The sequence below is a fragment of the Polypterus senegalus genome, chromosome 4, assembly GCF_016835505.1.
Source record: "Polypterus senegalus isolate Bchr_013 chromosome 4, ASM1683550v1, whole genome shotgun sequence".
In the NCBI taxonomy this organism is placed as follows: Eukaryota; Metazoa; Chordata; class Cladistia; order Polypteriformes; family Polypteridae; genus Polypterus; species Polypterus senegalus.
In genome coordinates, this window is record NC_053157.1 from 241,900,475 (window position 1) to 241,972,563 (window position 72,089).

The 72,089-nt window shown below is 41.2% G+C and overlaps 1 protein-coding gene, 1 long non-coding RNA gene and 1 pseudogene across 2 annotated transcripts; 2 read left to right on the forward strand and 1 right to left on the reverse strand.

The window, feature by feature from the left end:
• Positions 1-2,829: 2,829 nt before the first annotated feature.
• LOC120528346 (gastrula zinc finger protein XlCGF26.1-like) lies at positions 2,830-10,738 on the forward strand. The gene is made up of 2 exons (XM_039752481.1): positions 2,830-3,322; positions 7,463-10,738. Exons 1-2 carry the CDS (start codon positions 2,908-2,910, stop codon positions 9,016-9,018), a joined length of 1,971 nt encoding a protein of 656 aa, XP_039608415.1. The 5' UTR covers positions 2,830-2,907; the 3' UTR covers positions 9,019-10,738.
• A 56,024-nt stretch (positions 10,739-66,762) lies between these two features.
• On the reverse strand, positions 66,763-67,585 carry LOC120528353. Its single transcript, XR_005633496.1, has 2 exons — positions 67,469-67,585; positions 66,763-67,008 (listed from the first exon to the last, which is right to left on the reverse strand). It is a non-coding gene; the product is annotated as an uncharacterized LOC120528353 (long non-coding RNA).
• Positions 67,586-69,681: 2,096 nt separating this feature from the next.
• Positions 69,682-72,089, forward strand: part of LOC120528347 — a 19,330-nt pseudogene continuing 16,922 nt past the window's right edge.

Below are 72,089 nucleotides of genomic sequence, written 5' to 3' on the forward strand. Positions count from 1 at the left end.
TTTATGGATTATTTATTGGAACTTTGGAGACTGTACTTTAATTTGAACACCTTGTTTTGTTAATTGTTTTAATAAAAGTACTTTGCACTTTTTCACCATCCCTTCGCTTTGTTTTTACCGATGAGGTTAGCAGTGAGGCACATTACCGACGATGTAGGGTTCAAGGGCTCCCCGGCAGCAGATGGGAGCATACAGCAAACCTGCATCGTCACAACGTGATTTTGTGTTTTTTTTCATGTAAATTTGAATTGATTGTTGAAAAGTATGAAGGTGGAATGCGTATCCGGGACATGGCTGCTGCATACCATTAGCCGAGAGTGATGGTATCTACGATGTTATTAAAAAGTAAAGCGAGGTAAAATTTTCATTTATTTCATCTAATTGCTTTTGTATTTATGTATTTTAGTATTAAGCAGTGTTTTAAATTATTTTTTACAACCTCATCAATGTATAATATACCAATAGCAATAGGATTTTTTTTTTCCATGGGAACGGATTAATCATTTTCCCATTATTTCTTATGGAAAAATTTGTTTGGTATACTGTACTTTAATTATTTCTGTACACTTTGATACTTTAGCTTACTAGAGATGGTCGTGTTATATTAAGAACAAGACTCAAGCCTATCGGGGAGTTTGTGTTGGACCATATGAAGCCATCAAAATACAAAATGTGAAAGCTACCGAGCTCAGCAGAGCCGCGACTCGACTATTATGGGCTGGAGCTCAACTGTCTGTCCTCATTGATTAAAGTGGCAGTGCCGCCTCAGAGACCTTGGTGAGCTGATTCTGATGCCCATGTTGGTGAATCCCTGTTTAGCCAACTCCTATCTTGTCCCTCAGACCCTCGTGCCACTAGGTGGTCTTTAGGTACGATTCCTGCTGAAGTTTCTTTTTAATGGGCATATCCATCTTGTGGCTTTCCACCTCCTCAGATGCTCCATTTCTTTCCCACCTGCTTATCTTTTCCTGTTTTGCTGACTCAGCTGATATCTCCGTGATTTCCACACACAAGTCCCATACTCGCAATTCATTAGTTTCTGGTTCAACTTGTAGATTATCCACATTTAATGTGCCAACAGACCCTTCATTGTCAGCAATGCTGTCAGGATCAGTAACTCTAAATTATACCAATTTCTGCTTTGCCAGCTCAATCTAATACTTTATCTGTATGTCACCATCTTTGTCCACATATCTCACAGTTTGCACCTTTTTTTTAATTTATTTTTTATTTTTTTATACTGATTTTATTGTAATCATTCCATACAAATCGATCAATTTTTTACAAAAAAGTAGGATTAAGAACAAGTCCACCCCCACCCCTTAGAGAGAGAGCATGGCCAACGGGGTAAAACTTACGGCTTGTAAGCATACCTAAATTGAGGAGTTTGCTAGGCTAATAGAGATGAATGGAGAAGAAAAAGAAAGGCGGAAATAATTGCTTCCTCGATGCTTTGAGAGCTTATTCTGAAATATTATTGATTAGATCCTGCCATGTTTTGAAAAAAATCTGTATCTCACAGTTTGCCCCTTTTTTAGACAAACCCAATGACTCCGTCTTATCCTGTGAGTTTGCTCAACTTAAGGATCGACATTTTCTACTGGGATCGAAGAGTTTAGAGTCTCCTCATCTCCAGTGTCTTCATTATCTGATGTAGTGTTAGATAAATCTCTCTCACTGCTGGTGGTATGTCGATTGTCACCTTTACCATCGACTTTACATAGTCTAGAATGGTGGGCCCTTCCAAGAGCACCTCCACGTCTGACACATTTCACAACTCCATCCTGTCCAATGACATCTGCAGGTCCCTTCCATTCTGCACAGTCCACTCTTTTGTCGTCCACTTTGTCTCAGATTTATCATTTTCAGAATTAACCTGTCTCTGGAGTGCTCTCCGTATTCGGTCTGAACACTCGCTTCATTAAATGCTCTTCTTGGAGTGTTCAGCGCTGGAATATGTGCTCCACTGACACACTCCTAGTGGTGCCTTCTAGGGTGGGTGGACTGTCCACGAGAACACAAGGAAGGTTTGGATTTCGGCCAAACACCGGCTGATATGAGCTGTACATATAAGTATTGTGCATGGTATTCTTTACCAGTAGTGCCCTGTGGCGCTAATCTGGCACTAACCAGTCACATCCAGTATTTTTTATCATATTCTGTATAATGTCTGTGAGTGACTGATTGTGTCTCTCAGGTAGTCCATTACCCCAGGGACTGTATGCAGCGGTGGTCTTTGTTTCAATGTTACAATTCTCTGCCATCTCTCTGATTCTTCACCATTATCACTAAGTAGTTTCTGAGGAGCTCCATGTACACTCATCTGAGAAGGAATGAATGAATTGTGTCACAATTTCTGATGGTCTCTGTCTTCACAACACTTCCTGCACTGAAATGTGTGAAGGTATTGATGATGTGAAGACCCCGTCCTCCTGTTTGACGTTCATGTCAGTTTATAGCCAACAAAGCGCTAAATATGACAGCTTTAATAGACCTGCCATTGCTGTGTCCAAACATGATGGTGCCGTGTAGATAAAGTGTTGTCATATCTACATGGTGGGACTGAAATGTATGCAAATCCCATTTAATGAAGGTCTGCAGTGCACTTTGATCACATCTGAATTGCCTGATTTGGAATTTTAAACTGTGAGGCAGAAGTGAAAATCAAGAAACGTGTATCTTTGACCCAAACCTTATAGATTGCACTGTGACCCTGAAGTGTGTTCATTATTTTTACTGACTTTATGGAGTTAATTCTACCAGTTTTATTTTCACAGGGCTTTCCCATTTCACTTGGCCATACACTGAGGTGTCTAATGGTCTCCAGCTCAGGGCTGTCCATGTGAGAAGTGAATCTGAGAAGAGAAGGACAGACACTTAAAGAGAGAGAAGAGTTTCCCACAGAGTATGGCCTCTGCTAAAGAAGATGGTGTTGATGAAAGAACAGTGGACATTAAAGAAGAGGACTATGAGCGGCTCACACCAGAGGGTGTGCGTGTGAAGCTGGAGGATCACGATAAAAGAAATTCAGTTTTTAAAGAGGAGGAGGAGTGCAAGGAGGTGACTGCTGCCATTAAAGCTGAGGATTTGAATGATTTATCTGTTGGTCTTGAACTTCAAAAGTATGAAACTGAGGACATTTTCAAGCAAGATGCCTGTGAAGAATCTCCATACAGTTTACAGCACTGGTCCACTAATACGGGACGACTGGCAACACAGGAGAATTCTGCAGAGCTGAAATCAGAGTTATCAGAATCTGAAGAGAAAATCACCGAGGGAAATGGAAGAGAAGGAGAAGAGTCACCTGGGAGTGCTGGAATAAGTGAGTAATGTGATTAAATATAAAAGAGAGCATTTATAAATTCTAATGGTGGGTGCTTTGACGTTTTAAGAAGATTAAAGTGAGAGTGGAAAACATGGTTAATTTAACTTGGATAAAGACCACCTGCTCGGGTGCAAGATAACAAACAGGTTACCTAATAAATGATAAATTAGAATAACTTGGTTGAATAAGAAAAAATCTAAAGTGTTGAGCGCATGACTTGAACATCATGAAGCTCTGACTAAGGCAGTATCGTATGTTAGGCCAACAGCGCATTACATTCAATGAGAATATCAAAAGTCATATTTTGTTAAAGACATGTATATTTTTTAAATTGTATGGCAGTTAAGGCAGAAATATGCACAAAAATAAATAAATAAGTAAGAATAAAATCCTCAGCCCTGTGCACTAAATAAGAGTGAATTTGCTCAAGCCAGTGCCCACCTAATATGTGCCTCATCTTTCTAATGGTAATTTCATGCACTTTGACGTTAACAGTGACAAGAGCTACCTGTACGAGCCATGATGACATTCGGGGGGTCTCAGGGTCTTCTTTCAGCATCTTGTGTTCTGCTGTCAGCCTGAACTTGCTGGGGCAGCATGGCCTAGACAAGTTGGCAGTGGTGTAAAATCTTCACTGGGAGATGATCTTGGGCCCTTCCATCTCCCACCGTCACATCGGGTCAATTTGGAGTCACCACTCCACTTCCTCTGCATGTTTATGGGGATGAGGGGAAAAACCAGAATAACCAGAAACGCCATTCAGAGCCCCTTTGTAGAACAACTGTGGGCAGGATTTGACCCCAGGACAACGGAGTACCCATTCCATTCCATTAGGACCTGCTGATATCAATAACAAAAATACTGTTTTTCTTTTTTTTTAAATAATAAATTTATTTTTAGCCATTCATAAACTTCGTATTCCATAATAAAGTGCTACTACTTACATCATACACGAAAAACATTTACCCATAATGCACACATAATGGACAAAAATAAGCTGAAAAAAACAAAAGACATGTCTTAATCATACTCCACATTTCTAACCAAATAAAATGTTCAATTAGATATTTGTAGCCATCTACCACAACAAGAACAAAAATGAGACAGTCTTGGTGAACGCTTCAGGTTCTTATCTAAGAATATAAGTGTCTCTGCATGTTCTGAGGACAGTCTGGTTCTCAGTTATCCATGACGTGTGTTGCCGTACTGAACAGACCCTCACTGTCCCCACTCATATATGGAGGGCACAGGTAGGATAACGACTTTTATTGGTCCTCCAGAAAGACAGTGGCCCAGCATCTCTTGTGGTATAAGGTTCCTACAGAGGTAAAGATTCACCTCTGATGCTGCTGACTGAAATATCATTTTTATCTTCATTGGCAATTTCTTCATGCATTCTGCAGTTCTGTTGGCAGGGAGTTTATTTGGATCTCTCGGCTGTCGTCTGTCTCTCCAACTGCATCTGTGTGGTCGAAACACCGGCACTAAGGAGACTATATGCTTGAGATTTGCAATAATCTGTGAAATATGTGTCCTTGCACCATTGTTTAATTTGGGGAAAAATCATTATGATGATGATATCTGTTACAGAATTCATAACTATATAGTGACTATTCACACTCAATGATTATTATGCGTTATTAATATTATTTTATTAGGCCTAAAAACTAGGCTCATACCATTCTACCCAACAAGTAAATAAGAGGGCTAATTGTAGTTTCTAAGTAATCGACGTCCACTTGATATCGATTTATATTTTTGTACCAGCTCAGTGAAACTCTGCATCCGTTTCCGCCCATCTACCTACAAATTCACTGAAAGGCTAATAAAAGGGATTTTAGTCAAAACATCTAATGCCTGGTTAATTAATTATAGAAATAAATCAGTGTTTTATCTTGGTAGAGTAATATATGTATTGCTCTACTTTCCCCTATTGTATTATTAATATGTAGCCTTCGAATGCCTAATCTCACAGACTTACCACTGTATATAACTTATCCCCACCTTCCCTTCTATATCTACAACCTCAGGCAATTAGATGTAGTAAAAAGACGAGCAGGAGTTAAGTTACACATAAAATAATGTATTACTGATAATATTCATAAATAACAACAAAATGCAAAGTACATTTGAATATTGGCAACCATACAACCTGATAAAATGGTGATGTGTAATTCAGGTGGCACACAGACTTGCAGTTACTTAAAATGTCTCTAGTTAAGGCATCGTTGGTGCTCAGCTTTCAGCCACATGTCTGTTCAATATGGCTGCTGAGCTGTGCTCTTCATTGTGTTGTCTTCATCATCATATGTGAGTCAGTCAGAGAGAGATGCTTCTTTCATCATATGTGAGTCAGTCAGAGAGAGAGAATGTGGTTGAGCAAGTACATTTATAGATGTTCTCTCCAATTCCTAGAACCAATAGGAGGATATCATGGTACTTAAAGGCCTCTGAGACTAGCCAATTCCAAACAGCCATACCTCAGACCAATGGGTGAAATAGAACATCTTATCTCCTGCCCAACCCCAAGACCATATATTACACTAACCTGGCTTTGTGTGGGAGATCAAACTGGTTTAAGACACATCCCCCCAAATCCTGTCATAAAATTACAAAGAGACAGTCGTAAAAAGGGGGATGGGGGAAGGCAAACATGAATACCTCTCACCACTTGGTTTGCCTAAATTATAAATAAAGACATACAAAACATTTATCAAGTTATATGCAAAATCCTCACATCACAACAATCAGTCAACAAACACTCACTGGCAAATGGAATTGTGGATCTAAATGATCTAGAAGGTGACATCTTCCAGAACTGAAAGTGGCTGGTTGTCCAGGCTTACAAATTCCACTGTTTTTGCTGTCACACTAAGTCTTTGGCGTTCTTGCTGTTGTGGACGAAGGTTCAAACAAATAGCAGGCAGACCCCAATTCTAATAAGCAAAATCTTTTATTTCTGACTTCTTGGTGAGCAGAGTGGCTTTTCCTTACAGAGAGAAAATGTAAGGAAGGCCCCCGACAAGGGGGGTTCAGCTGCATTTATAACAAAATCTTCAAAGAGAATGGTTAGAAAAAAATAAATCAGTTTCACTCAAAGGCCACAGAACATTCTTTACAAAATTTGTTGATTACAACGGAAAGCATAAATTCTAGTCTTATATTTGGAATGAAGCTTATCAGAAAACGTGCCATACACTGCTGAATCAGCTGGGAAGGGTCAAAAACTGCATTCCACAGCTGGAAGCACACTTATGTTAATAATAATACCTAGCCACACAGAGAACATGCAGATTTTCGTACAGAAGCTAGAAATAGATTTTAAATTCCATTCCACACTGTCATTATTATAAGATCGAGTTTTCTAAGTGCTGCCATCTTTGGAGGCCAAGTTAGAGTAGGCGACTGAGCTAGACTAAGCTTGCTGGTCGCCTCCGCCTTTGAACAGCTCGTTCTTCACACCAGTCCCTTTTTTGTTGACTTCTCAGATGTTGAATAAGGTTTGTATTGTTGAAAGTGTTAGCACAGAATCCTCCATGAGTGACTTCTTTTTACACAAATATTACATGAAGGAAATAAAACTGTTAGACTGTCGAGGACGTGTTTCTGTATTTTGGTAATGTTGGAGCTTGGTCTTGCATGCTTTTTATCATTCAAGATCAGATGTTAAGATCAGCTAATTTACTGATCATCGGTCAAGTCATTTGGAGTGAAAATCGGCTGATTTTGATTTGTGATCGATTGATCAGATCAGGCCTGTCTTTCACATGTAAGAGAAAGTTGGAGAAATTGAATGGATAGCAGCAGAACATGTAAAGACCACACATGGAGTGGCCAAGCCATAAATGACACCTCAGTGTGAGGAAGAAACTCCAACAAATGTGCCACCACTTTACTTATACTGTGTCATTTATTTTAAAAGGTGGGTATTGGTTAGGAATTTGGAAATCAAACTCTGAAGTTGCAGGTTTAAATTCAGCTATTGGGACCATGTGACAACAAGCAAGTGTTATGACCTGCCTGTTCTCCAGTTGGTAGAACAAGAGAAATGTAACCAATTGTGTATCAAATGTTTTAAGTCGACTTGGATAACCATGTCAGGAAAAAATAATAGTTAAAATGTTTGTGTTATTTCAGATGTACAGAAGAATGGCAGCTTCTCTCCACCTTCATTTGGTCAGTCCTCTCTTCAGTACAATGAGAACAGTATGAAGAAATCGGCAAAAGGATCAGAGAACCAGACAGCAGCCTTTTTGCAGGGCGATTCTCTCCCTTCTACTGGAGCAACACAGACAGAAGCCATCAAAACTGATAGACAACAAGTGGAGAATGAAATCCAAATTCCTACTGGAGAAAAATGTTGTTTGGAATGCGGCAAACAATTCACATACAAAAGTGATCTTAATAGACATATGAATATTCACACAGGAGAAAAACCTCATTGCTGTTCAGAATGTGGTAAGTCATTCTCATGTATAAGCTATCTTCAGAAACACAGAATAATCCACACAGGACAAAAACCTCATTGCTGTTCAGAATGTGGTAAGTCGTTCTTAAGGAGAAGCAATCTTCAGAGGCACAGAAGAATCCACACAGGAGAAAAACCTTATTGTTGTCCAGAATGTGGTAAATTGTTCTCCTGGAGTAGTGAATTTGAGTTGCACAGAAGAATCCACACAAGAGAAAAACCTTATTGTTGTCCAGAATGTGGTAAATTGTTCTCCTGGAGTAGTGAATTTGAGTTGCACAAAACAATTCACACAGGAGAAAAACTCCATTGCTGTTCAGAATGTGGTAAGTCATTCTTAAGGAGAAGCAGTCTTCAGAGGCACAGAAGCATACACACTGGAGAAAAACCTCTTTGTTTTCCAGAATCTGGTAAATCGTTCTCATGGAGAAGTGAACTTCAGTGTCACAAAATAATTCACACAGGAGAAAAACCTCATTGTTGTTCAGAATGTGGTAAGTCGTTCTTAAGTAGAAGCAATCTTCAGAGGCACAGAAGAATCCACATAGGAGAAAAACCTCATTGCTGTTCAGAATGTGGTAAGTCGTTCTTAAGGAGAAGCCATCTTCAGAGGCACAGAGGAATCCACACAGGACAAAAACCTCATTGCTGTTCAGAATGTGGTAAGTCGTTCTTAAGTAGAAGCAATCTTCAGAGGCACAGAAGAATCCACATAGGAGAAAAACCTCATAATTATCCAGAATGTGGTAAGTTGTTCTCCTGGAGTAGTGAATTTGAGTTGCACAAAACAATTCACACAGGAGAAAACCCTCATTGCTGTCGAGAATGTGGTAAATCGTTTTCAAGGAGAAGCAGTCTTCAGAGTCACAAAAGAATCCACACAGGGGAAAAACCTCATTGCTGTCCAGAATGTGGTAAATCGTTCTCAAGTAGAAGCAGTCTTCACTGTCACAAAAAAATTCACACAGGAGAAAAACCTCATTGCTGTCCAGAATGTGGTAAGTCGTTCTTAAGGCGAAGCTATCTTCAAAGTCACAGAAGAATCCACACAGGAGAAAAACCTCATTGTTGTCCCGAATGTGGTAAATTGTTCTCAATGAGAAGCACACTTCAAAGTCACAGAATAATCCACACAGGAGAAAAACCTCATTGCTGTTCAGAATGTGGTAAATCGTTCTCGCGTATGAACAATCTTCAGAGGCACAGAAGAATCCACACAGGATAAAAACCTCATTATTGTCCAGAATGTGCCACACAATTTTCTGACAAATGCAGTTTTCAGTGGCACATTGAAATTTATGCTGGAGAGAAGCCATATTGCTGTTCTCAATGTGGAAAAAAGCTTTAAACATTAGCTCTTTTCAAGTAAACACACAAACTCCCAGTAAAGTGAAAATGCAGTATGTATGTTCTGAATGTTGCAAATGTTATACAAGCTAGAAAGGTCTTTATCCACATGCCAAAACCCATACTGAAGAAAAATCTCATTGCTGTTCTGAAAGTGAGAAACGATTCTTATATTTAAGCGTAATTCAGTGCCACATCCGAACTCTTACTAGAGATAACCCTTATTGTTGTTCTGAATATTATAAGCAGTTCTCACAACAAAGCACCATCACAACTCACATCAGATGTCACACTGGAGAGAAACCTCACCTTTGCTTGGAAAGTGGAAACAATTCCAACACATTAATTCTCTGTGTAAGTATACAAAAGTCATACTGGAGAGAAGCTTTACAATTGTACTGAATGTGGAATGTTATTCTCGTATAACGATTCCTCCACAATCATAAAATAATTCATTCTGGTTAGAAACAAAGCTCTTCTGACTGTGGCAATCTTTTCTCAGTCCGCACAACTCCTAAAGATCACATGAGAATTCACTCTGGAGAGAAACCTAATAGCTGTCCATAGTGTGGCTCATGATTCTCAAGTCCAAACGCACTTAGTTGCCACAGAAGGATCCACACTGGAGAGAAACAGTACACCTGTTCTGAATGTGGTAAAGGGAATTCTTACAGAAAAGGGTTTTGGAGACACACGCAAAGTCATATTGGAGTAAAGCCTGTCACAGAAATGACATGATATTTCCATTGGATCCTCATTCAATAAAAATGAAGAAAAATCTTCTGAATGTGGTAAAGGACTCCAGTTGAAAGTAGTTAATAAATACATTAGAATAGTGGACAAAGCACTGAAAGTGACAAACAGATCCTAGATGTAAGTTATCCTCAGAGCCACATATGAACTCACACTGGAATACAACAGATATTTAACAAACAGCAAGAATTTTCTTCAACAACTTCTAGGTGCCAGATAAAAACCTCATTGCTGTCCTAAATGTGGTTAACACTTTTCATACAGCAATGGCCTTCATAGTCATAAATGACTGGCCTATTGTGGTAAGCCTTTTAACTGTTCTGAATGTTGAAAGTGGTCCTCCTGTATCAGCTATCATCAACATCATGTAAGATTTCAGGAAGGACTCAGAAACGGTACTGCCAGGACGTCAGCCATACAGGGACTGATCATCTGTGCACCAATGCTGTGACATAAGATGGTGAACAATACAAACACCAGACAACAGAATGAGGTAGCAACAGAACTGTGCGGTGATGATAACTTCAACCCCACAGCACAACTGAAAAAGTTCAATGTAATAATAAAAAATGGAGAAATCAAATCCACATTGCAGTGCCACTGAAAACAATGGGAATATTTGTGTTTTGGAAGTTTGGAGATGAGTCCTTATCTGAGTAGCAATGAACTTGTACCGTTTGTGAAAGAAAATAAAAAACATTAGCTGTAATGATTATAAGTAGTTACTTCACAATACCAAGGACTATATTTTGTTTTAATCGAGCTGTAGAGAGCTATATGATTCGTTATTTCTATATCATCTGTTCTTCATTTAGGTAATTAAATAATTAGGCTTGTGCACAGAATTAGGGACTAACTTGCATTCTTTTATGAGAAAATGCTGACCTCTTGATACTAACAGAACACCCTGTGATATTATAAATCAATGTGACAGTTTCTGAATTCTTACTATTTGAGCATATTTCTTAAAACTATGAGTGCCCTGATAACCTCTTTATCTGAAAGAAGCAATGTACACATTCCAATTCAGGCAGTCGTAAGCTATTATAATTTATTTATAACCTCAAAATGAAGTGCCATGTGTTTTTTTTTTTATTAATACACTAACTAGATATATAGAGGGAGGCCCCACGTTAGGCAGCAGGATGTCTGATCTGACCAGTCAGTGGCACTGAGCTCTTACGCTATTCTCTTTGACTCTCCAAGAATATAGAAATTGCTTTATACTTTAAATTGGCATTTTCCTCCTGTTGTTTCCAATTTCAGTATCCACAGATTTTGGTAGCCTGTATGGTGACAGGAAATGCCAAGCGACTCCCTGAGCGGGATCGTCCAGAGGACCAGCAAAAGAACTGATTCCAGGTGGATCGGGAGGACCAGCTCCAGAAAAAGTTAGGACTGGCCTGACCTCGGATGAGTCCTGCATGAGGAGTCCTTGACCTTCTCTGATTTTTTCCTGGAAGTCAAGTGAAGTAGAAACTTCCACACAGGAGTAAAATTTTTGGTGAGTTCCTGGGTTGTTTTTGACAGGGAAAGATAATCTTGGCCGATTAAGGTGCCTCCTGACAGAAACAAAGGTGCTAGAATAGCTAGTGAGTACGCCCCTAGGAATTGAAAGGAATATTAAAGAAAGAATGGGTGGGAAGAACAAAAAAGTAGAAAAGGAGCACTTTTGACTTGGGCGCCGAATAAGTGAGATGTTGAGAATGCTTAGTTAGTACGCTCCCTGGAACGGGACGGAGTTTATTACCGGCTTAGGGATAAAAATAAAATAAAATGAGGCCGGGCATGGGAAGAATAGATAGGAGGGAAAACACCTCATATGAAAAATAAAATTAGTATATTCATGTATTAGCATAAATAAATATAGGAAAATATATATAAGCATTAACATTAGTGGAAGTATTAATGTAAGCAAGGCCTGCTAATGGTTAAATAAAGGCACAGGCCATATTTCTTTTTGAATTGCAGCTTGGCTTTAGCTGCCAATATAATCTAGCGAGAGGACCCAGGAAGGGAGGAAAATAAGGTAAGGACAGCCCCAGGATGGAAGAAGGAAAAACACCGGTTTTGATCTCAGCTGACCTAAAAAATAAGTGAATCAGAAAAATAAAGATAATTGACAAGAAAATTAAAATACCGTGATCATCATAAAAGAATTTGACAGGCCAGCTACAGGAAAGGGGATTCAGAATAAGCAGCGAATGAGCTGCTTCAAGCGAGGTCAGAATGATAAGAAATGAGATATAGTCTGTGATTTTTGAACTGTTCAGAGCTCAGCCTGATTTGGCCGAATTGGTTCGAGTCCGTGTTGTTATTTATTGCAATAAAACGATAAACTCTGTTTGCCTATCCATGAGCGGTAACCAGCTGTTAGACGACTGAAGAAGGGGGTCGGCGCTGAAAAGTAGAAGCCCCTTACCCAGTTGTCCGATAAGACTGTTAGTCCGTTAAAGCCACGAAGCAGTAGATAGTGACCCGGGAAACGAAATGGAACTGGGGCTGAAAACCGCAGGGGCTGAAACCTTATACCTTGCACTATTGGTGCTCTCCAATAATGAGAAATACAAATAGTAAACCGGTGAAGATCCCTTTAGGAAATCAAAGGTCTCTGTTGGAAGGATTGTTTTCGGAGTAAGGAAATTGAATATTAAAGCCGACTGAAACTGGAAAACGTGGCTCTTCTGCTTTGCAAATCATGAATCCACGTACTCATCTGTGACTGAATAAAGACTAGTTGATTGAACTACACACGTGGACAAAATTGTTGGTACCCTTCAGTCAATGAAAGAAAAAATCAAAATGGTCACAAAAATAACTTTAATCTGACAAAAGTAATAATAAATAAAAATTCAATGAAATTTAACTAATAAAAGTCAGACATTGCTTTTCAACCATGCTTCAACAGAATTATTTTAAAAAATAAACTAATGAAACAGGCCTGGACAAAAATGATGGTACCCCTAGAAAAGACTGAAAATAATGTGACCAAAGGGACATGTTAATCCAAGGTGTGTCCACTAATTAGCATCACAGGTGTCTACAATCTTGTAATCAGTCAGTGGACCTATATATAGGGCTCCAGGTAGTCACTGTGTTGTTTGGTGACATGGTGTGTACCACACTCAAGATGGACCAGAGGAAGCGAAGGAAAAAGTTGTCTCAGGAGATTAGAAAGAAATTTATAGACAAGCATGTCAAAGGTAAAGGCTATAAGACCATCTCGAAGCAGCTTGATGTTCCTGTGACTACAGTTGCACATATTATTCAGAAATTTAAGATCCATGGGACTGTAGCCAACCTCCTGGACGTGGCCGCAGGAGGAAAATTGATGACAAATCAGAGACGGATAATACGAATGGTAACAAAAGAGCCCAGAAAAACTTCTAAAGAGATCCAAGGTGAACTTCAAGCTCAAGGAACATCAGTGTCGGATCGCACCATCCGTCGTTGTTTGAGCCAAAGTGGACTTCATGGGAGATGACCAAGGAGGACACCGTTGTTGAAAACAAATCACAAAAAAGCCAGACTGGAATTTGCCAAACTACATGTGGACAAGCCACAAAGATTCTGGGAGAATGTCCTATGGACAGATGAGACAAAAATTGAACTTTTTGCCAAGGCACATCAGCTCTATGTTCACAGACGGAAAAATGAAGCACATCAAGAAAAGAACACTGTCCCTTCTGTGAAACATGGAGGAGGCTCTGTTATGTTCTGGGGCTGCTTTGCTGCATCTGGCACAGGGTGTCTTGAATCTGTGCAGGGTACAATGAAATCTCAAGACTATCAAGGGATTCTAGAGAGAAATGTGCTGGCCAGTGTCAGAAAACTTGGTCTCAGTCGCAGGTCATGGGTCTTGCAACAGGACAATGACCCAAAACACACAGCTAAAAACACCCAAGAATGGCTAAGAGGAAAACATTGGACTATTCTAAAGTGGCCTTCTATGAGCCCTGACCTCAATCCTATTGAGCATCTTTGGAAAGAGCTGAAACATGCCGTCTGGAAAAGGCACCCTTCAAACCTGAGACAACTGGAGCAGTCTGCTCATGAGGAGTGGGCCAAAATACCTGCTGAGAAGTGCAGAAGTCTCATTGACAGTTACAGGAATCGTTTGATTGCAGTGATTGCCTCAAAAGGTTGTGCAACAAAATATTAAGTTAGGGTACCATCATTTTGTCCAGGCCTGTTTCATGAGTTTATTTTTTTAAATAATTTTGTTGAAGCATGGTTGAAAATCAATGTCTGACTTTCATTGGTTAAATTTCATAGAATTTTTATTTATTATTACTTTTGTCAGATTAAAGTTATTTCTGTGACCATTTTGAGTTTTTCTTTCATTGACTGAAGGGTACCAACAATTTTGTCCACGTGTGTATTCCTGTTACTTTCACAGTTTACTTGGCACCTGACCAGTTCCCCTCCTGCCGGGAACCTGAGTGAAGGTGCGAAGTGCAGACAGGAATAAGATTGGTGACCGGTGAGCACAACTGCTTTACCGTCCGGGGGAGGTACTGGGGACTAGGCTTGGGCGGTAATACGGTAAAATGGTATCCCGCGGGATCTAAAAATAGCAACGGTATCAGTTTCAATACCGTTATACCATCATAAAAACAATGTACTTATATAGGAGACAAGGATTAAATAGTAAATATAATTTATTTAATGCCTAAAAATGCGCATGCGTGGTTGTCATCACGTGACAGCGTGGAGGTGAAAGAGAGAGGTGGAGAAAGATGGCAAGTCGTGCACCAAGTGACCTGGGGCCTCATGTATAACGCCGTGCGTAGAACTCGCACTATAACATGGCGTAAGCACAAATGCCGAAATGTGCTTACGCACAGAAAAATCCAGATGCAGGAATCTGTGCGTACTCCAACTTCCACGTTCTTCCGCTACATAAATCCCGATCAGGGTGAAAACTAACGCTCGTGCACGCGCATTATGTAACGCACCAAATCCTCCCAGAATTACGCCTCTTTGAATATGCAAATCAATATAAATCGCCCTTAAGCGCAGCCTTCTGTGAAAAGACAATGGAAAAAGCACGGGGGGAAACATAAGAATTTCAGCGAATACCAAGTGGAGGCAAAGGAAAAACATACTATTTGTTCAAATAAACCGTGATATAATCAACAAAAGGAAGTTGATCGAGTGGCATAGCGTGTTGGAGAAACATGAAAGCTCACATCCACAAAATCGCACAGTGCCGGAAATAAAAAAGAAGTCACATATCAAAGTCGCCGTGGAAAGCCGAGTTGTAAGCCCACTGTCTGAGTGTCATATGAAAGCTTATTAGGGTACAGAGAAAAAGCCACACGGTGGGGAAAAAACACGAAATGTCAACTTCAATCTCGAGATTTCCACTTTAATCACGTAGTTTATTTTATCATTAAAGTAGAACATCATAAATTTCATCTTAAAATTGTTTAATTAACCAGTTTCTAAAATCACATCGTAATTAAAGTAGCACGTTAAATGCTTTGTTTTGTATTTGATCTTCTACTCGTATGTGATCTATGTGTGTGAATCACTACTTGCTTCTTAAACCGGCTCTCTTCCTGCAACTGGACACAGAGTCCATTAAATTCGTGATATTACAGCTCTCTGAATAACTAAAATACTGAGATGTATACGTGATATCAATTTCATGATGATAGAAGCTAAAGCACGTTATTAAACATGTGTTTCACTTCGATGAAATAATTTATTGCACCAGTACTCAGGGCGGCTCTAAGCTTGTGGTGGCACTGGGCAGAGGAAGAATCGGTGGCTCCTTCGTCGGCCAATGTCATGCACGGTGGATGGCCACGTATGTTGCAGACACTGCATAGCCGCCTCGTGCTCATGACACAAGCATTTAACTTTTGCCGAAATTTGTCGCTGCGTTTTTAGCTGTGTTGTTATTTTATCTTTCTGTTTTATATTCAATATATATTGGCGTAGTCGTCACTGCAGTCAGTACTTTTCTTTCCCCAAGTAACCGATCGCCATACAATCAGCTCTGTAATAGAGTTAAGCCATCTGTAAGCTTAGCCGATTCTTCAAAACGTTTAAAGAACATTGAAATATCTTCGTAGTACATGTTTAATTATTCTATCCTTCACGACACTCCCAGTGAAGAATCTAGATTATTTAAATGAAGTTAAAGTTTTTTCTGTATAATTTAACAAACATATTTTGCTGCATTTCACCTTAAAAATGATATCGTCATCATATGTAAATACGCGCTTTGTAAAGTGGCTCAGGTTGTGAGATATTATAACTGTAGTGCAAGTTTACAGTGGGGTGATTGTACTTATAAGTACAAACCGTTCTACAAGGAGCAATTGATTGGCTGCATTTAAAGTTCTTGGGATTAAACTGTTTTGAACCGCGAGGTCCTTACAGGAAAGGCTTTGAAACGTTTTGCGTGGCAGAGACAGCGTGTGCTTAATGCCGTATACCGATAATTCCCTTTCCGATCAGCTGCTGCTGTGATTCATACTCAGATACAGTGATATAAATACTCCGAGTGGTGCAGTGAGAGAAATATGGAAAAAGATGATCCGCTGTGGCAACCCTAACGGGAGGAGCTGGAAGAAGAAGAAGAAGAAGAAGAAGGAGAAGTGAGAGTAACAACGCTAAAGCAGTTATGGTATTTGGAATACTATGGCTGTTCCCTGGACCATTATATTGTTACAAGTTAATTACAATCAGATGCATTACACTAATAAACAATATGCGGTTAGTTTCTGTGTGTTTATAATTTATAGCCGCGTTATGAAAATAATGAGTAATCACACAAGAACAGTACCATTGCTTTGACGCTGGGTGCCGCCAGTTTGCAAAACCGAGCGGAGAACTTGCGTATGACAAGGCATGAGGTACCGTGGAAAAGTGCGTGGCTTTACGCCAAGTGTTATACATCGCGATTTGAACGTGGAAAAGTTCTTACGCAACATTTCTGTGCATACGCACCGTTTATACATGAGGCCCCTGGTCTTGAAATAGAACACAACTTCTGCAGTTTGGCAGTATTTCGGGTTTCGACCGAACAAGAAGGGAGAGGCGGTAAGTATGCACGAGGCAATTTGCAAATTGTGCAACAAAAAGGTGACCGCGAGAGATGGAAATACCTCCAACCTAAGGTCGCATATACGAAACCACCATCCACTCACTGCTGCGAGGATGGACCCGAGTTCACTCAGTGCAACAGTTTCAACACCTCCCGATGCAGGACCAACAACATCTAGGTCCACCGCCAGTACGCAGCCGATGATAATGGGGGCCTTCGGGAAAGCAACAAAGTACAAAAGGAACAGTGTCCGTTGGAAAACCTGTACTGATGCAGTGACAAAATACTTGGCGAAGGAAATGGTCTCTTTCCACACAGTGGAAAAAAAGTCCTTTATGGACATGGTAAAGGTGCTAGATGCCCGGTACGAGCTGCCTGGACGGAAATATTTCTCACAAACAGCCGTCCCACATTTATATAGTAAAGTTAGAGACAATGTTCAAGTGCTGCTGTCAGCGGCAGACAGTTATTCCTTAACAACTGACATGTGGTCGTCAGTTAACATGACACCATATATGTCTGTGACTGTCCATACTATTACACCTGACTGGAAACTTGAATCCAAATGCCATCAAACTACATATTTTCCTGAGAGTCATACAGCGGACAATCTTGCTGCTGCACTCAGAGCTGCACTTCAGGAATGGCAACTTGACGAGAAAAAACTTTCAGCCATAACTACTGACAACGCTGCCAACATTCATGCCGCAATCAGGTCCCTGCATTGGCCGTGGCTATACTGCTTCGGTCACAATCTAAACTTGGCTGTCACAAATGGATTGCATGACCAGAGGCAAAAAACCGAGGGGGCCCTCAGACTATGCCGTAATATTGTCGGGGCCTTTTCACACAGCTGGCAACGTAAGCATGAACTTCACAAGAAGCAAGTGGACTTGGGACTCCCAAAACATAGTCTCAGGGGCAGGGGCTCAAATATAAAAAAGGGGTCATCACATAAATAAATTATATTGAAAAGTAGGCTATATTAAAATAGAAAACCATTTTTTAAATTGTAATTTTTTTCCTGTATTTTTTATCAAGTAAATGCAGGCTTGATGCGCATAAGGGACTTATTTAGCCAAAAATAAATGTGCATGCAAATTTGACCAAATGGAATAATATACATTAATGGACTTATTTATTTATGCATTCATTCATTTATTTAGGCCTATTTATTCAGTCATTAGTTTATTTATGCCTATTTATTCATTCATTCGTTTATTTATGCCTATTTATTCATTCATTTGTTTATTTAGGCCTATTCATTCATTTAATCGTTTGTTCATCATTCATTAATTAATTCATCCATCGGCAGGACTGCGCAACTTGCTAGGGCTCCAAACTGGCAATGGTGGAGCGAATCCTCGAGCAGGCCCAAGCGATCAGACACGTCCTGTCTGATGACAGAAGGAACAGCCTGTCCCTGACCTGGCAGGACATGGACGTCTTGAAAGCTGTTCACAAAGCACTGAAACCAGTCGGTGACTTCACTGATATTTTGTCAGGAGAAAATTATGTGACCAGTTCCTGTATCCTCCCCATACTACAGCTCTGCAGGGACAATGTGTTGGCTGCGTCAGAAAATGACCTCCAGCTAACACAGTCAATCAAAACTGGAATTCTAACTAAGCTGGAGGCCAAGTATGAATCCAATTCAGTGCGCAAAATATTGTGAAAATGCACTTTCCTCGACCGTCATTACTGTGGAGGATATGAGACGGATGACAACGCATTGGCTGAGACCAAGGCTGAATTACAGGCTGAGACCGTGAGCTTAGAGGCAGCAGGTCCAGTGGCCATCAGAATGGAAGAGGGAGAGGCGCAACCTTCACCCTCACGAAAAAAGATGTCTCTGGGGAGTATGCTGCAAAAAAAAAATCTGATGCAATGGCTGGTCCCGTCAACATCGGCACCATAGAGGACCGAGTAAGAGCTAAAATAACAGCCTACTGTTTGGAGTCAGTTACTCAAGGAGACGAGGACCCACTTCTCTTGTGGAAAAATGCTGCTGGCCGTTTTCCCCAGATGTCGCGAGTGGCACGAAAGTACCTGTGCGTCTGTGCCACAAGCACACCATCGGAGTGAGTTTTCAGCACCGCAGGTAAAGTTGTCGGTCCACAACGTGCCCTGTTAAAGCCGGACAAAGTAAACATGCTGGTTTTTCTAGCGAGAAATCTTGAATAGATTGATGCCACTTGCCATTCGTTCCTATTCGCACTGTATTTATTTTTATTTATTTAATTGATTCAGGTATTTTTATTTGGTTTATGTTAAAAACGATATTGGAAAGAAGACTGGAAAGAAGTTTTTGTTTAGGACTATTGCTTTGCAATACTTTTTATAATATGGATGATGTTTATGTTAATTCAACTCTGGTTGACTGTTGTGGGTCTATTTGCACTTTTTTATAAGCTGCTCTTCTTTGTTATTAAAAGTTGTTCAGGCGGTGTGATTTATTTTAATTGATTTGTGTGCGCATCTCCGCGCGAAAATGGTTCTGGATGTTTATGTTAATTTAATTCTGTTTGACTGTTCTTTTGCACTTTTTTTATAAACTGCTATTTGTTGCTAATAAAAGTTGTTAATATTGTTCTGCATGTTATTTTGTTATTGTTTCAGTATTAGTGTTTGATATTCAGTTTCTGAACGGTTTAGGCACAAGCCAACAGTTTGGTGACTCTGTCTGAGCCTTACGTCACAATTTTTTTTATTATTCACGGTAATACCGTATACCGAGGTAAAATAGGGAGGAGGTTTGACGGTATCAAAATTTGGATACCGCCCAACCCTATTCAGCAGTCTCTGGTTCACTCTGATAACGGCGATCAACATTCTCCGAACCATTCCAAGGTCGAGGATCAGCATTCTCTGGCGATCTCTGAGCTCAGTTTTAATTCCAATATCTTGAGGTCTTCTCCACAATCACTGGCCCCATCTTATTCTAGTCGTTGGGCCCCTTTGCAGGCAACGCCTCACTCTGACCTAGGATCACGGCATAGAATTTGTTATTCACCCCGATATTCCCTTCGTCCTGACCACCAGTGGAGACATCGACAAATACTGGAACAGCTGACTGAACAGCTTCACCAATTACTGGTGCAATTTGTAGAATTAGAGGCTCCTGTGTACAACTCCATACCTAAAATGTGTTTATACTTGATGCATATGTAAGCTTTTTACATTGCTCTAACCTGTAATTAAAGGAGAAGTTTTATATTACTTTTTTTTAAATATCGTTGATTGCATTATTATTATATTTTGGTTAATAATTGCATTATTATTTTTATTATTATTATTATTATTATTATTATTATTATTATTATTATTATTATATTCTGTGTTCATAATTGCAGACTTTGATTAAATTTAGGTCATGCCTGAAAGCAGTTCTAGCGGTGACAGCAGTGGCAGTGATACAGACGGTGTGTGTGAATAGTCTGGAGGGCGTAAAGGTAGGAAAAGACCGTCCAGTGAAAACCTGAGACTATTAAAAGAGATGTCTGATAACCTAGAATATTCTATAAAACCCACTAAAATCCCCACCCCTCCGCGATCTCCTCAAATTGTTCAATCACCACACCCGGTGACACATCCGATTGTTAGTTTTGACCTCATTAATAATGCGCTCCAGGTTCTAAATTCTGATGAAATAACCGTAGTTAACGCCTTGTGGGAGCTTTTGAAGAATACCTCTTCTGAGGATGGAACGTCTTCAGGCCCCTCACAACCTATCAATCAATCAGTCAATCAACATTTATTTATATAGCACATATTCATACAAAAAATGTAGTTCAAAGTGCTTTACAAAATGAATAGAAAAATAGAAGACACAATAAAAAATAAACATAAGTCAACATTAATTAACATAGAATAAGTAAGGTCCGATGGCCAGGGTGGACAGAAAAAACAAAAAAAAAAACTCCAAAAGCTGGAGAAAAAAAATAAAATCTGTAGGGGTTCCAGACCACGAGACCACCCAGTCCCCTCTGGGCAATCTACCTAACATAAGTCAAACAGTCCTCTTTGTATTTAGGGTTTTCATGGAAGGACCTGATGATGATGGTCATGTAGACTTCTGGCTTTCAGTCCATCAATGTTGGAGCATCATGATGCTTTGAGTAGGTGGTGGTGGCGCAGGCCGCCACCACAAAGAAACCGGAAAAAGAAACAGAAGAGAGAGTAGGGGTCAGTACGGATTTTGGAGCCACTATGAATAGTTATTATGATGAATTGAACATACAGAGTATCAGGATTAAGTTAAAGTGAAGTTATAAAAAGGCCATGTTAAAGTAATGTGTTTTCAGCAGTGTTTTAAAGTGCTCCACTGTATTTGCCTGGTGAATTCCTATTGGCAGGCTATTCCAGATTTCAGGTGCATAACAGCAGAAGGCCGCCTCACCACTTCTTTTAAGTTTAGCTTTTGAAATTATAAGGAGACACTCATTTGAAGATCTAAGGTTACAATTTGGAATATAACGTGTCAGGCATTCCAATATATAAGATGGAGCAAGATTATTTAAGGCTTTATAAACCATAAGCAGTATTTTAAAGTCAATCCTGAATGTCACAGGCAACCAGTGTAGTGACATCAAAACTGGAGAAATGTGTTCGGATTTTCTTTTCCCAGTTAGGATACTAGCAGCTGCATTCTGCACTCGTTGCAAGTGATTTATGTCTTTTTTGGGTAGTCCTGAGAGGAGTGCGTTACAGTAATCTAGTCGACTGAAAACAAAAGCGTGAATTAATTTCTCCGCATCTTTCAATGATATAAGAGGTCTAACTTTAGCTATGTTTCTTAAGTGAAAAAAATCTGTCCTAGTGGTCTGATGAATATGCGATTTAAAATTCAGACTACAGTCAACGGTTACCCCTAAATTTTTTACTTCCATCTTAACTTTCAACCCTAGTGCATCAAGTTTATTTCTGATAGCCTCATTGAATCCATTATTGCCAATTACTAAAATTTCAGTTTTCTCTTTATTTAGTTTGAGAAAATTACTATTCATCCATTCAGAAATACCAGTAATACATTGTGTTAATGAATCGAAAGAGTCGGAGTCATCAGGTGCTATTGATAAGTACAGCTGTGTGTCATCAGCATAGCTGTGGTAACTCACGTTGTAACCTGAGATTATCTGACCTAATGGAAGCATGTAGATTGAGAAGAGCAGCAGACCCAGGATAGAGCCTTGTGGAACACCATATCGGATATCATGTGTCTTTGAGATGTGATTACCACAACTCACAAAGAATTTTCTACCTGCCAGGTAGGATTCAAACCAACCTAATGCCCTAGACACGAATGTAAACCCCCCAGAAACTTCTACCTCTTCTGAGGCAGGAACATCTTCAGACCCTTCACAACCTAATGCCCTAGACACAAATGTAAAACACCCACAAACTTCTACCTCGGAAGTGTCAGAGGAATCATGCTCCTCCGGTGAAAGCAGATCCCCACATCAACACTTTTCCGTCGACGACCCGGTAATACAACCTTCTACCTCAGGTTGCATCAAGGTCCATCTTCAGCACTCGCCTGCTGATGACTTAAAAAGGGCTGATAATTCAGCTCCTCAGACCGGCTCCGGAATGACTAATCCGTCCGGGGTACTCGCGACTCTTGAAGTCGACTCTCCACAGCCATCGCCTGCTGATGATTTAACAGGGTCTGATAATTCAAATCCTCAAACCGGCTCCGGATTGACTAAGCCTTCCGGGGTAAACTTGAGTCACGAAGCCGACTCTCCACAACCGTCTACCTCACATGCGGACAATCCTTCATCTCCAGACCTGTCAGTAAACTCCCCGCAGCCCTTTACTTCTAGATTAAATGAATGTGTCAATAACAGAGCGTCCAAAATTTAACAATATCGAGATTAGACACCGCTTCAATTTTTCTGAGGCCTACACACTTGATTCATTCGCCGAAGTTTTTAATCATATACACGAGACTCTTCAACAAATATTAGACAGTTTTACGAGCACTTTGAATCCTAATGATCTAGTACAATTAGAATTACGTGCCGAATCTCTGAACCCCGGTGTTTTTTCCCTGACCCCCTTTCTGTGGAGAATTTTTTTAATCAAATTGAAGCACTTCTCCAGATCCACATTACTATTTTAGCCGATTGCAGTCTGACACTTATCGTTCAGTTAGTCAGGATTCCATCTAGTGGCGGAGCTCCTAGGTGTAAAGCCTGTACCCTTTTCAACGATGTAATCATTCAAGAGAAACGGAAACACCTATGGATCTCCTTCAACCCTGTTGATCAATGCTGTTTTGCTAGGGGTTTTCTGGCTGTATTAAATGTTAGGTTCAGAAACAATCAGAAATTGTGTGAACAAGAGGCTCGTCGATTGCACGTCAGGGTCGGATTATCAATGGATCAGAAAGTAACATTTTCAGATATTGAAAAGTTTGAGAGGTTAATGGGAATTAAAATTGTCGTCTGGTACCGGGAACCGAACGCTAGCGCTTTATTAAAATTTGAAGCGTCCCGTGCCCGAAAAACAAAGACGGCTTTCCTCTTTTTGCATGATGAACATTATTACGGAATTTTGAATCTAAAAGGTTTTCTGGGTTTTTCCTACATCTGTGATTTCTGCTACACGGGGTATTGTAATCCGTCACGTCCATCGTTGTGAGTAACACTGTGACGTCTGTTTATCTACAGACTGTCAAAGGGTTGATGGGAGACTTTTCGATGTGCTGATTGCCATCGTTTCTGCGATCATGGTTTTGCTTCAAACTACACAAAACATGAAAAGACGCTCAGTTCTGAAAGTATCTGCAACGTCCATAAAGTCTGTCCCCTCTGCAAACGGAGATACAGCTTGAAAGCCGATTGAAAACCTCACAAGTGTCGACCCAAACATTGTCGCATTTGTAGAGCGGTCACAAAAGAATCGGATGAAAATCATCAGTGTTTAATTTAAAGCTTATCGCAAAGACCGACCCACGAAAAGTATGTGTTCTATGATTTTGAGTGCCGTCAAAATGACGGAATCCACATTCCCAATTACGTCCACTGCATGCATTGGAGCAGTAAATCGTGGAGTCAGGCCGGGGAGGACTGTGTCGCAAAGCTTTTCCATTTATACTCAGCAAAAAGAAACGTCCTCTGACTTTCAACTATTTTTACTTTCAGTAAACTTAATGTGTAAATATTTGTATGAACACTAAAAGAGTCAACACCATAAGACATAAACTAAAAATGTTTCACAATGTGTCCCTGAATGAAGGGAGGCTCAAAATCAAAAGTACCAGTCAGTATGTGGTGTGGCCACCAGCTGCTTGAAGTACTGCAGTGCATCTCCTCCTCATGGACTGGACCAGATTTGTCAGTTCTCGCTGTGAGATGTTACCCTACTCTTCCACCAAGGCACCTGCAAGTTCCTGGACATTTCTGGGGGGAATGGCCCTAGCCCTCACCCTGCGATCCAACAGGTCCCAGACGTGCTCAATTGGATTGAGATTCGGGCTCTTACACTGCGAGGATGATCAGCTGTCCTTCCTGTCTCCCTGTAGCGCTGTCTTAGGCGTCTCACAGTGCGGACATGGCAATTTATTGCCCTAGCCACATCAGCAGTCCTCATGCCTCCCTGCAGCATGCCTAATGCACATTCACTCAGATATGCAGGGACCCTGGGCATCTTTCTTTGGGTGTTTTTCACAGTCGGTAGACAAGTCTCTTTAGTGTCCTGCGTTTTTAGAATTGTGACCTTAAATGCCTACTTTCTGTAAGCTGTTAAGGTCTTAACGACCATTCCACAGGTGCATGTTAATTCATTGATTATGGCTAATTGAACATGCATGGAAAACATTGTTTAAACCCTTTACAATGAAGATCTGTAAAGTTATTTGGATTTTTAAAACATTATTGTTGAAATACACAGTCCTGAAAAAGGGACGTTTCTTGTTTTGCTGAGAATATATTGATGTCCGAAATACCAAGAGTACACGTTCATAGCTCACAATTTTAAGGGGTATGACGGCTATTTCCTGATGAAATATCTCATCGAGCAGGCAAACTCCATTTGTTACAGCTCAGGGATGTAAACTAATGTGTTTTATAGAAGAAGATTATGAGTTGAGGTTTATCGACTCATTGAACTTCTTACCCATGAAATTGAGCAGTATGCCCAAAGCCATGGGATTCCAGGCTCAAAAAGGGTACTTTCCCCATTTCTTTAACACCATTGAAAATCCAAATTATGTCGAGCCCTACCCCGAACCTAAATATTACGGCATTCAATACAGGATGACTCAGGAAAGAGAGGAATTTTTGTCTTGGTACGATTCGATTAAAAGCAGCACCTTCAACTTTAGACAAGAAATGGCTTATTGGCTATTGTAGAAACAATGTGGTTATTTTGAGAACAGCATGTATGAAATTTAGAGAGGAAGTGCTCAGGATCGGTAATATTGATCCTTTTCAGTGTATGACATTAGCTTCTCTCTGCCTGTCCATGTACAGACAAAATTGCATGCCTGATAATGCGATCGGAATAATTCTGAGCGATCATTACAAAAGCACTCACAAAGCTTATTCTAACGCCTCTATTCAATGGTTGATGTTTCTTTCCAACAAGGAAGAAATAAACATTCAACATGCCCTGAATCGCGGTGAAGTAAAGATGGGTTCCTTTTATCTAGATGGTTACGCCGAAGTTCAGGGTGTCCCTATGGCCTTTGAGTTTGCTGGCTGTTTTTATCACGGCTGCCCAGAATGCTACGATGCGCAAGCTAAACATCCTCTCACGGGTACGCCTTTTGCCGATTTGTTTAAAATGTTTGACGACAAACTGAAGATATTGCGTGAAAAATTTAATCTGACGATTAGAGTGCTTTGGGAACGTCAATGGGAATGCATGAAAAAAGAGGATTCAGAGCTTCAGGATTTCTTAAAGCGCTTTGAGTTTCCCGAGCTAATCAATCCCCATGACGCCCTGTATGGAGGGTGCACCAACGCTATCAAATTATATCATAAGGTTTAAGTTGACGAGCAAATAATAAAAAGAGATTTCCCTCTGCTCAAGACCTTAAATAGGGCCTCCTGTCGTCGGAGAAAAGTGTTGCGGAGTGATGCTCCAGGCGATTTAATTTCGCTCTGTCAGAAATAGCTCTCAATACTTTAAAAGGACGCATCCCCCTGACGTCCAGACAGTTCAGGTTGCTGAAGAAACATCGTTAAAAAACTCGGTGCTAAAAATCTTACCGTTAAAAAGAAAAAAGCCCTTTTAAATCAGAAAGGAGGTTTTCTCTGAGCCTTATTAAGCGCCGCCATTCGTTTGATTACTAGTTTAATAGGTTCGAGACTATAAATCTATACTAATAAAAGGCAAAGCCCTCACTGACTCACTCACTCACTTACTGACTCATCACTAATTCTCCAACTTCCCATGTAGGTAGAAGGCTGAAATTTGGCAGGCTCATTCCTTACAGCTTACTTACAAAAGCTGGTCAGGTTTCATTTCGAAATTCTACGCATAATGTTCATAACTGGAACCTATTTTTCATCCATATACTATAATAGACGACTGCTCGATGGCGTGGGAGGCGGAGTTCGCCTCCACGTAATTTAGTGCCTGCCCATATAAGGCCGTCCGTCAGCGGCAATCCAATAGAAACACTGCCGCTAAATATTCACGGGTGAAGGACTGTGCTTATGGAGAGGAAGATGAGATGGTCAGGGTGGTGTTTGGCACAAACTCAGTGAAACTGCGAGAGAAACTTTTAAGTGCCGGGTCTTAGCTAACATTAAATAAAGCCAAGGACATCGCAAGAGATGGCACCAGCACAGCTGAGAACCTTCAATGCATGTACACTGAGCGCTCACGTGAACTGGCGCGTGCACAGACAAAAAGCAACAGTTCCAAAGAGTGCTGAATAAAACCGAATTACACAATTGAGAAGGCAGCAAAAAATATGAAGCGCGTTTGATACATACAAGCATATTCATAAATCCAACTACTGCGAAACAAACCACACGGTGGAAAAGTCAATGTCCGCTAAAGGACATTGTAAAAAACCGTGCATGCAATGTGTCACGCGTCTCAGATAAAGAAGAAGACGAGCTGTTTATTGATGCAGTAAGAAGCGAATCGATGAATGAAACCTGTCATCTTTACAACGATTGACAAACACGGAATGTAACTTGAACACAACACATCCTACAAATACGAACCTGATTGAAAGAAATAATGATAATCAAATCCTTGATGACAGCAACGCTCACAAAACAAATACTGTATATTGACAATCATGTTACATTATTTTTAAAATGTTCCCTTTTCTTTTTCATAACTTCTTTAACACACTACTTCTCTGCTCTGGCGTGAGTGAGTATATCTATATGTATATATATATATATATATATATATATATATACCCCGATCTACATACTCTCAAATAGACAAACCACACGCCATGGCGCAATGGAAGAGGCTTTGCCTCTAGCGCCGACGTACGAGGTTCGATTCCCCAGAAGGGATGCACTGAGTATGTACGCCTGATGACCCCAAAATTAGCTGAAACATGTGTCACGCATTACTCTTTGCATTATTTACCAGAAAACTATTTCAATATATATATACATACATATATATACACACACATATAAATATATCAGTGCTTCCCAATTCATTTTACCCTCGCATCCCCTTGGTTTGAGACGTATGAAAAAATATGCGGTTAACGCAGAAAGACAGATCACCAATTGAAGCTTTATGAATAATGGATACTTTATTAGCCATCAATGATTTTTTTGGTAAAGCCATACTCAGTGTAATCATTAGATGAGCGGTAAAAAGTAAGCGAGAGGAGGGTGACTTATTGAGGCACAAGGCGAAACCACAATAGCACCGGGCTTCGATGTATGTGCGTCACCTCGATCTGAATTACGATCACATTCAAAAATATATCTTTTCAAGTTCTATTTAGTCGACACAAATTTCTTTGGTTTGGAATGTAAGGCGAATTTACTCTTTACGTTTGTATGGTGAAGAAAAATGTATGCAATGATGCCTACATTTAACTTACATTTCTACCAAAGACATTTCTGTCGACTAAATAAAAATTCCTTCTATTTAAAATTTAAATAGAACTTGAACAGATACGATAGTTCATAATATCCACGCAGACTTGCACGTAAGAGCGGGAGTCATCCGTTTAACAAGCAGCGTATTGCACTGATACGAAATAGACTGCCCATTTAATTATTTATGGATTTGTACAACAGTTGATGCACCCAGAGAGTGTATATATATATATATATATATATATATATATATATAAGTAGTTATAGGCATGGGGCTTCTGTCAAACTGTCAATCAAAATGATTAATGACCTTTAAGCCCCGCCCCTATGACGTAATACCGGAAGTCCCGCCCAGCTGGTGCAAGACGGAAGTCCGCCCGCTGGCGCAAGACGGAAGTCCCGCCCGTCGCCTCCTGATGGCGTCACTCCGGAAAGTCCTGGCCCCTCCGTGACCTCTCTCCTCCCCTGTGGCACTGCCCCTAGTGGCGGTTGGTTGAAGGGCCCCAGTCCCGCCCAGACACAGCCTTGAACCCTCCCCCGGCCCCGGATTGGTTCAGGAAACTGTCAAGGGGGCTTTGATGGATGTCTGCCCCCTCCTTGAACCCACCCCACACCCACCTGCCTGCCCAGGAAACTGTCAAGGGCAGTTTGATGGATGTCTGTCCCCTCCTTGAACTCCCCACCGGCCCCCCTCTCCCGAAAGACAAGCCCGGGCAAGTGACAGCCTTTACCTCGACAAGCTCAGACATGCCCGGGCTTGTCCTGACTAGCTCAGACATGCCCGGGGGCTGCCTCGGCCCCGCCCTTTCTCTGGCACAAGCCCAGACAGGCCCAGGGCCTGTCCTGACCCGCTCAGACAGGCCCCAATTAAGCCCTGCACCAGTCCCAGCACGTTCACGAAATTAAAATCTCTATCTCATCTTGGCCTCTCTAAGTCAAGCTGCTTTTTTTGTCCCTCACACAGACAACAAACTGTCAGCTGGAAGACACGGTCTGAGTCAGGCCGCATTTAACCATAGGCCCCACACTTCCCGGTCCCCACCTCCCAGTCCCCACACTTTCCTGCCGAAAGCCTAAAAGCTAAGCATTTTGTTCTCGGTTCTATCTATGATTTTAATATGAACACGCCATTAAAATATCTATCTCATCTTTGTTTTATCACTTACAGGTCCATCCTTTTCCATCTCACAGAAATTCCTCAACCAACATTGAATCAGGTTTCTCAGTGACAGACTCTGCAGTAAAAACATTCTTAGCAATGAAGCAGGTTTCTCAGAAAGAAATCAAGCAGACCCTGTCAGCTTTTAGCCGACCCCTTGCAAGCAGGCCTGTGTGCTCTGTCTCTCTCTCTCTACACACACACACAAAGTAAAGTCAGGTATGGGAGGACTCTGTGAGTTCAGCTGGCAAACAACTGAGCCCGCCGCTTGAGCACCCATCCCCTTTGAGACCATAAGTCATGAGCTCTACTTCATTTTAAAGTGAAGTTTAGGTTCGGCAGGGATGCTTGCATCCTTGAGCTGTGCAACTCATAGGATGACTCCCACGCTGAGGAATTCTTTTCTTTGAAGCTGCTTATGTCATTTTTCATCTCTTTTAAGGGAGTTTAGGATCATCCTTTATCTGGGCAACTCAAGGTCTGGCGCAACAATATTAGGATCTAAATAGAGAAAGGGCCTTGCAGGCCTGTGTGCTCTCTCTCTCAAAGCGCAGACACAGGCTGAGACAGCCCCTGCTGCAGCGTAGCCTTGATCGCCTTAGCAAAAATGTTCACCTATATACAGAGCTTAACCTTAGGGTTTATTTTTCCGGGGTCTGTCTAAAATCAGACAAAAGACACTTACTAAAAAAGAGCAAAACCCTAATTTCCTTAATTACATTGTCCTCCTGGCTGAGTAATGAACCATGTCCTGCACTTTCGAGAGGCCGGCCCATGCCTGTCATCCCTTACACTATATAGCATGTTTGGTTACTCTTTTTGTAAGTATAATATAATGAAGTATCACTACACTGGTCAAGAGAGACGGATTCCACTTTTGTTTTTGCTTAGCTCATTTCTATCACCTAGGAGCCTTTTGACAAAAGAAACCTCTCTAAATACACTTGTGCATTTCAACAGATATTTATAAGAAATCAGGTTTTCTACCTTATCCCAGTTTTGTATCGTGCCTGTAAAAGCACAGAATTTTGATATTTTCTGTCTACTCAAAAAACTGAAATTATTTCTATTAACACAAATGATAATTAGAAATCATATTACTATTTTTAATTAAAAAGTTAAAACAGAAAAGCCCAATTATGATTTTGTTTTGTCATGGGAGGGCCCTAGGGTGACACTTTTCCCCTTTATACTCTTACTTATGTAGACCTTAAAACATATTCTTACCAAAATAGTTCATCACTTCCCAATTCCTGTAACATCAGGTAATTAGACAGAGCTCCATGACAGGCAAGAGAAGATTATAGGTCAAATACACAGTGTCATAAAATAAAATAAAGTGTGAACACGCGCAGACCTCTGCCCATGACGAATGGATCTTTTTAAAGTTAAGGGATTTTTTAAAGATTAGCTTGTAAAGCTTGAGATAACTGCTAGTTCAGCCCTTTAAAAATCACACCTAGTTAAATAATATACCGTAGTTCCCTTTTAAATCACGTTTGAGCGTCCAAATCTAGCCTGGGCTGTATAATTTGTAATTATATTACTTAATATAATTTGTATAAAAATCGATCTAAAACAAGCCTTTTCTCTCTTCAAACTCACACATTTTAAATACAGGCATCTTCAGCTGACCCTAAGGAAACATCTTGTGGTCTGCATGGCTCAGGGAGGGGCTGATGGCTCCAGCAGGGGCCGAATTCACACTTCAGCTAAATCAGGTTTCCCAGTGACGGACTCTGCAGTAAAAAACAGTTTTAGCAATGAAGCTGATTTCCCAGAGAGAAAGACCAAGCGGCAGACCCTGTCAGCTTTTAGCCGACCCCCCTGCGAGCAGCCCCCTCGCTCTCTCTACCCACAGAAACTAAAGTCAGGCTCTGCAAGCACCTCAATCGGAGGAAGGACTCTGTGAGTTAAGCTTGCAAACAACTGAGCCCGCCCGTTTCGATCACCCACTCCCCACTGGGTGACCCTCAGAGAGCTCACCGGCTGATAGTCTCAGGAATTTGTTAGGATTATGTCATGGGAGACTTATCTAACTGTAAAATGATTTTGATAAATGTTTATGCACCTAATGTTGATGATAAGGAATTTATACAAAATTTATTTGCATCCATTCCCAATCTGAACACTCATAAACTTATAATGGCTGGGGACTTTAATTGTGTTCTAAATCCACTTTTAGATAAGACTTCCTCCACAGGGGGAACGGCAACTAACACCGCAAAGATAATTACAAAGTTTATAACTGATCACAACTTATCAGATCCCTGGAGGTTTTAAACCCAAATTCAAGAACATATTCTTTCTACTCACCAGTACATCATTGCTACTCAAGGATTGATTACTTCTTTATAGATAATAACTTCTTGCCTAAGATTAAATCTTGTAAATACGATGCTATTGTTATTTCAGACCATGCTCCGATGATCTTGGAGCTGAAATTACTAAGCCCCATACACTCACCCCAAGAGATGGCGTCTCAATCCGCTTCTATTAGCTGACGAGAATTGTACTGAATTTATATCCAAACAAATTGAATTCTTTCTAGAGACAAATACATCCCTGAGATCTCTGCAGGAATACTCTGGGAAACTCTTAAGGCCTTCTTAAGAGGACAGATTATCTCATATCTTTCCCACAGAAATAAATCCGAGCGAAGAAAGTAGCAGAGATAAAAGCGAAATTACTAAAATAGATGAAGAACATGCCAGACTACCAAGCGAGACTCTACATAAGAGGAGGCAGGCTCTACATTCAGAATTAAACCTCTTGACAACTAAAGAAACCGAACAACTAATTTACAAATCCAGACATCATTATTATGAACATGGAGAAAGCTAATAAGCTTTTAGCAACAAATTCACAAGCAAGAAGTGCATAGCGCAATCTCGGTAATTACTAACACGAATGGAGATAAAATCATCGAACACAAAAATATAATGTACACTTTTAGAGACTACTATAAATCCCTATATACTACTGAGTTTAAAGAAGACAATATACAATCTAATGCATTTCTGGATAAATTACAGATACCACAAATTGACGCTATTAGTGTGGAGGAGCTCGATAAACCTCTGTCATTATCAGAATTACTGGATGCTATAAAGTCACTCCAAGGTGGAAAAGCAGCAGGCCCTGATGGCTACCCTGCAGAGTTTTACAAGAAATTCTCCGCTCAGCTAGCTCCCTCCTATTAGCAACATTTACAGAAGCCAGAGATAACCAATCTCTTCCACAAACCTTTAGCCAAGCACTAATCACTGTCTTTCCAAAACAAAATAAGGACTTATTACAATGTGCATCATACAGACCAATTTCACTTCTGAATAACGACGTTAAAATACTCTCTAAAATCATAGCTAGAAGGATGGAGAAAGTGCTCCCTCAATAATATCACAAGACCAAACTGGATTTATTAGGGGCCGACACTTATCTTCAAATCTTGGACGCCTGTTTAATGTAATATACTCACCAACTAAATCAAACACCCCAGAAATATTATTATCATTGGATGCAGAAAAAGCATTCGACATGATTGAATGGAAATACCTTTTACTATTTTGGAGAAGTTTGGGTTTGGCCGAACATTTGTGCATGGATTAAATTACTGTATACTAACCCAGAAGCTTCAGTTTGCATCAATAACATTTGCTCAGACTACTTTAAACTAGAGCGTGGCACAAGACAAGGATGCCCTTTGTCACCACTGCTGTTTGCAATTGCCATTGAACCACTGGCAATACATTGTCGAAATACTGATCAGATAAAGGGGATTAGCAGAGAAGGACTGGAACAGAAAATCTCATTATATGCAGATGACATGGTACTGTATATATCGGACCCAGAAAATTCTGTGCCTGCAGTCTTAGCAGCACTCACAGAATTTCAAAAGCTCTCTGGTCTCAGAATTAATCTGAATAAAAGTGTACTCTTTCCGTGAATTCAAGCATATAATATTAGATTAGACACCCTTCCTTTTATCATTGCAGAACAGTTTAAATACCTCGGGGTAAACATCACAAGTAAACATAAAGCTCTTTATCAACAAAATTTCGTCGTCTGTATGGAAAAAATTAAACAAGACTTGCATAGATGGTCAACCCTTCATCTCACACTAGCTGGAAGAATTAACACTGTTAAGATGAATATTCTTCCTAAGCTCCTTTTTATTTCAAAACATACCAATATACATTAATAAATCGTTCTTTAAGCAATTAGATTCAACAATAACCTCATTTATTTGGAATTCTAAACATCCACGCATCAAAAGAGCGACCCTACAAAGACAAAAGGCAGAAGGCGGCATGGCTCTACCTAACTTCCAGTTTTATTACTGGGCAAATATACAGTCGATAAGAACCTGGACACAAATAGAAGAACATACACAGGCATGGACCGCAATAGAAGTAAAATCCTGCAGTACTTCTTTGTATTCCTTGCTTTGTGCTCCAATAAACACACGTTATCGGCAATACACTAATAACCCAATTGTGCTCCACTCACTTAGAATCTGGAACCAATGTAGAAAGCATTTTAAGACGGAGAAGCTTCTTTCTGTGGCACCCTGCAAAAGAACCACCTCTTTCAACCCTCACAAACATATGCAGTTTTAATATCTGGAAAAATTTGGAATTAACTTGCTTAGAGATCTTTATATAGACAACGCCTTTGCATCCTATGAACAATTACATTCCAAATTTAACATTCCAGCTACAAATTTCTTTCACTATCTTCAAATCAGGAACTTTGTTAAACAGAACCTTCCAGATTTTCCTCATCTTGCACCCTCATCCACGCTGGAAAAATTATTGCTCAATTTCAAGGAGTTAGACTCCATCTCTACAATATATAAAATCCTTTTACAATCCCTTCCTTTCAAAGATCCAAGAGGACACTGGGAAAATGACCTCTCAATTAATATATCAGAAAAGGAGTGGAAAGTAGCAATGCAGAGAATTCACTCAAGCTCCATATGCAAAGCATACAATTATACAACTCAAAATTATATATCGAGCACATCTGTCTCACTAAAACTCTCAAAATGTTTCCAGGGCATGATCCAACCTGCGAACGTTGCAACCAAGCCCCAGCCTCACTAGGTCACATGTTCTGGGCCTGCTCCAAATTAACATTATTCTGGACAAAAATTTTTAATTACCTCTCAGACAGTCTTGGACTCACAATCCCTCCTAACCCATTAACAGCTGTGTTTGGGGTTCTTCCAGAGGGTCTTAAAGTGGAGAAAGACAAACAAATTGTGATTGCATTCACTACACTGTTGGCACGCAGACTTATTCTGATAAACTGGAAGAACCCAAACTCTCCTCTTTAAGTCAGTGGGAAACTGATGTGTTATATTATTTAAAATTGGAAAAAATCAAATACTCAGTTAGAGGATCTGTGCAGACTTTTTCAAAACATGGCAGGATCTAATCAGTAATATTTTGAAATGATTTTATAAAGCACAGAGAATTTGTTGATTTAGGTATTTTTAAAAGCCTTAAATTTTACACCGTTTGGCTTGCTCTCTCTCTCAAGGGTGGGGATCGATCTGTTCTTAGCATAATTTTTTTTTTTTTGTAAAAACTTGATTGCTATGTATTGATTGTAATAAAATTAATAAAAAAAAAAGGATTATGTCATGTACAAACCTAAACTTTGAATTATCACCTTTAAAGACATGGAGCAGTCTCGTGCTACAAACGCCTTGTGTCTCTTTTTAACACTTCTGCCTGTAAAAGCTCTCTATTCCTTCTGTGGCCTCGGGTTTAATAGGGGCTTGCACCCAGGCTAATGAACAAGGTCCTGTACATGTGAGATGCCGGCCCATACCTGCCGTCCCTTACACTATATAACATGTTTGGTTATTCATTTTGTATGTATAATATAATGAAGTTATTTTAAAAGTAACCCCACACCGCACAAGAGAGACATTCCACGTGTGTTTTAGGATTTGCTGCGATCGGTGATTTTTAGTGTTTTGCTGAGCTCGTTTCTATCACCTAGGAGCCTTTGGATAAAGGAAGACTCTGTAAATACACTTGTGCGTTTAAACGGAGATTTATAAGAATGCACAGGTGGCCGTAGTGTGGTGTGCTGGTTTAACTAGAGGCAGGGGTTGTAAGAAGCCCTTTTTTGCCCCTCCGAAGTTCATCGAACTAAAATCATGTTTTAAAATCAGCAGCTTTAGCTCATGCTAGTGACCTCGTAAATGGGAGCCAACCGCTTAGCACGCTTGTATAGCTCACAAAATAGCAGAGCTAATTATTCTTTCTTCTTAAACTAATGATCAGATATTCGGGTAATTCTTAATGAAACACTAAAGTGTTAGTGAACAAAAATACATTTTCAGTATCCAAGTAAAATGACCGGTTGCTTTAACATGAAAATTAAGCATCTTTAGAAAATAAAGCGTCTAAAAGCATCTTTGTAAAGGTCCGATTGTAAAACATTATAAGAAAAATCCTTGTTTCCCAAAGAGTTCTTTGGAAGCATCAGTGCCTTTCTGATCACATCCACCCCAAACATAGCATAGAACTTAATTTCTGTACTCCTTTTAAATGAGAAAAGCCAGTATAAAGCAGAAGACTGCTCCATGTCTTTAAAGGTGATAATTCAAAGTTTAGGTTTGTACATGACATAATCCTAACAAATTCCTGAGACTATCAGCCGTGAGCTCTCTGAGGGTCACCCAGTGGGGAGTGGGTGATCGAAGCAGGCGGGCTCAGTTGTTTGCAAGCGAACTCACAGAGTCCTTCCTCCGATTGAGGTGCTTGCAGAGCCTGACTTTAGTTTCTGTGTGTAGAGAGAGGCGCAGGGGCTGCTCGCGGGGGGTCGGCTAAAAGCTGACAGGGTCTGCCGCTTGGTCTTTCTCTCTGGGAAATCAGCTTCATTGCTAAAACTGTTTTTTACTGCAGAGTCCGTCACTGGGAAACCTGATTTAGCTGAAGTGTGAATTGGCCCCTGCTGGAGCCATCAGCCCCTCCTGAGCCATGCAGACCACAAGATGTTTCCTTAGGGTCAGCTGAAGATGCCTGTATTTAAAATGTGGGGTGAGTTTGAAGAGAGAAAAGGCTTGTTTTAGATCGATTTTTTATACAAATTATATTAAGTAATATAATTACAAATTATACAGCCCAGGCTAGATTTGTTAGACGTCTCAAAGCGTGATTTAAAAGGGAACTACGGTATATTATTTAACTAGGTGTGATTTTTAAAGGGCTGAACTAGCAGTTATCTCAAGCTTTACAAGCTAATCTTTAAAAATCCCTTAACTTTAAAAGATCCATTCGTCATGGGCAGAGGTCTGCGCGGTGTTCACACTTTATTTTATTTTATGACACTGTGTATTTGACCTATAATCTTCTCTTGCCTGTCATGGAGCTCTGTCTAATTACCTGATGTTACAGGAATTGGGAAGTGATGAACTATTTTGGTAAGAATATGTTTTAAGGTCTACATAAGTAAGAGTATAAAGGGGAAAAGTGTCACCCTAGGGCCCTCCCATGACAAAACAAAAATCATAATTGGGCTTTTCTGTTTTTAACTTTTTAATTAAAAATAGTAATATGATTTCTAATTATCATTTGTGTTAATAGAAATAATTTCAGTTTTTTGAGTAGACAGAAAATATCAAAATTCTGTGCTTTTACAGGCGCGTTACAAAACTGGGATAAGGTAGAAAACCTGATTTCTTATAAATCTCCGTTGAAATGCACAAGTGTATTTAGAGAGGTTTCTTTTGTCAAAAGGCTCCTAGGTGATAGAAATGAGCTAAGCAAAAACAAAAGTGGAATCCGTCTCTCTTGACCAGTGTAGTGATACTTCATTATATTATACTTACAAAAAGAGTAACCAAACATGCTATATAGTGTAAGGGATGACAGGCATGGGCCGGCCTCTTGAAAGTGCAGGACATGGTTCATTACTCAGCCAGGAGGACAATGTAATTAAGGAAATTAGGGTTTTGCTCTTTTTTAGTAAGTGTCTTTTGTCTGATTTTAGACAGACCCGGAAAAATAAACCCTAAGGTTAAGCTCTGTATATAGGTGAACATTTTTGCTAAGGCGATCGCGCTCTACGCTGCAGCAGGGGCTGTCTCAGCCTGTGTCTGCGCTTTGAGAGAGAGAGCACACAGGCCTGCGTCCTTTTCTCTATTTAGATCCGAATATTGTTGCGGCCAGACCTTGAGTTGCCCAGATAAAGGATGATCCTAAACTCCCTTAAAAGAGATGAAAAAATGACATAAGCAGCTTCAAAGAAAAGAATTCCTCAGCGTGGGAGTCATCCTATGAGTTGCACAGCTCAAGGATGCAAGCATCCCTGCGGAACCTAAACTTCACTTTAAAAATGAAGTAGAGCTCATGACTTATGGTCTCAAAGGGGATGGGTGCTCGAAGGGGCGGGCTCAGTTGTTTGCCAGCGAACTCACAGAGTCCTCCCATACCTGACTTTACTTTGTGTGTGTGTGTAGAGAGAGAGACAGAGCACACAGGCCTGCTTGCAAGGGGGTCGGCTAAAAGCTGACAGGGTCTGCTTGATTTCTTTCTGAGAAACCTGCTTCATTGCTAAGAATGTTTTTACTGCAGAGTCTGTCACTGAGAAACCTGATTCAATGTTGGTTGAGGAATTTCTGTGAGATGGAAAAGGATGGACCTGTAAGTGATAAAACAAAGATGAGATAGATATTTTAATGGCGTGTTCATATTAAAATCATAGATAGAACCGAGAACAAAATGCTTAGCTTTTTAGGCTTTCGGCAGGAAAGTGTGGGGGACTGGGAGGTGTGGGGGACCGGGAAGTGTGGGGCGCCTATGGTTAAATGCGGCCTGACTCAGACCGTGTCTTCCAGCTGACAGTTGTTGTCTGTGTGAGGGACAAAAAGCAGCTTGACTTAGAGAGGCCAAGATGAGATAGAGATTTTAATTTCGTGAGCGTGCTGGGACTGGTGCAGGGCGAATTGGGGCCTGTCTGAGCCGGTCAGGACAGGTCCCTGGGCCTGTCTGGGCTTGTGCCAGAGAAAGGCGGGGCGAGGCAGCCCCGGGCATGTCTGAGCTAGTCAGGACAAGCCCCGGGCATGTCTGAGCTTGTCGAGGTAAAGGCTGTCACTTGCCCGGGCTTGTCTTTCGGGAGAGGGGGGCCGGTGGGGAGTTCAAGGAGGGGGCAGACATCCATCAAACTGCCCTTGACAGTTTCCTGGGCAGGCAGGTGGGTGTGGGGTGGGAGTGGGTTCAAGGAGGGGACAGACATCCATCAAACTGCCCTTGACAGTTTCCTGGGTAGGCAGGTGGGTGTGGGGTGGGTTCAAGGAGGGGGCAGACATCCATCAAAGCCCCCTTGACAGTTTCCTGAACCAATCCGGGGCCGGGGGAGGGTTCAAGGCTGTGTCTGGGCGGGACTGGGGGCCTTCAACCAACCGCCACTAGGGGCGGTGCCAAAGGGGGAGGAGAGAGAGGTCACGTGAGGGGCCGGGACTTTCCGGAGTGACGTCATCAGGAGGCGACAGGGCGGGACTTCCGGTCTTGCGTCAGCGGGGCGGGACTTCCGGTCTTGCATCAGCTGGGGCGGGGCTTAAAGGTCATTAATCATTTTGATTGACAGTTTGACAGAAGCCCCATGCCTATAACTACTTATATATACTTAACAAGAGACAACATAAAGGTTTTGGGTTTCTGGCCCCATATATTGCAGACAAATCCACACTGCAAATCAGGTCAAAAGATATAAACAAAACAGTTCATATCGCTGACACCATACAAGGCCTCCGGAAGTGGAGGAATGCTGGGAAGGGACCGTGAGGGAGGATGGGACTGATGACGTCCAAGAAAGATGGCGGAGGAAGGGCAGAAGTAACGATGCTGGGAATGAGGCTTATGGTGGCAGAGCGTCTTTTTTCCTGGAAGAAAGCAAAGGAGAAAGGTTAGTACCCCGCCACTCCCTGCCGGCGACCGTCTTCCAAAGCGTGTTAAGGTCCGTCCGTGGTCTCCTATTCGCGCGTGCGTGACACGACCACCTCCTTAGCCCAAGACCGGCGGTCGGCGGACCTAGCCGAGAGGTCGTGGGCGCGAGAGAGGGCATCGGCATTGGCCTGAAGGTTGCCGCGGCGATAAGTGACCGTGAACTTATAGGGTTGTAGGTCCAGAAACCACCTGGTGACCTGCGGATTCGACTCTTTGTGCAGGGACATCCACTGAAGCGCAGCGTGATCAGTCTCTACAGTGAATTCGCGACCCAACAGGTAGTACCGGAGATGGGTTACCGCCCACTTAATGGCCAAGGCTTCCCTCTCCACTGCCGCATACCTGGTCTCTCGGTCCAGCAGTTTCTGGCTTAAGTACATCACAGGGTGTTCAACACCATCGACGCTTTGGCTCAACACGGCGCCCAGGCCTGTGTCCGAAGCATCGGTCTGGAGGATAAAAAGGAGGCCCAAAATCAGGGTCCTTAATACAGGTGCCGGCGTTAGGGCCTTTTTAGGTCATTGAATCGTGTTCCGCCTTGTCGTTCCATACCACGTGTAGGGGAGCGCCCTTCTTTGTTAAATTGGTCAAGGGTGCTGCCCTTTCGGAGTAATGGGGTACGAACCGGCGGTAGTACCCCGCCAACCCCAAGAAAGCCTGCACCTGTCTCTTGGTATTCGGACGGGGCCATCCCAGGATGTCTTTGAGTTTGGAACATTGGGGTCTCACCTGTCCTCGCCCCACAAGGTAGCCTAAATATCTGGCCTCCTTTAAGCCAAGAAAACATTTACGGGGGTTAATGCGGAGGCCGGCTTTAGCCAGTGTTGCGAGGACAGCAGAGACCTGCAATAAATGCTCCTCCCAGGTGCCGGAATAGATGACGACGTCATCCAGGTAGGCAGCACTATAGGACTGGTGTGGCTTCAGCACTCTATCCTCCAGACGTTGAAATGTCGCTGGGGCCCCGTGCAGCCCAAATGGGAGGACCTTGTATTGCCAATGTCCACTAGGGGTGCTAAAGGCCGTTTTTCTTTTGCAGATGCCATTAAGGGAATTTGCCAATACCCTTCGTCATGTCAAGAGTAGTCAAGTATCGAGCCGCTCAAGTAGGTCATCAATGCGGGGCATCGGGTAGGCGTCGAACTTGGAGACCTGATTCAGATGTCATTAAAGTCATTACAGAACCTCCAGGAGCCGTCTGGCTTGGAAATGAGGACGATAGGACTGGACCAAGGACTATGGCTTTCCTCAATAATGTCCATATCCAACATCCATTGCACCTCCAGTTCCACTTCGGCACGTTTTGCCACTGTGAGTCTATAGGGCCTCTCCCGGACGATTACTCCGGGGTCCGTGACTATATCGTGCGCAATTAGCGAGGTCCAGCCCAGTGACTCGCTCACTACTTCGGGGACGGCCTGGATTGCCTGGGTTATCTCCTACCGCTGTAAGGGTGTCAGCTCGTCACCGAGGTTAAGGGCAGACGTGCTAGCGAATTGGTAGAGGGATCTACGAGTGTTGGGAGACTCCTCCCTGTCCTTCCAAGGTTTTAACAAATTGACATGGTAGATCCTCTCGCTTCGGCCGACAATTAGGTTGCTTAACTAAATAGTCGACAAGCCCCTTTCTTTCCTTAATCTTGTATGGCCCCTGCCAGTGAGCTAGCAATTTGGAATGGGAGGTAGGAACGAGCACCATCACTCGATCCCCCGGGAGGATTGTGATTTATTGGTTATTGTTTATTGAAGAATAGTGGAGTGGTGGTGCTTTGTGCACAATTATTATTATAATAAATAACTATTGGATTTTTATCTGGTGTCTGACGTGTGGTCTGAGGGTACAAGGGTTCGAGAAAACCCTAATCTGTCACAATATATACACTCACCTAAAGGATTATTAGGAACACCTGTTCAATTTCTCATTAATGCAATTATCTAATCAACCAATCACATGGCAGTTTTATCAATGCATTTAGGGGTGTGGTCCTGGTCAAGACAATCTCCTGAACTCCAAACTGAATGTCAGAATGGGAAAGAAAGGTGATTTAAGCAATTTTGAGCGTGGCATGGTTGTTGGTGCCAGGCGGGCCGGTCTGAGTATTTCACAATCTGCTTAGTTACTGGGATTTTTTACGCACAACCATTTCTAGGGTTTACAAAGAATGGTGTGAAAAGGGAAAAAACATCCAGTATGCGGCAGTCCTGTGGGCGTAAATGCCTTGTTGATGCTAGAGGTCAGAGGAGAATGGGCCAACTGATTCAAGCTGATAGAAGAGCAACTTTGACTGAAATAACCACTCGTTACATCCGAGGTATGCAGCAAAGCATTTGTGAAGCCACAACACGCACAACCTTGAGGCGGAGGGGCTACAACAGCAGAAGACCCCACCGGGTACCACTCATCTCCACTACAAATAGGAAAAAGAGCACAAGCTCACCAAAATTGAACAGTTAAAGACTGGAAAAATGTTGCCTGGTCTGATGAGCCTCGATTTCTGTTGAGACATTCAAATGGTAGAGTCAGAATTTGGCGTAAACAGAATGAGAACATGGATCCATCATGCCTTGTTACCACTGTGCAGGCTGGTGGTGGTGGTGTAATGGTGTGGGGATGTTTTCTTGGCATACTTTAGGCCCCTTAGTGCCAATTGGGCATCGTTTAAATGCCCCTGGCTACCTGAGTATTGTTTCTGACCATGTCCATCCCTTCATGACCACCATGTACCCATCCACTGATGGCTACTTCCAGCAGGATAATGCACCATGTCACAAAGCTCGAATCATTTCAAATTGGTTTCTTGAACATGACAATGAGTTCACTGTACTAAAATGGCCCCACAGTCACCAGATCTCAACCCAATAGAGCATCTTTGGGATGTGGTGGAAGGGAGCTTCGCGCCCTGTATGTGCATCCCACAAATCTCCATCAACTGCAAGATGCTATCCTATCAATATGGGCCAACATTTCTAAAGAATGCTTTCAGCACCCTGTTGAATCAATGCCACGCAGAATTAAGGCAGTTCTGAAGGCGAAAGGGGGTCAAACACCATATTAGTATGGTGTTCCTAATAATCCTTTAGGTGAGTGTATATATGTATTTGTGTGTATATATGTGTGTGTATGTATGTGTGTATGTACAGTAATCCTTCCTCGATCAGCGTGGGTTATGCTCCAGAACCCCCATGATAGATGAAAAATCTGATAGAAACCATATGTTTGTATGGTTATTTTTATATATTTTAAGCCATTTTAAACTCTCCCACACTGTTAACATTATTAGAGCCCTCTAGACATGAAATAACACCCTTTAGTCAAAGTTTAAACTGTGCTCCATGACAAGACAGAGATGACAGTTGTTTCTCACAATTAAAAGAATGCAAACATATCTTCTCTTCAAAGGGCGCGTCAGGAGCAGAGAATGTCAGAAAGAGAAGCGAGATAAAAGCAAACAATCAAAAAATCAATATGTGCTTTTAAGTATGTAGAAGGACCATGATAAGGCGGCATTTTGTAGAGGCGCGTCTGTATCCTCTAGGCAAACAGCCTCTGTACAAACAGCCCCTCTGCTCACACCCCCTCCGTCAGGAGCAGAGAGTGAGAGACAGAGAAAAGCAAACAATCAAGCATCACGCGGGAAGCAAATCTTTTATCATTGGCGAGTTTTAGTTAATATGTAATACATGCTCTGATTGGGTAGCTTCTAAGCCATCCGCCAATAGCATCCCTTCTATGAAATCAACTGGGCAAACAAACTTGGGAAGCAAGTACCATAAATTAAAAGACCCATTGTCCATAAAATCCATGAACCAGAAAAATCCGTGATATACTGTATATTTAGATATGCTTACATTTAAAATCATGATAGAGTGAAGCCCAGCGTCGGTGATATAGGGAGGGATTACTGTATATGTATGTGTGTATATGTAGATATGTATATATGTGTATAATTGTATATATATATGTATGTATGTATATATATGTATATATATATATACATATATATATATACAGTATATGTATGTATATATATACAGTATATATGTACTGTATATATGTGTGTGTGTGTGTGTGTATATATATATATATATATATATATATATATATATATATATATATATATATATATTTGACAGCAACACTCGTCACTCACAACAGTGACAAAACAATTACATTGACAATCATGTTACGTTATTTTCAAAATGTTTCCTTTTCTTTTTCATTACTTCTTTAACACAATACTTCTCCGCTGCGAAGCGTGGGTATTTTGCTAGTATGGAATATACGCGCAAGATGTACCTAGTCTCTCAACAACAAATGGCTCAATGGCAGCAAGAAAAACTCAGCTTCCACCAACCTTTTAAGCGCTATGGAAAGTGAACTGGATAAACAAATGAAATTCATACTCGAACGTAGTGACTTGACCACCGAAGCAAAAGTTAAACTTTATACGAACGTTATGGAAAGATACTTGACCTTTGTGAAAAAAGTGGATAAAGAAACTGGTCATCTGATGCTATTGCTACCTGCTGAGAGCAAAAAGAACCGCAGGGGGCTCTCAAAGAGACTCCTAGTGCCCCCGAAGACCGTGTGTACGACGAGATTTTAAAAAGTGCCCCGGATAAATCAAAAAAATACACTGAAATTATTTTACAGAAAATGGCTTATAACCCTAATACAACCTACTGGAATGGCTTGGGAGAGTTTGTGCTTCGTGGAGAGCCGTTACCCAGAACAAATATGGTTGATCTAATGCGGAACTTGACCGCCCGGCACAACATCCCATCCTATCGTAGGCTTAGGGGTTGGAATGAATTTGTTAAGGCCCTGGCCGGTTTGAACATTCCGGCCTCCGCCGTGCCAAACTCCGATACGAGAGAACTTCTAGAGAGCTTCAAACCTTCTGCCCCAGAGGGGTCTGCCGCCTCCATCACTGCCGTTGCATCGCCCTCTGCTGCTTCCGATACACCTGTTGGCAAGAAAATCAAAGCTTCAAAAAGAATGAATGGATTCCTTATTGAAATGTAATTATATTTTTGTTTAAATAAAATAATACATTTGATTATACAGACTGTCTGTTCGTTATTAAAATTATTACAGGTCATAGAACCTTGCATACAGGGGTGATCCTGGAAAACTCTAGAAGTGTTCTTAGACAAGGTACTGACAAAATTTTGAACCATATCATCGTTCTTGGTGACCTCATTAAAATACAGGTTCATGATCTCTTGATAAGAACGTCCTTTTCCTCTGTGATGCAGGAAAAAATACAATGCTTGTCCATGGCGCTGGAAAACCAGCTTTGAAGCTGTTGGTTATGGTGAATAATTTCTTTACAGTTTCTGTTTAAAAAGCTGTATATTTCCTCAGAAAATAGATAAAGTCTGAAGGGGCTCCATAGGAGTCAAAAATTCTCAGTTCCGTCTTCTCTGAGATGTATCATCAGCCAGTGGTCTCGGGTTGATTTTGATGGTGAGTGTTGGCGATGATCATGTCCGGGAGCGCCGTAAAGTATTTTTCAGGCAGTTCGCTGCAAGCCAACACTCGTAAAACTTATTTTCTGTGTACGGATTAACGGACATGAGTTCCAAGATCTGCAGGGTGTTCATGCTTTGTTAGTAATCATATAGGATGTTTCTTCTCTGGTTTATTTCAATAATGTTGTCAAAGGCAGTACACTATTAGATTCACGGTATGGGGTAGAGGTTGTCTGAAAGCGTATTTCACATCTCATGTTCCCTGTTTTCACCAAGGAGAAATGGTCTCCGCATTCTTGATCAGGCGTCAAATCAAAGGCAAAAAGGGTGTATCCCCGGGAGAAGTCAGAGCCCTAATGGCTAGAGGCTGGTCTTTCAAATGTTTTCCGGTTGCCAACACGAAGTTGTAATATTCTTGAGCTGTGTTGTCATTAGCAAAATTGGGTTGAAAGGGCTTGGCTGGTATCTGCTCAATGTCCAAATACAAGGCAAGGAATTCTAACTGGTTATGCTTCAAATTGAAGGGATTTCTGGCGTAATCCCCAGAAAAGGCCTCATTATCCACCATGTCTGTGACCACGTACTTGGGCAACTGCCCCAAGAACAAGTTCTCCTGATTGCTCACACGTATCCCTGCCAGCATACTGAGAACTTTCATATTCACTCTTTCCACAGGGTACTTGGCGTTGGAAGTTGTGAGAGCGTGGGCATTCCCTAATTTCACCGGCGCCGAAACTTTAACTTTTTTGACAAAAAGACGCTCGGCATCTCCGGACATCAGACAGAATTCATTTTTGCTCTGAACCATTTTTATTCTGACGTCCACTCCGTTTAGAATGAATTTTTTTTTGAAAAATTAGGTCAGAATGAATAAGTTCGAGGAGTTCTAGTGTTTTACCCTGTGCTGTATAACTGTTTCTTTTTTTGAATCCATCATTCAGGCCATCCAAGGTGGTGTTTTCATGTTCGTTGGCCGTATCTTTGTAAAAAAGACCTGAAGCAAATTGGAACTTGAGAGTTTCATTGCTGTAATATAACAATTCCTCAAAAAGGGCCCTGTACAGGTAGAGGCTGGAACTCTGTGATATTAAACGGTCTCCGAGGGTCCGTCCACTTGTGAAAATAAAGCGGCTATCGGATAATTAACAAAGGCTACCCTTGCCACGGGTGGCGGATTAGTTCTGTCGGCATTGACGATTTTGCATCGGATGTGTAGAAGCGTGTTATTCAGATCCAAGTAGTCTTCACGTTCCTAGTAATCAAAAACTCTAGCGGCGCGACTTCAGATAGAGCTGAGAGAGGGGGTACCTCGACGTAGATGCTTTTTTCTACGCTAGTCTGAGTATAGGGTATGGTAAAATGTCCAGTTCGATTTCACACACTCTTGAAACATTCGATGAATGAAAGACATTTTGAGTTAAAAATGTTTTTCGATTTCTTTTCTACGGGACTTATCCTTGTGGCTGAGAGAAGAAAATCATGTAAAAGCTGAGCGGCGTGTCTTTTTGAGGATGGGTCCAGCACGTGAACCGGGAGGTCTCTTACGTTTAGTTTTCCTCATTACCATCAGCCCCGACCCCCTTGATTTTCTTCACTTCCTCGAGTCATAGCTCCGGACATGGCCCCCGCCACAGCGTCTTTGGCGATATTCTTGGCGGCTGATTTAATGTGTGGTTTGACAATTTCGAAGCCTCTTTTCAAGAGAGGCATAGCTGTTCTAAACAGACCTCGGAATATTCCTCCGATCCCAGAACCGTACATCACGGGAGCCCCGGAGAAACCGGGGAGCCCGCTACCCGCTTGGGCTTCGTAATAATACATATAAGGGGTAGTGTCCAGGTAAGATCTCATCTCTGTATTAGTCGTGCACGCACCTCTTAGAGGGTCTGAAATGTAACTTGACTATGACCTTGCCAAATTGAAATGGAACTGGTTTGTTCTGATCCGTCTTTATTTCAGTGGTCAAAGTATCAAACTGAGTCTTGCTGACGGTAGTGCAGCTTGTCATAGTTGATTGTGGTAATCTTATTCATCTCATCCTCAATTTATGCGCATCTCAAGAGAGGGCGTAGCTGTCTCCGACTCTTTGGTGAGACACAATGTCGCTGTAGACGTACAAGGTATAAAATCTCGCTCTGATATCCACGGGGTAAGGAGCCTCATTCGCCAGGCATATGGTCATGTCCGAATGGGCTCCTAGAATTCTCCCCAACTGCCCCCTGACATGAAGAGTTTCATCCTTCACGGTGTTTATGACGTAGAATCTTCGCTCCAGAGCGTTGTAGCGGAATCTCACAGTGTTTTCAGATATCGGTAAGCCTGAAGAACCAGCCTGCGGCTTTGGGTTCTTTGACAACGCTTCATTCATCTTAGAGGTCACTTTCGATGCTAGAGTAATAGCCTGCAGATATAGTATAAAACCTGGTTAATCACGGAGGCACCAAAATAAAATCGTGATCCGGTTTGTCTAGGGTGTTCCAGGTGTGAGGATACTGGATTTCGGCCAAACCTACTTCCCAGGGACCCTGTAGTTCGATGGGTGCGGCTAATTTGATAGTAAATTCAGCGATGGTATTATTAGGGAAAACATCTCGGGAAGAATTGCTGGGAAGAAACGGCGTAAAAGCTTTTTCTCTCCATTGTAAGCACCCATAAATGAAATACTAATGTTTGCTTCTCAGTATTTAACTTTCAGGGATCCAACTGTTAAACTTTTCGTGCCATCCGAGCCATTTCACCAAAATATGCTTTTTTATATGAATATTTTTTTCCGCCAGAATCTTTTCGATCCTGAAGATGTCCGTACCACGAATCTTTTGTAACTCCGCGTCGTAAAAGGAAATTATAATGTCTTCACCGTCGTAATCTTTGAGATTGTAGAGCGGCGGATCCCTCGGGACTAGTTCAGAAATGGTAAATACCTCGCCTGAAAAGGTTTGTTCGTATCCTTTGGTAAAAGGACTCGGTTTTCAACACTCTCACCGTATCACCGACTTTGAACTTATATTTTGGGTTTCTTTGGGTTTTAGTTAGACCGTATAAGGTTTTAAAGACTTTCCAAGAATTGGAACTATTCACTTCGGCAGGGGCCATTTTTATACCTCGGTGATAGCTCAGATTATAAGATTTCACCAAGTCCTGTAACCCCGGCAGATAGGACCGGGTATTCCGGGAACTGAAATAACACCTCTCCACCACCGAAGCCTTTAATTCACTAGCGGTGGTAAAATATTTAACCCCGTGTTTATTGAGCAGGCTTTGAAATTCCCGATTGAGGAACTCTTTACCCGGTCTGTAGTTTGACGGGAACTCTACCTTCCTCCAAAATTTATCGAAAAGCCCTTGTTACTTCTTTACCCGTTTTGTTTTTCAGTACCCTGACCCAGGCATATTTAGAAAGAATATCTATACAGGTCAACAGATACTTGTAACCTTGGTTATACTCAGCCAGGTTTGTCATATCTACCAGATCGATCTGCCATTGCCGTCTATATTGGAAATATACACTTTGATCCTTTTAAAATGAATTCTGGCGGCTTATGTATCGTGTAGGTGTATTGCCCCGATAACCAGTCGGCCAACTCTTGGTCCCCAATATGGTGACCCACACGCAAGAGAACTCTTTTCAAGAACTCTTTACCCCCCAAAGCCCCGGCATTCTCTGGGCTATAATATGTTTTTTCCAAGACCTGCTCCATCGCCGGTGATAAAACAAACACTGACAACACTTAAACATATAGAAAACATTTATTTAGGATTCTGCTTTGCTCAGACTGCTTCAGGTTCAGAAAGCCCCATCAGTTCTATCATATCATTAAATTCCAGGTCATATTTAGTCCACACATTCATATAACCCTCATGATTAATATTACGCTTACAAAACTCATTTGCCACACGGCGGTTACACAGTAGGAGTATTCATCCATTTCATAAAATGACTGCATTACAGTGTCATAAATAGAGCTGATATTTTCAGACTCACCCACAGTCTTTTCAACTACTGCATATATTTTGTGATTTGGCAGTAGAATATTAAAATACCCTAGAATTTTCATAGCCAGTCCTTTCAGCCAAGACTTGCAGAATATCTTCATAATCTTCTGAAAGCGTCCTACACGGTAGGTGTTATCAGGTTCAAAGAGGCAGGTATGTCTTCTCTGGCTGGGATGATCTATCTTGCAGCCTTGACATTCTTTTTTCAGATCATAGTAGACAATAATATCTAGCAGAGACGTCATCAACCCTTTAACAAGCTGCTGGGCCTTTTTCCAGGTTTCAGGCAGCACACCATCCGGGCAATCCATATCTGTCTCAGACAGTTCGAAAGACATCTGTTCCTGCGGAACTTGTCTGTTCACCCATGGCTGTCCTGGAGCTAGGTGAGAGGTATCCAGCTGAGCACCATTAGCAGAGACTGTGTTATCCGTCTGGAGCACCATTAGCGGGGATCGGGTTATCCGCCTGATCATCATCAACGGAGACCGGGACCTGGGAGAACAGAATCCACTGTCTGGCTCAATGTCTCTTGTCCAGAGACTGTAATCGGGTCGTATCTTAAGATACTGGAGGTCAGTTTCTCGGTGTCCATGAGGGACGTCCATCCAGACGGAGTTATAAAAATGGTAAGATTCAGGCCATGAAGCCTCAAGCCTTGGATCCTCTGGCGGGAGCCCTGAGGTTGTTACGCCGCACCCTGTAATTTCAGAGTCTGCAGCGGTCTTTAAAAGCTTCAACGAATTCTTAAATGGTTCTCTATTTTTTGGTCTGGTGACTAACAGGCTGAGTATTTATGGTAAAAGGGATGGGCGTAGCCTAAAATAAAGGAGGGTTTTCCACTTTGTCATCGCTCAAATCGAGCAATGGTTCAAACCCTTAGTCCATTACTCGTTCACCTCTTCAGTTTGCAGAATTCAGTCCTTGAAAACTAAAGGCGGCAGACAGTTTTCCTTGTTGTCGTCTGATAACAACTGTGTTTCGCACAACTTAGCCCGATCCTCGTCTGCCACTTCATCTTCGAGAAACTCCGGCACCAAACATTTTTTAACCCTTCTCAAACGATCCTTCAAATAGACCCTGCGGAACCTACACTTCACTGGGGCATTCGTCATAGATTCTATTTTTCTACACAGAGTCTTTAGAACCGAAGACGCACCGCTTTTTAATACAGCACTTTCTGGAGGGTGGATGGCAGGGTCTGGATAGAAACTTGCCCGGACGTGCCTCAACTTGTCTTTGGAAGAGGGGGACCGTGGTCAAAGAGGGGGCACCCATCCATCAAGTCTGCTCTTGACAGTTACTTGGGCTTGGGGCAAACACGTAGGTAGGGGTGGGTTTAAAGAAGGGACAGACATCCTTCAAGTGGATCTTAACCGTTTTCCTGCAGAAAAAAAGAGAAGGGGTGTGGGGGCCGAGTTCAAAGAAAGGTCACATAAATGACGTCAGAGGAAAGGGGCGGGACTTCCAGTCATCCATCAAATTTGATTGACATTTTGACAGTTGCCGCATGCATATTACTACTCCCCACCATTACATGCTCATATGCTGCCTTGATTTTTCATGTTTTTCTCAAAACAGCAAAAATCTCTTTTTTCAGTGTATTGCATGATTTTTGGACTGCATTATGGTGAAGTCTGTCTCTGACTTTTTAGCTGCTGCTGTCAGAAAAAGAGACTATTTGCATAACGAACTGTTACATCCCAGCAGAACTGGCTGGAGCAGTATCTCTCTTACGTCACAACTGCTTTTCTTCTGGAGTGGTTCTAATCCCACATATCCCCATTGCTAAATCTGCTCGCTTTTAGTGGCGTGAGACAATGGGTATTAGCATGTTAGGAAGGGGAGGATTGGGAGTATGTGGGACCTAATATTTGGTCCACCCCAGATAAATCTGTTAAAAAAATTGCAGTAGGACGATTTGTACCTGTAACCCGATCGCTCTGTCATTCATCTTCCACCTCTCCACCTACACTCATGCTGTTTACTCTTCAAATCTTTTAGTTAGGCTCACCCCACTCATCTCTGTGGGTACAAGGGAAATAATATTTTGTCTGAATAGCTCAGATTGAACCCTTGGTCATTTTTCCCAAAGTCATCCTCCCATTTACCTTGTGCACAATATCTTTTTTTGCCTGAGGCCGATGCGGTATTACCATTGACCATGCTGACTTAGTTAAGGGGGTGCTATTATTCCAATCCAATACTCTCATGTGAACTCTCCTATTCTTCCAGTTAGGTAAGCAGATGGTTTGTGGTGGTTCATTCAGGACCTCTGCAGAGTCAATACTGCTCTACACCTTAGGACTCCTATACGTCCCGAATCCTTCCACTATTCTCTCTACAGTCCCGTCCACTGCTATGTGGTTTTCTGTTACTGATCTTGCGAATGTTTTCTTTTCAATTCCTGTTCACCCTGACTTCCAGTTCTGGTTCACATTCACTTTTTAAGAGAAGTGTTGGATCTGAACTGTGATGCGCTAGGATATACAGAGTCTCTGTCTGTGTGTGTGTGTATAGACAAAAATTCAAAAAGATAAAAATTGAAAGGTTATTTGCCAAAGGGGAGTAGTGTCCTGGTGAAATATGTAGCTGAGTTGCTTTTATGCTTGAGGCGCAGGAATAATGAGAAGAAGACTCAAAGGCTTTGTTGGTCTTCCTAGGGGAAAACGGGCACAATGTGACCCGGAAAAAGTTGCAATTGATTACAGAAAAATTAAATACCTGGGTCATGATTTGACTGCAGGGGAATGTGCACGGTCTTCAAGGCAAGTTATGTCCGTTCTTGGAATGTTAGGAAATTTCCAGCAATAGGGTTAAAAAAAAATTGCTGAAAAGCACAGTCACTCCAAGATCTAGTGACCTCTTTGAATTTGGCTTTGACTGATAAAATTTCATGGATGGAGCAGGCTGAGAAGGCTTTAACTGATATAAAATACATCTTGACGTCTGCGCCTGCATTAAGACTTCCGGACTAATCTCGTCCTTTCACTCTGTTAGATGGACTATAAAGTGGGGTGTATGACTGCAGTACTAACTCAATAACAAGGACATAGACAAGGACCGGTCGCATACTTTTATAAAATAAATAAATAAATAAAACTGGATCCAGTGGCCGCTACAATCCCGGCCTGTTTGAAAGCAGCTGCTGTAACAACAGAGGCCATATTAGCGCTCAGATGTTGTTCTCATGAGTCCACTAACTGCTAAGGTACAACATGCTGTACATTCCATCTTAGTACAGGCAGGAACATCTCATTTGACAGCCGCACTTGTGGTAGTGAAGTGTCAAACTCACACGGGGAAAATGAATCCCGTAAGTGAGGGAAATGTGCGAGCAGACATGTGGGCAAAGAAAGCCGCCCAGGATCCTACTTCACCACTAACCTCTTTATTTCTATATCAGGAGGAGGAACAAGAGTCACACAAGGATGCAGTTTTATATCTACAAACTGTAGCAACGTGAAATGAGATAAAGACGTGGCAGAAAGAGGGATCAGAAAAAGATCTGAAAGGAATTTGGATCCATCCATTAACTAAATTTCCTTTTCTACCAAAAGCTTCCTTTCCAGGTATTGCAAAGGCTATGCATGGTTTGTCCCATCTTTCCAGAAGACGCAATGATGGCACAGGTGCTACAATCCTGTCATGCCCGAGGTTTTTCTAACTTTGCTGATCAGTTCCTTAAGAGGTGTACACTATGCCAAAGATTTAATGTAGGAAAAGGCTTGCAGGTAAGTCCGGCTGTAACAGCAAACGCTGGAGGGCCCTTTGAACATCTGCAGATAGATTTTTTTTTAAACTAACCCCGTCTCATGGGTATAAATATTGCTTAGTAATCATCCACGTTTTCTCACTCTGGGAGGAGGCTTTCCCATACTGCACGCAGATGCCAAGTCAGTGGCCAAATCGCTAGTTTAAAAAAAAAATCATCCCACATTTGGGATGATTTGCCTCAGAAATTGCAAGTAAATCCTCTGTTACAAGAGCTGTCTCAGTGGCTGTAGATTGATGTCCACCTCTATGTCAAGTACCATCCACAGAGTGAAGGGATGGTGGAGCATGTTTAGTCCACCTTAAAAATTTAAACTGGCAAACATCTTTGAACAAATCAGCCTATCTTGGCCTGATGCATTGCCTTTTGCTTTGACTGACCTGCAGGGAAGGACTCATCGCCAAATAAGACTCTCACCATTGGAGATTCTTACTGGTCGCTCTATGCTAATGTGCTTTCCACTATGTAAAATTAATCTCCACATGGTCGACAGTGATCTTGCATCTTTTCTTTCAGGTCTGTGTAGTGCCTTACAGATAGAATACATGAATAAGCGAGGGAAACGCGGTGAACTACCTCATTACCTGACACGTAAATTTCTATACCAACTGGAACCTGGATACTGGTCAGAGACACCCAAAGGAAACATTGGCATCAACCTCGCTGGTGGGGACCATTCCAGGTGCTGCTATCTGTACCCCCACATGCCGTGAAGGTTGAAAGACTCCTTTCTTGAATGCACGTCTCTCACTGTAGAAAGTGAACTGAATCATTAAGCTGTTGCTGTTGTTTGGACTTTCTGTGTTGGGACTCTGTCAAGGGATCGTTCCCTTTTACTTAGAGGATAATCTGCTGTATAATTAGACAGGTAAATGTTCATTCTATTAAATACAGGTATATTCCTATCCCCTTTCATATTTACCCTGTAATTTAATCCTTAAGTGACAATTAGGTGTTTTGTGTGTGTGTTGGCATTTTAAGTAATTAAAATGAGGTGTGTTTTTGTTTCTTCGTTGATGTAATGGCACAGTTTGCGTTGTTTAATTGTGTGCAGAGTTGTTGAGGCTGAAAACTGCGCCACTGCAGGCGTATACATCTCGTGTTGACACGTCTCAGAGACGAGTCCTTTGTGACAGCAGAGAGAGACTGAGCTTCACTGTTTATTGGATTGGTGAGGAGTCAACTTCTTTGAGCTGAACTAAGGTAAAGAGCCTCAAGTACATCCTACAGAGTGGGCATAATATCATGAGAACGTCGCAGTGCTTGATTCTCAAATGTTGTGTCTGTGCACATCCACAATTCATCAGGCTTCTTCACAATGACCATCTTGCTAATCCAATCAGTCGGTTCAGAAACCAAGGCAATATGGCCATCAGCTTCATATTTTTCAAGCTGGACTTTAACATCATCCTTCATCTCAACTGGCACATGACGTGGGGAACACTGGACTGGCTGTACTAATCTGTCCAGGTTCAAATGTATGGTGCCAGGGAGGCAGTCTATTGGTCATGTGAGACATCAGCATACATTTTAATCAGCAGGTAAAGGGCTCTGTCTGTGAGGTCCATCTCTGGTGGAACTGTAAAGCACGTTACCCCAAGCCTTTCACACGTTGAGCCTGACAATAGAGGTTTCTGACTCCCTCTACGATTTCAAACTCCAATCTGTGCTTACGACATTCTGTGTCAAAGAGTCCTAAGGAGGTCATTGTTTGACCCGAGAACAGTTTGAACTTGGGGGCGAGTTTAGCTCTTGGTGCTCGTCTCATGTTGTCCTCTAAGCAGATAATATGCAGGTGGCCCCAGAATCTCACTGGCATTGCTGTGGTTTCTTGTGAAGCTGCAGTGTAACAAACCACTTCTTACCTCCAGCACCCATAGTGCCCATGCGCCAGTAGGATAAACCTCATTATCAGTACCGCTGCCTGCTTGGTTTGCCTCTGGTTCAGTGGTAAGGAGCCAAAGTGCTTGGCTGGTTGACAGAAGTTGCATGTCTTTCCATATGCTGGCAGTGCTCCCTCCATCATCCATGTGGACTGACACAATATTTACCTGTCGGACGATCTGTATGCAAGCTTGAAAACTGATTTGATTGCATTGGACGGGTAGCGGCATCCTAGAAGTTTGGTTTGAGGTGGCATTAACACCATCATGGAGGGTTTATCCAACTCGATCGACCAAAGTGTCATGTCAGTGGGCCCTGCTGATCGACGTGTCCACACTGCCATGGCCAGGGTGAGATCTCTCTCTCGTAATAACCACCTGCAGGTTGTTTCAACTGCTATACCATATTCGTCTCTTAATGCTCCATACTCACAGGGGGTGGATTTTTCTTTAACCGAGTAAGAAAACTGTCAAATGGCTCCCTTCATCCTGTGTGCAACTAGCGCTCATACATCACGCTCTTTGTAGATTTAAAGTGTCCCTCCAATGCTTTTCAATAGCCGCTACATTGGTCTGCTCTGCTGCTCAAAGATTCACGTTGTGCTCATAGACATGTCTGCACTCGCTGCCCATGATTCTCCACAGCGTATTAAGCTCGATAGCAATGGCATCGTCTTCAAATTCTGACCTGAAAACATCTCAATCTGTGCCGAGGTCGCCACTCATTGTCATTGTAGTAGGAGTCACCAAAACTGAAAAATAATAAAATGTTTGCGTGTTACTTACGACACTGTCGTCTGTCGGATCTTCAGTGACAAGAGAGATGACCCATCAGCAGATGATCCTAACTCTTGTCGGGCACAATCAACAGCGTTAAAACCTCGAATAAAAATACCAACTGCTGCTGAATCTGAACAACTCCCACCTGCTACCAGATCACCATCGGCCATTTGGAACTTTTGTATGTCGTTCTGATTCAAAGGCGAGTCCACCGAATCCGAACACACACTTCCAAGTTCAGCGTTAAAGGACATGAAAACTCACCACAGTGAGATAAAGTCAAAGTTACTGACCCTTGTGCAGGTCGCTTTATGCTGATATATTACTGTTTAATTTCTACAGATGACAACGTGAAGAACACGTTACGAGGAGAAATTAGTGAGTCATTTAAATGAGGCAGGACTTGATAACATGTTTTTCAAATTTGATATTGAGCTTTTGAAATAGTAAAATACTTATAAAGTTTAAGGAGGGTGAGTGGGTAGCGCTGCTGCCTCGCAGTAAGGAGACCTGAGTTCGCTTCCGGGTCCTCCTGCGTGGAGTTTACATGTTCCTCCGTGTCGTGGGTTTCTCCCACAGTCCAAAGACATGCAGGTTAGGTGCATTGGGATTCTAAATTGTGCTTGGTGTGTGAGTATGTGTTGTGTGTGCGCCCTGCGGTGGTTGCGTCTGCCGGATTTGTTTCCTGCTGCCTGTGCTGGCTGGGATTGGCCCAGCAGACCTCCTGTGACCCTGTAGTTGGGATATAGCGTGTTGGATAATGGATGGATGGAAGTTTAAGGATATTGATATCAAATTTCAGAAGTTCGAAATTACATTTGAAAAGTGTGATATAACATTTAAAAAGCAAAATATCAAATTTTAAAAGCATGATATCAAATTTCCAATCATCCATTATCCAACCCTCTATATCCTAACTACAAAGTCGTGGGGTCTGCTGGAGCCAGCCCCAGCCAACACAGGGCGCAAGGCAGGAAACAAACCCCGGGCAGGGCGCCAGCCCACCGCAGAGCACACACATACACACACCAAGTACAAACTAGGGACTATTTAGGATCGCAAATGCACCTAACCTGCATGTCTTTGGACTGTGGGAGGAAACAGACGCAGATACAGGGAACAAACGAATCCGGCTCACCGAACTCGAGGCAGCAGCACTACCCACCGTGCTTCCCGATATCAAATTTCATAAAAAGAAAAATGGATTAAATGTTAAAGTGGCCTGCCGTACTATTTAAGCATTTAACTGTCTTTTTTTGAAAATAAGTTTTAAAAGCGCGATATCAAATTTTAACAACTCGATATCAAATTTTAAAAGTAAGGATATCTGCTGATATCATGGAAAACGGATTAAATGTTAAAACGGCCTGCCATAAATAAGCGGGCAGCTCATCCTTGCAGTGGGCGTGTCGTGTGCGTTCAGTGAATGACGTAGCAGATATCTTCCGCGTGCTGCAATTCCGCTCTGTTTGCTTTATGGGACCCTCGTGCTCAGACTTCTTCACGGCCACAAGATCAAGCAAAGGTTCGGAAGGTAAGACAAAGTCGAACGTGGGGATCGCGTGCGGGTGTGAATCCCGGCAGTGAGTAAGATCGTGACATGTTGAGCGGCTTTAAATTTGAGGAGGTGCCTGACGCCGCGCGGTTCGCCTTTAAGTGTTGGGGATTGAGCGCTACGTGGAGGAGGCGGCACCGCAAATGGGGGGAGGATAGGTAGCGCACTTTTAGCTGCTGATACGTTAATTCATTTTCCGGTCGGTGTCCCGTGAAATGTAATGATACATCTGACTTGGCGGAAGCGCGTGAATTCGGTATTGCTTCCTCATTCTTCGCGCTCGTGCACTTTACCACGCTGTTTGGAGAAGGGTCTGACTGCAGCCACTGCAAGGTGTTCAGCTCCACAGTAAGCGGAAACACGTGACCTCCACAGTAGGCGAATGAATATAGGACCTACCCAATCACCAGCAGTGTTGCCAACTCGTCAGTAAGGAAAGTAGCTATTGGCTGTCGTAGAAATCGTTAGATGACGTCATCACGTAATTTGCATAAAGCACGCAGCACATGCAAGTTATTTGCAAATTCAGAAACCGAAAGTAAGAGACAATTCTGTCATATGGCTTTCATAAAGTTACGTGACACTTATTTGAAGCTTGTAATAAATGGCAGTTTGTTTTGTGTGAAACTATTGTAATGCTTTGCCTTTTGTGTATGTTTCTGAGTTGAAATGTGGTTTTTTATATCGCAAAGTTTGGCATAAAAATCAGTCTTGCAATACAGGCAGTATGCCCGTGTATTATCTCCAATAAAAGGCTTCAACTATCCTTTGAATTCAGGATTTGATTCCCACTCCTTTCTGAATTTCTGAGAGTATAGTTTTCACTGAGACATGATGAACTAGCGAGCTATATGTTTATGCTAAAGTCACAGCGAAGCACACACACAGTGGATGGGGTAAGTAATGAGGCTGTTAATGAGTCAAATGCAGCGATTTATTCTTGTGCAGCAATTTATTTTAGACAAAGAACATTTTTAAATATGCATCGGAACAGGATATTTTTAATTTACATCCCGCTTACAAGCCAGGGCGGGGTCACTTAACGGCGGATTCGCACATGGGCAATTCATTTGCAGTCGAGACTCGTAGGAGTGAGCATCTCCTGCTGTAACTGCAGCCGGGGACTCCTGCGAGAGGACGGGCCTGTCTGTGAGTGCTTTGGGACGGGGGAGGGGCCGGCAGCTGCTGTGGCAAGTTGAGAAGAGTCAGTACAGTCACATCAGAGTCTCCAAAAGTCTCCAGTAACACAAGAAAAAGTCGCCAGATTTGTCGCTAGTCGCTTTAAAAAAAATGTCGCTAGAGGGATTTGAAAAGTCGCTAAGTTGGCAACACTGATCACCAGCCCTAACCTTAAAACACTGGGGAAGGCAGCAACAGTGAAATAGCTTAGTGATGGGCGGAGTGAAGCCTCATGAAGCATCAAAACGTTTGAAGCAATTGTGTCGGAAATCGGATCGAAGCTTCGAAGCATTTGACATTCGCCTCTCTAGTGACCCCTCCTGGCCATTTTCATTAACATTACACAAACTCATGATCCACTTCAATGACGTCTGTTATAACTCTTACTGCTTTTATTTTTTCGCTGCTACAGACTGACAACGAAGAGAAGGGTTCGTCAGCAACTTCTAGTGTCTGATGTCTAAAAAAACATATATAAACTAACGCCGACAGGCAGAATGCACTATACGATAGCAAGAGTTAAACAAAATAAGATGCCTCAATCATGGATCCCCGGCTTTCAATGAATATTTACTTTTGCACTGTATTATTATAGGCTAATCGCTCCTGTTGTTAGTATTATAATTAACCCTCATCTCTTCTTGAGATCACATTTAATAGCCTCAAATGTTTTCTTTGTTCTGACTTAATTAAAACGGACTAGACGGAAAATAAAGTTTTATCCCTGTTCTTTGCCATGATATAGGTAAGCACATTTGAGAAAGGAAAGATGAGATCCTTAAATCACATATGTTATTATTCGATCAAGTACTGAAATATTTCATTTATTAATACTTTACAATATTTTGTGGAGCACGAAAGTAACTAATTAGCTACAAAGAAGTGACGCCGTCAATGGCTCAACTAACTAAGGTGGTTGCTTTTCAAATTCTGAGCGTAGTGCCAGCCCGAGTTCGATCTGACTTAAAGACTCATCAAAATTAACAATAATAAAAAAAAATGATCAGAATTGAAATCTTTATAACCAATTTGAACCAAATAATTTTGAGAGATACTGTGGATGGATCGCATAAGAGATCTGTTCGGGAATCTCCAAAATCGCCATCAAAATACGATGTCTAATTGCGGACTGCAGTTCACGTATTTACATTAATTCATCTTCTATTCATTGCCATTTGTCGTCCATGAACCCCTCCTTTGAATAAGGTGATAACAAAGCCACTGTGGTAGATCAGGTTGAATTTGCTCTGCTGCACCAAACACTCAAAGGTGTCAATCCGGAGCACATCAGAGAGGCTGAGAGACACGGCGCAGATCAGTCACCGGCACACCGACACACGGGACACTCCAAGGTGAGCAGTGCACATATCAAGGTCGGCATTAAAGATCCTCTTGAGTGCTGAAGCAACAAAAAGCAGCGGGATAAACACATCTGGACCTGCTGTTGAAAAAGCATTTGCTTTTAACAGCAGCATCCCTCCCTCGTGAACACATCTTCAAGGTCCGGACAGGTGATCAGTAAAAAGTTTTTTAGTCACAGCACAGTGCAATAATAAAACATTTCCTAAAACATATAGTTGTCCAGTCTTTATCATTCCTAAACAATCTTCCAGTAATAGACGCGCAATCCCAGTTACTAACACAGTTACCGTGTAGAAAACACTCAAAGTAAGAACACATTCAACCTTGTCAATTTAATATTTAAAAATTTAAACCACCATCAACAACTACAATAACAGTTAAAATCGTCATTCAAATAATTTGTTTTGTTATAAAAATTAAACAAGATGCCCATTGATATGATATATACACACATTTGATATCTTTATTAGGGTTAAACAAAAAAAAAATTAAAATAAAACAGCTGAGAAATCACATGTCCATAAGTATTCACAGCCTTTGCTCAATACTTTGTCGATGCCCCTTTGGCAGCAATTACAGCCTCAAGTCTTTTTGAATATGATGCCACAAGCCTGGCACACCTATCCTTGGCCAGTTTCGCCCATTCCTCTTTGCAGCACCTCTCAAGCTCCATCAGGTTGGATGGGAAGCGTCGGTGCACAGCCATTTTAAGATCTCTTCAGAGATGTTCAATCGGATTCAAGTCTGGGCTCTGGCTGGGCAATTCAAGGACATTCACAGAGTTGTCCTGAAGCCACTCCTTTAATATCTTGGCTGTGTGCTTAGAGTCGTTGTCCTGCTGAAAGATGAATCGTCGCCCCAGTCTGAGGTCAAGAGCGCTCTGGAGCAGGTTTTCATCCAGGATGTCTCTGTACATTGCTGCAGTCATCTTTCCCTTTATCCTGACTAGTCTCCCAGTTCCTGCCGCTGAAAAACATCCTCACAGCATGATGCTGCCACCACCATGCTTCACTGTAGGGATGGTATTGGCCTGGTGATGAGCGGTGCCTGGTTTCCTCCAAACGTGACACCTGGTTTTCACACCAAAGAGTTCAATCAAAGTCTCATCAGACCAGAGAATTTTGTTTCTCATGGTCTGAGTGTCCTTCAGGTGCTTTTTGGCAAACTCAAGGTGGGCTGCCATGTGCCTTTAACTAAGGAGTGGCTTCCATCTGGCCACTCTACCATACAGGCCTGATTGGTGGATTACTGCAGAGATGGTTGTCCTTCTGGAAGGTTTTCCTCTCTCCACAGAGAACCTCTGGAGCTCTGACAGAGTGACGGGTTCTCGGTCACCTCCCTGACTAAGGCCCTTCTCCCCCATTCGCTCAGTTTTGATGGCCGGCCAGCTCTAGGAAGAGTCCTGGTGGTTTCGAACTTCTTCCACTTATGAATGATGGAGGCCACTGTGCTCATTGGGACCTTCAAAGCAGCAGAAATTTTTCTGTAACCTTCCCCAGATTTGTGCCTCGAGACAATCCTGTCTCGGATGTCTACAGACAATTCCTTTGACTTCATGCTTCGTTTGTGCTCTGACATGAACTATCAACTGTGGGACCTTCTATAGACAGGTGTGTGCCTTTCCAAATCACTTCCAATCAACTGAATTTACCACAGGAGGACTCCAATGAAGCTGCAGAAATATCTCAAGGATGATCAGGGGAAACAGGATGCAAATACTTATGTACATGTGTCTCAGTTTTTTTTTATTTTTAATAAATTTGCAAAAACCTCAAGTAAACTTTTTCATGTTGTCATTATGGGGTGTTGTGTGTAGAATTCTGAGGAAAATGAATTTAATCCATTTTGCAATAAGGCTGTGACATAACAAAATGTGGAAAAAGTGATGCGCTGTGAATACTTTCCGGATGCACTATATAATTTATATATATATATATTTTTTTGCCACTAAGTATTATCGGGCTCAGTCATTAAAAATGTATTTATCATCCACAAACATTCATTTCACCTGGGAATTCTGCCGAGTTTTTTAACTCTGCTGATGCCATATGTACTTCAAATGGGAGCTCGATGAATAAAGAGTTGGAAGCTGTAAGCAGACAAGCGCACTGGAATCGTCAAGCTTGGTTAGAAGCCTCGAGCAGATATGGTCACTGGTTACTGAATCTTTGTGAAGCCTAAGCACACTGAAAGGCATTGACCTCTAAATTTTGAGAGTCTATCTGATACTTAACTCTCTAGTTATATTTTGTAATGCGTATTGACATTACACATTTCAGTTGATATGGTTAAAATACATTTCAGGTAGTTGCTGAGAATTAATTATTGTTCTTGTGGATTGCTGTGGTATTCTTTGTCTGATACATTGTGTCAAAGATATATTGTCATATATCAACTTTATATATATGAAAAGATTAGGTAAATCATACATCCTTTTTATGGAATGTTTAATTTTGTTTCAAACCTTGCGTCATGTAGTATACATCTATAAATTTATAATTTTTTCGTCTTCATTAGGAGAATTCAACAATGATGTTCTCGTGTCAGTTAAACCAAGTTAACGTGTATATGTCAAACAATATACAGTTGTGCTTAAAAGTTTGTAAACCCTTTAGAATTTTCTATATTTCTGCATAAATATGACCTAAATCTTCTTCAGATTTTCACTCAAGTCCTAAAAGTAGATGAAGAGAAACCAGTTAAACAAATGAAAGAAATATTATACTTGGTAATTTATTTATGGAGGAAAATGATTGAATATTACATATTTGTGAGTGGCAAAAGTATGTGAACCTCTCGGATTATCAGTTAGTTTGAAGGTGAAATTCGAGTCCGGTGTTTTCGATCAATGGGATGCCAATCAGGTGTGAGTGGGCACCCTGTGTTACTTAAATTACAGGATCTATCAAAGTCTGCTCTTCACAACACATGTTTGTGGAAGTGTATCATGGCACGAACAAAGGAGATTTCTGAGGACCTCACAAAAAGAGTTGTTGATGCTCATCAGGCTGGAAAAGGTTACAAAACCATCTCTAAAGAGTTTGGACTCCACCAATCCACAGTCTGACAGATTGTGTACAAATGGAGGAAATGCAAGACCATTGTTACCCTCCCCAGGAGTGGTCAATCAACAAAGATCACTCCAAGATCAAGACACACGTGTAATAGTCAGCGAGGTCATAAAGGACCCCAGGGTAACTTCTAAGCAACTGAAGGCCGCTCTCACATTGGCTAATGTTCATGTTCATGAGTCCACCATCAGGAGAACACTGAACAACAATGGTGTGCATGGCAGCGTTGCAAGGAGAAAGCCACTGCTCTCCAAAATAAAAAAATTGATGCTCATCTGCAGTTTGCTAAAGACCACGTGGACAAACCAGAAGGCTATTGGAAGAATGTTTTGTGGACGGATGAGACCAAAATAGAACTTTTTGGTTTAAAGGAAAATCGTTATTTTTGGAGACAGGAAAACACTGCATTCCAGCATAAGAACCTTATCCCATCTGTGAAACATGGTGGTGGTAGTATCATGATTTGGGCCTGTTTTGCTGCATCTGGGCCAGGACGGCTTGCCTGCATTGATGGAACAATGAATTCTGAATTATATTAGAGAATTCTAAAGAAATATGTCAGGACATCTGTCCATGAACTGAATCTAAAGAAAAGGTGGGGCATGCAGTAAGACAACGACTCTAAGCACACAAGTCGTTCTACCAAAGAATGGTCAAAGAAGAATAAAGTTCATGTTTTGGAATGGCCAAGTCAAAGTCCTGACCTTAATCTAATCGAAATGTTGTGGAAGGACCTGAAGAGAGCAGTTCATGTGAGGAAACCCACCAACATCCCAGAGTTGAAGCTGTTCTGTACGGAGGAATGAGCTCAAATTCCACCAAGCTGGTGTGCAGGAATGATCAAAAGTTACCGGAAACGTTTAGTTGTAGTTATTGGGGGGTCACACCAGATACTGAAAGAAAACGTTCACATGCTTTTGCAACTCACAAATACAGTTGGATGCAAAAGTTTGGGCAACCTTGTTAATAGTCATTATTTTCCTGTATAAATCGTTGGTTGTTACGATAAAAAATGTCAGTTAAATATATCATATAGGAGACACACACAGTGATATTTGAGAAGTGAAATGAAGTTTATTGGATTTACAGAAAGTGTGCAATAATTGTTAAAACAAAATCAGGCAGGTGCATCTTCGTTCAAGTCAGTCATTGTCCTGTTAGACTATTTACTGTTAATTGCTGCTTGAGCTACTGTTTATAGTACAACAGGTGGCCTACGTAGTTCTTAAATCGATATTGAAATGCACACACAAGCCTCCTAAATTATTTCTTAAAATGCCTACATTTACAGTGTCCGTTTTAGGAAGTCGTAGTTTTTACTTGTTCCTGTTATGAGAAATTATAATTTCTCAGTGTCACATATTATTCGTTACTACTCGCGAGTCCCGTATCATTGAGATTCTGTTTTATATTCTGTATGAGGAAACTTTTTAAAAGGAGCTTTAATTGAACTGACTATAGTAGACTTGTCATCTTCTTAAAATGACTTTATTGATTTGATATTGACAATTAATCATAAGGTCAAACATCAAGGAGGATTTGAGTTAGCATGGACTGCGCTTTTTCGTGACATCGCGTCAGTAGAGAGTGCGTCACGTTAACAATGCATTGTGTCCTAAATGACAGCGCACACGCTTTTTTATATTTCCTAAAGGCCAGTGTGTCTCAGGTTGTTCATTAATATATTTTGACAGTGTATTTTAGTGAGTGATTATAAACATATTACCCATTTTCATTTCTAATGTAAATATGTAACATTTGGCGAGTATAAATGAAATGTAACAACACATATAATAGTTATGTTGCATTGTTTATGATTAACAAAATTCATCGTATATCTGAAATGTTCTACTTATACAGTCGATTTATTCAACTTCTGAAGGTGTACATTGTCGGTATTCGCCATTGCATTTGTCCCCGAGTGTAACGTGTGCCATTGTAACCGAGGGATGGCAGACGAGCTCACGTAATGGGTGACAAGGCACATTCTCACCCTGATGCCCAGGCTTTTGTCATGAATATTCCCATCTTGTGCTTTGTCTCGTTCTTGCCAGTTTACTATTATTATAGGACATGGGATGCATAAATGATCCAGCTTATTATACAGTTCATGGGTACCTTCATTTCCATTGTCTGTCTTGAATTGTGTTTTCTTAACTCTGTTCTACGCTGCTGTTATAATGTTGATAAATTTCAAGTGGAGTTTTTAAACTTTCAAACGTTTACCTGTTTTTTAATTTTAATGCATAATTGTTCTCCCTGGGAGCCTAACGTATAAGTATGAACTTATCAAAAAAAGTGAAGCAAATCTCTTAAATTGCTTAATAGATATTATATTGTTTGTTTTTCTAAAGAAATGTAAAAATTAGCATTACTGAAAGTTGCACTTCCATAAACGACTTTTTTATTTATTTTGGAACTGAACTAACAGATTTTAAAACTTCAAAAATGTTTTGTTTGGGTTGATGCAATAATTACAAGTCCATTTTTTAGTGATTTTAAATCCTTTAATCGCCTTATACCATTTGTTGTATTAGGAATTTGTCATTTGTCGCATACCCCAACTTACTCTCCAAACGGAGATATACTTTTTTGTAAATAAGATTACCGTTATTAGGTCATCAGTCTCACTGTCTGCTCAGATTCATCTCTTCCCATAGTGTGTTCAGCTGTCTTTGATCACTTTGTGCCTGTGTGTGTCGTCGTCTCTGTTGTCTGATTTGGTGCAACGCCTGAATCCTACAAATTGCCCCCTGGACAGCAGTGTCCCCTCTTGATTACTTAAGGGGTTTTTGATTCTGTCATAACAAGTTTTGTTACCTTAATAAATGCTAGCTTGATTTCTGGTTGTGTTCCTGCTGCCTTGAAGCAAGCTGTGGTGCAGAAACATATTATAAAAAACAAAATAAGGACCCTGTAATGTGTCAAGTTTCAGGCTTTTTTATCTAAAGTCTTAGAAAAAGTTGTCTTAATTCAAACATTTCTAGATGAAAATAGTATTCTGGAAAAACTCCAATCCAGATACAGATGTTCTTACAGCAGTGAAAGAGCCTTGTTAAAGGTTTACAATGACCTCCTCTTCCCTAATTCTGGAGATTCTGCCATTCTTGTACTGCTAGATCTTACCTCAGCTTTTGATGCCGTGCATCTTATGATTCTTATATCCTGCCTTGAACTGTATGTAGTCATCCAAGGTAATTCCCTGAATTGGTTTAAATCTTATCTAAGAAATAGGAGTGTTTCTATTCATTTGGACGAGTTCTCATCTTCTGTAGCTCCTCTTGCTTGTGCTGTTCCATCATTCCATCTCTTTTTGATATGCATATCACCTTTAGGCTCCATTGTTAACAAGTATGGCTTCTCTATACTGATGACACTCAAATATATTTGCCACTAAAATCACAAAAAAGTGATAAAATACAGACCCTCCATGCTTGAATGATATAAAAACCTGGATGGCAATTCATTTTCTTAAACCAAATGATAATAAAACTGTCATCATGGTTTCCAAAAGTTAAGAAAGTTTGAGTGTCTCTGATGTTGCTCTTGGAGCCCCTGCCATATACAGTATGTATCATAAAGCTACAGTTAGCCCAGGTGTGATCTGTGACAGCTCATTCAAACTCGACAAACATATAAATTGTGAGGTTAAATGAAGCTTTTCTTGCTGAGACTTTAAGATAAAGGCTTTTCTTTCTGTCAGTGATATGTAGGTGTTGGTCAGGCCCTGTTACGACACCTACAACTATTCCACAAGTTTGCTGTTCGCTTATTGAAGGCTTTCGTAAGTGTGGCCATATTTCACCAATACTGACCTTGCTTCATTGGCTTCTGGTCCATTTCAGAGTTGATTTTAAAATTCTATTTCTTGTTTTCAAATATTTGAATGGATCAGCCCCATCTTGCCTCTTTGGTCCTCTTCACTTGTATGTGCCAACAAGAGCCCTGCGGTCTACTAGCCAGAGGCTCTTTGTTGTGCTGAGGTCAAGGCTGAAGCAAAGGAGGAATCGGGTGTTTGTGGTGGCTGCTCCTTTTCTCTGGAATGGCTGGCCTTATTTTGTTAGGTCTGCTCCAGCACAGGCCATTTTTAAGTCATCATTAAAATCTTATTTCTTCTTGCCGCCATTTGACCCTTCAAGAGGTTGACATTGTTTGTATATATTGGCTCACCTATATTCATGATTAAAAATATGTGTGTATGTGTATTTTAAGTTTATCTTTTATGTAATGGTTGGTTATTCTTGCAGTTTTGTGCTGTGTACATACAGTATATTTGAACTGCCTCTTTACCCTTTCTTGTACAGCACTTTGGTTCAGTTCTGGCTGCTGTTGTAAATGTGCTTTAAAAATAAAAATTGCCTTGCTCTGCTTTATAAAACATAATTTTAATACATAACACTAAGAAGTGCAGATCTGAGACATTGGACTGTAAAGATGAAGTTGGTTTGCAACATTTATTACAAAAAGTTAAAGAATATATACAATATAGAACAAGAATTGTAGGTTGTAACTGAACAATGAGGGACATGTATGTTTGTTACATTTTCTGACAAAGCAGTCATTTTCTTTTTTTCCCTCTCACGTTATCTAAAAACAGATGCATGTCTTCCATATGTGAAATAAAGGATGATGAAGGGTCTAAGGACATATTCCCTCTCCTCTTGGAAATTCAGATAGCAAGTTAAATTTCTAAAGGGCCTCCTCAATGTCGTCTTTGTCCATTGACAGTAATGAGAGAGTGAGATGTTCCCCCTGAACATAGAAATGTTCTCGGCACACCACTTCTCTGCCTCAGTAAAATGCTGAAGGATTCTGTGTTGCTGTAATACGCTTTATTAAAGAAAAAAAAAAAAAGAAAGAAAATTCTTTAAATGGTCATCTTAAAACTTATTGCCTTTTCCTCCACATTTACAAGAAATGTAAGGAAAGTAAAAAAAAAATAATGTACAGTATATTGAATTTGTTATACATTATTAACATGCTTTCGATCACAGATTCTACAAGTCTTCAATGTGTCTTACCATACACTATTATTAACACACACAGCACACAATGCATTTCAAATGTTTTAAGGCCTTTAAGAGTTGTCAGAAAATGTAAAACAGGCTTTTAGTCTTTTGGGATTTGACTCCTACTGCTTAACGATTAACAGTCAGCATCTGAAGACAAGCATGGAGTCTTTTAATACATTTTATTCACTACACATAGGCCTTGTAAGCCAGCATCAACAAAATGTAATTCATCTTTCTTATGGAAGTTTATAAAATGAGGAGTCTGTACCTGCTCATCAGTGCCCTGTGCTGGATGTTGGAGAAGGGAGGCTGACGTTTCTTCTAAAAGTAAAGATCTGAAACCTGCAGAACGCAGTGCTATGGAACAGAATAGCAAGACTTTTTTTTTTTTTTTTCATTTCAAATATAGTGCCAAGTCTTTACTTTATTGAGCCATTAATGAGAAGAGAAAGTCTAAACCTGAAAACAGAGAAAATAATCCTAAGGAAATGTTAAAAAAAGAACCAAAACAATAAACACAATAAATGACCCTGTCCTGGCTGTCCATTATTTCTGTACCTTCTGATTTTTTGTTTGGTTCTTTGCCTTCATATAGAAAGGCGTTTGCTCGCTCAGTCCGATGTGAGCAGTTACTTCAGTGATTTAAAAAAAAAGCAAAAAGTTTATATTGGTAAACATTTTGACTATTTGTCTTTGATTTACAATATGGCTAAGTTTATTTGCCACATTACCGCAGAAGTAAATAAAAGTTATTAAAAGAAATTTAAATGTCATTTACCCCTTGGTGCTGGAGTTCTCAAGTAACAATCTACACCTGCACTTCCTCAAAGCCGGCCTGTCATTCTAAAGAGAATTTAGCAGAGTCACGTTGGATTACGGGTGTCGCGCACTTTTTAGCTGGTGTTACGTTAATATATTTTCCGGTGACTGTCCCGTGAAATGTAATGCTACATCTGAATTTGCGGAGGCGCGTTAAATTGGGATTACTGATGGGCTGCTCGATACCGAGTTGTCGCTGCATGTTTCAAATGCGCCCGTCACGTGATTTCATGGCGCTCTACAGTGTGTATTCGTAAAATACCTCAGCGACGATAGTCTACTAGTGCCACTATCTTACACCACAGCATTCTGTCGAGTGCATTATTAAGACTGCAGTGTGTTTTTACCACCGTCATTTATGATTAGCGGTTCTGAAAAATAATAATAACAAAAGTGGATATGAGATATTTATCGTTACTAAACAACGTCTGAAGAAAACTTAAATGAACATAACAATACAAATTTGTGTCCGCCTAATTTTAATGGATTGACGTGGACTTAAGTGTGGGCTCTTCTTGATCAAGTCAGTCAGATTAAAACAAATGTTTGACTGTTGCTGTTTACTCGAATGTCCAAATGAAATAGTCGCCTACATTTAACTGGTCACCTTATTGACGGGCTATAAACGTATTACAGTTTTAAACATTGAATAAACTGTCCGAGTTAAATCTTTACTTCTATAATACACAACTCTAAAATACGTTTAATTACTTTCATTACTATTTATCCACGTTTATTTATTTTAGCAGTCCTAATATTCCATTGTCCCCCCTTCTGCCCACAGACCAGCCTCAGTTCTTTGTTTGCTGATGTCTGTCAGATATTCTGCGCTCTTCATGTCTGTCCTCAACATACCAGCAGCTCTAGTGAGTTTCTTGCCTGTGGATCTCATAATCAAGTTCGTTTTTAGCTGTATTATGATTACAGAATATTACAAATCACATACTTGACACTCTCACGTTCATGTATCAGGGAATAGACAACGTTAAGAAAGCTGGCAATAAAACAGTGACTTTAAAGAATCCATTTGCTGTCTCTACATGTTATCAGTGCTAAATGTAAGAAACAGTTATCATAGTGCTAATAATCACATTTCAATTATTATTTTTATAATGAAGTTTATGTTAAACGATCTGTGAAGAGCAAATATTATGCTTAAAATGAGTAATAATTTTGCAGTTTTTGTGACTGTGCACCTGTTAATCAGGGTATTCAATTATTTGACTTAACTGGATCTTTATTACTTTTGGGATTTTAAATACCTAATATCATCAAATATATGTTTATTATAACACATATTTACTCATGCACAAGTTACATTTAGAGATTGAAACTTGACAGATGTTTGTTTGTAGTTCATATCTCATTTATCCTCCATTTGACTCCATCAGGTCCTAATGGTGTGCTGAACACGTCAGCCTGTCTTTAGTGTCTCTGAGGCCAGGAGTCCAACTGTACAACAGGCACTGATGGGCATCAGCATCACAACTGGTAACAAGATAGAGATGGCAGATAGTTCTGCTAGGCATCATCCTATATGACCACCCAAGCAAACAGCATATTAAGAGCCCACCGAGTCTGTATACTCCAGTATGGCTCTGACATAACAACCTGTACAGCTGTAAACGACTCCACTTTACTGTCCTGACAGCACACACTGCACTGAGTCTGTCAAGTCATAGCCATTAAATAATTCAATCTGAACAGCTGGGAATTTATTTTGACAATGATATTTCTGGTAAGGCATTTTTTTTCTTCTTTATCATATATATATATATATATATATATATATATATATATATATATATATATATATATATACACACATACATATACACAGTGGGTACGGAAAGTATTCAGACCCCCTTCAATTTTTCACTCTTTGTTATATTGCAGCCATTTGCTATAATCATTTAAATTAATTTGTTCCCTCATTAATGTACACACAGCACCCCATATTGACAGACAAAAAAAGAATTTTTGAAATTGTTGCAGATTTATTAAAAAAGAAAAACTGAAATATCACATGGTCCTAAGTATTCAGACCCTTTGCTCAGTATTTAGTAGAAGCCCCCTTTTGAGCTAATATAGCCATGAGTCTCCTTGGGAAAGATGCAACAAGTTTTTCACACCTGGATTTGGGGATCCTCTGCCATTCCTCCTTGCAGATCCTCTCCAGTTCTATCAGGTTGGATGGTAAACGTTGGTGGACAGACATTTTTAAGTCTCTCCAGAAATGCTCAATTGAGTTTAAGTCAGGGCTCTTGCTGGGGCATTCAAGAACAGTCACAGAGTTGTTGTGAATCCACTCCTTCGTTATTTTTGCTGTGTGCTTAGGGTCATTGTCTTGTTGGAAGGTAAACCTTCGGCCCAGTCTGAGGTCCATAGTACTCTTAAAGTTCTAACTTGGTCTCATCAGACCAGAGAATCTTATTTCTCGCCATCTCAGAGTCCTTCAGGAGTCTTTTAGCAAACTCCATGAGACCAAGATAGAGCGTTTTGGCCTTAATTCTAAGCGGTATGTGTGGAGACAACCAGGCACTGCTCATCACTTGTCCAATACAGTCTCCACAGTGAAGCATGGCGGTGGCAGCATCATGCTGTCGGGTGGTTTTCAGCTGCAGGGACAGGACGACTGGTTGCAATCGAGGAAAAGATGAATGCGGCCAAGTACAGGGATATCCTGGACAACAACCTTCTCCAGAGTGCTAAGGACCTCAGACCTCTAGTACCCGCACTCTTTTACTACGAAGCCACGCTGTTGTAACACATGCAGAATGTGACTTTGCATTGTCCTGCTGAAATAAGCAGTGACGTCCCTGAAAAAGACGTCGCTTGGATGGCAGCATATGTTGCTTCAAAACCTGTATGTACCATTCAGCATTAATATTACCTTCACAGATGTGCAAGTTACCCATGCCATGGGCATTAAGACACCCCCGTACCATCACAGATGCCGGCTTTTGAAATTTGCGCTGATAACAATCCGGATGGTCCTTTTCCTCTTTGGCCCGGAGGACAAAATGATTTCCAAAAACAATTTGAAATGTGGACTCGTCAGACCACAGCACACTTTTCCACTTTGCGTCAGTCCATCTCAGATGAGCTCGGGCCCAGAGAAGCTGGCGGTGTTTCTGGGTGTTGTTGATATATGGCTTGCGCTTTGCATGGTAGAGTTTTAACTTGCACTTGTAGATGTAGGAAGGAACTGTGTTAACTGACAGTGGTTTTCTGAAGTATTCCTCAGCCCACATGGTAATATCCTTTACAGAGTGATGTCAGTTTTTAATGCAGTGCCACCTGAGGGATCGAAGGTCACGGGCATCCAGTGTTGGTATTCGGCCTTGCCGCTAACGGGCAGCGATTTCTCCAGATTCTCTTTATCTTTTGAGGATATTATGGACAGTAGATGATGAAATCCCTAGATACCTTGTAATTGTACATTGAGAAACGTTGTTCTTAAACTGCTGGACTATTTGCCCACGCAGTTGTTCACAAAGTGTTGAACCTCGCCCCATCCTTACTTGTGAACGACTGAGCCTTTTGGGGTTGCTCCTTTTATACCCAATCATGACAAACACCTGTATCCAATTAACCTGTTCACCTGTGGAATGTTCAAAACAGGTGTTTTTTGAACATTCCTCAACTTTCCCAGTCTTTTGCTGCTCCTGTCCCAGCTTTTTTAGAACGTGCTGCAGGCATTAAATTCAAAATGAGTGAAGATTTGCAAAACAACAATAAAGTTTCAGTTTGAACATTCGATATCTTGTCTTCGTAGTATATTCAATTAAATATAGGTTGAAAAGGATTTGTAAATCATTGATCATAGATTGTTGTTAGCTGTTAACATTTCCCAAACTTGATGATGTTTTTCTCAAGGATCACATTGAGGAAACACAGTTTGAAACTGACAACCATCATTTTATGCTCATGTCTTTAGTTGTGTCTGTCTTCCACAAACTAAGGCTGCACCATATTGCCAGACTGAATACTCTCAAATTACAGGATCTGAGTGAGCGAGAGGGAGTGTCAGTCTGTAGGTCAGTAGGAGATCAGTGAGGTAGAGGGGA

What these genes read in the sequence shown, in the direction of transcription:
- LOC120528346 (XM_039752481.1), top strand. Translation starts at nt 2,908, where the DNA reads ATGGCCTCTGCTAAAGAAGATGGTGTTGATGAAAGAACAGTGGACATT. An exon ending in ACCTGGGAGTGCTGGAATAA is followed by an intron (nt 3,323 to 7,462) that starts GTGAGTAATGTG and finishes GTGTTATTTCAG; the next exon opens with ATGTACAGAAGAATGGCAGC.